This window comes from Podarcis cretensis (genome assembly GCF_951804945.1).
Source record: "Podarcis cretensis genome assembly, chromosome: 7".
In the NCBI taxonomy this organism is placed as follows: domain Eukaryota; kingdom Metazoa; phylum Chordata; class Lepidosauria; order Squamata; family Lacertidae; genus Podarcis; species Podarcis cretensis.
In genome coordinates this window covers 52,768,333-52,840,421 of record NC_137176.1, presented here as the reverse complement: position 1 = coordinate 52,840,421, position 72,089 = coordinate 52,768,333, and the positions used below count along the sequence as shown (strand labels likewise).

Here is a 72,089-nt window from a genome sequence, read left to right as displayed (position 1 = left end):
GGGCTCCGCCACTGCTGCTTCCCCTTTGGGCTTCATGCTCCCACAAAACTGGACAGTGTATATATACATCACACAGGGGCACCATGGCTCATGTAGGGTGTGCAGCAGAGAGCTATATCTTTCTGGCCTTGTGGCATGTAGACATAGCGCTCATAAGGGGAACTTTTCACACAGAAATGATTTGAATATAGAAAAGGAAAGTCTGCCTCTAGAGACTTCAGTAGCAGGGTTGTTGCTGGCTATGCTGTTGGGGGTACTGTGGCATTATGTGTGGCAATGCAGGGTGGACATGTCTCCATTGTTGTGAGCTCACAGGCTAACTCTGTGTCTTGGTGGCATGTGGGTGTTAGCACATGTGGTATGTCTGCTGTTTTAATGTTGTTGTGTTTGGTTTGGTTTTTCTAGTCTGAACCTGTATTGGATACAAGGGAAATTCCACCAGAGTATTGACAGCCTATTTTCCCCTTTCCACTGAATAATGTGAGTACAAAATTGCTCTGCCCTTGTGGTGTTCAGCCTCTTTTAGCCCTGATCAAGAAATGTCCAAGAGGCACAAGGAAAAAAGGAGTACTGTACTATTTTCTAGGGTTCCCCATATTGATAGAAATTTTAGCCTGAATCAAGGTGAGCTTCTAGATTTTCTGAGTGGGGCTTGCTTGTAATATATGTTGATATTTCACACTTGTGCAACATGACTACTAAAATGTTTTATGTTTATTTACTCCCATTATGATTTTTGTTTTTTTTTTTGTTTCTTAGTAGTAAGCATTTAAAAAACAAACAAAAAACAAAAACTGTAGCTGTGGAGAATCAAGCCCCAGTCAGTGAGCTAGTGGTTTGTTGGTTTGTTGGTTTGTTTGCTGTTCACAGTTGCACCTAATATCTATTGACACTTGTGCCAAAACACAGCTTCCTATTTTCACTGAGATTTCTTCTTTGTTTAATTTGGTGCCCTGCAGCTTGAGCTGTTACCAATTACAATGTGATAAATCAGAGCACTTGCCAACTGAGGGGGATGCACAGTTATACTAGTAATAAGGAACACCAACTCTCTGGAGGAATAGGGTTAGAGCTTTCCTCGTGTCTTCAGGCAGCTATATGCAGTTCTGATGGCATGGCCAAAATTTCTTGTATAATCCTAACCATTCATCTTAGAAAATTGGCTAACATTGTGGGATGACTTGGGGAGAGAGAGAGATGTAGAAGCTAAGAAAATTCTAACTTGTATTTGTGACAGCAAAAAGAAGGCGGGAGCCTGGAGGGTCCTCTTTGTTGAATGGTTACTTTAAATGTAAAGGTTCATCATTGTTCCACCTAATGTGTATGTCTTTAAGGGGCCAGAGCAAGGGCCAGAGCAAGATAACGAGACCCAGCTTTAATAATAATAATAATAATAATAATTTATTATTTATACCCCGCCCATCTGGCTGGGCCTCCCCAGCCACTCTGGGCGGCTTCCAAAAGAATATTAAAATACTATGATACATCAAACATTAAAAGCATCCCTGAACAGGGCTGCCTTCAGATGTCTTCTAAAAGTCTGGTAGTTGTTGTTCTCTTTGACATCTGGTGGGAGGGCATTCCACAAGGAGGGCGCCACTACCGAAAAGGCCCTCTGCCTGGTTCCCTGTAACTTGGCTTCTCGCAGTGAGGGAACCGCCAGAAGGCCCTTGGTGCTGGACCTCAGTGTCCGGGCAGAACGATGGGGGTGGAGACGCTCCTTCAGGTATACTGGACCGAGGCCGTTTAGGGCTTTAAAGGTCAGCACCAACACTTTGAATTGTGCTCGGAAACGTACTGGGAGCCAATGTAGGTCTTTCAAGACCGGTGTTATATGGTCTCGGTGGCCGCTCCCTGTCACCAGTCTGGCTGCTGCATTCTGGATTAGTTGTAGTTTCCGGGTCACCTTCAAAGGTAGCCCCACGTAGAGTGCATTGCAGTAATCCAAGCGGGAGATAACCAGAGCATGCACCACTCTGGCGAGGCAGTCCACAGGCAGATAGGGTCTCAGCCTGCGTACCAGATGGAGCTGGTACACAGCTGCCCTGGACACGGATTTAACCTGTGCCTCCATGGACAGCTGTGAGTCCAAAATGACTCCCAGGCTGCGCACCTGGTCCTTCAGGGGCACAGTTACCCCATTCAGGACCAGGGAGTCCTCCACACCTGCCCGCCTCCTGTCCCCCAGAAACAGTACTTCTGTCTTGTCAGGATTCAATCTCAATCTGTTAGCCGCCATCCATCCTCCAACCGCCTCCAGACACTCACACAGGACCTTCACCGCCTTCACTGGTTCTGATTTGAAAGAGAGGTAGAGCTGGGTATCATCAGCATACTGATGAACACCCAGCCCAAACCCCCTGATGATCTCTCCCAGCGGCTGCATGTAAATGTTGAAAAGCATGGGGGAGAGGACAGAACCCTGAGGCACCCCACAAGTGAGAGCCCAGGGGTCTGAACACTCATCCCCCACCACCACTTTCTGAACACGGCCCAGGAGGAAGGAGCGGAACCACTGTAGGACAGTGCCCCCAGCTCCCAGCCCCTCAAGACGGTCCAGAAGGATGTTATGGTCGATGGTATCAAACGCCACTGAGAGATCCAGCAGAACTAGGAAACAGCTCTCACCTTTGTCCCTAGCCCGCCGGAGATCATCAACCAGTGCGACCAAGGCAGTTTCAGTCCCATGATGAGGCCTGAATCCCGACTGGAAGGGATCCAAATGGTCCGCTTCTTCCAGGCGTGCCTGGAGTTGTTCAGCAACCACTCGCTCAATCACCTTGCCCAAGAATGGAAGATTTGAGACTGGGCGATAGCTGGCCATCGTGGCCGCATCTAAAGATGGTTTTTTAAGAAGTGGTTTGATAACCGCCTCTTTCAGCGGGTCTGGGAAGGCTCCCTCACGGAGGGAAGCATTCACCACCCCACGAAGCCCATCGCCCAGTCCTTCCCGGCTAGCTTTTATAAGCCAGGATGGGCAAGGATCAAGGAGACAGGTGGTTGGTTTCACTCGTCCAAGCAGCCTGTCCACATCCTCGGAGGTAACAGATTGGAATTGATCCCATGCAATTTGACTAGACAGGACTCTAGCACTCTCCCGCCCCGGCCCTGCTCCCACGGTGGCGTCTACCTCTTCCCGAATCTGAGCGACTTTATCTGCAAAAAACTTTGCAAAATCATTGCAGGAGATCATGTGGCCCGTACTGGGCCCTGATGTAGCAGGTGGTTCCGCTAAATTGCGGACCACCTGAAAAAGTCTCCTGCTGCTGTTTTCTGCAGATGCAATAGAGGCGGTGAAGAAAGTCTTCTTCGCCGTCGCTACCGCCACTTGGTAGGCTCGACATTGAGCTCTAACCTGTGTCCGGTCAGCTTCAGAATGAGTTATCCGCCACCGGCGCTCTAGCCGTCTCAACGATTGTTTCATTGCCCTCAGATCCGTGGAAAACCACGGGGCTCTCCGGGCTCCATGCAATCGGAGAGGGCGCTTCGGAGCCAAACAGTCAATAGCCCTGGTTAACTCCACATTCCAGCGGGCCACCAGGGAATCAGCTGAAAGGCCATCAACATGGGATAAAGCATCCCCTACCACTCTCTGGAAACCATTTGGATCCATTAAGTGGCGGGGGCGGACCATCCGAATCGGTCCCACCTCCCTGCAGAGGGGAAGGGTCGCGGAGAAGTCCAGTTACACCAGGAAGTGATCTGACCATGGCACTTCTTTTGTTTCACTTTTAGTTAGTGTCAGGTCACCAACATCCGTAGAGGTAAACACCAGGTCCAAGGCATGTCCGCGGCTATGGGTTGGGCCAAACTTATTCAGGGACAGCCCCATGGAGGCCATGCTTTCCATGAAGTCCCGAGCGGCCCCTTGTAAGGTCGTGTCGGCATGGATATTAAAATCCCCTAGGACAACCAAACTAGGTGTCTCCAGGAGAACATCCGCCACGACCTGAAGCAGCTCGGGCAGGGAATCCTTGGTGCAGCGGGGAGGTCGGTACACCAAAAGGAATCCTGTACTGCCCCTATTGCCCAACTTCCAGAACATGCACTCAGAGAACTGGGTCTTCCCAATAGGACGCCTGGTGCAAACTAATGACTTCCTAAAAATCACTGCAACCCCCCCTCCCCGCCCACAAGGCCTGGGTTGCTGTGCGTAAGAGAAACCTGGTGGACAAGCAGCAGCAAGAACAGGCCCGTCCGCTTCATTCAACCAAGTCTCTGTTACACATGCCAGGTCAAATCCCCCATCCATGATCAGGTCATGGATGGCAGTGGTCTTATGAATCATTGACCTGGCATTGCACAGCAGCACCTTCAGGTCATGTGGGTATCCCTTGCTGATTCTAGTATCCATCTGGTCAGGACCAGACCTGGAGGCAGGGATAGTCCTCAGACAGCGACTAAACCTGCCTCCTCTGTAATGACATGGTCTGGTCTTAGCGTAACTCCTCCTCCTACCCGAGATCACTGAGATCGGTTGTCCCAACGCATCCCCCCCTGTGGAACATGCCGCAGCCATTTTGTTGGCTGGGACCCACTCCCCGGCAGCCCTGACCCCTCCCCTTAAGAACAAAATAAGACCTTAAGACAATGAAAACAAAACAAAAAAGAAACAACAAAAAACAATACAAATAAAAAACTCCAAAAATTACAAATCCATCAAAATCAAAACAAATTCCCAACTAAACATCCATCCCACCCCCACCCCATCCCTGCATATACAGTAATAATAATGACAATAATAATAATAATAAAGAAATAAAAAGGAAAAGGAAAATTTTAAAACATTTTAAAAAGAACTCTGCACCCCTCCGGATCCCCCTGGGCCGCAGCAGCAGTGGCAGCAATCGTCCCTGTCAGGCCTGTCAGGCCCCGCCTAGGCCAGATGGTGAGTGGCAGGAAGGAGCAGGACCCTCAGACACCCACGCAGGAGAGTCCTCCTGGGCAGCAGAGCACAGCAGTCCTTATGGGGCTTCAGGCCCCGCCCCAGGCCAGATGGTGAGTGGCAGGAAGGAGCAGGGCCCTCAGACACCCACGCAGGAGAGTCCTCCTGGGCAGCAGAGCACAGCAGTCCCTGTGAGGCTTCAGGCCCCGCCCCGGGCCAGATGGTGAGTGGCAGGAAGGAGCAGGGCCCTCAGACACCCACGCAGGAGAGTCCTCCTGGGCAGCAGAGCACAGCAGTCCTTATGGGGCTTCAGGCCCCGCCCCAGGCCAGATGGTGAGTGGCAGGAAGGAGCAGGGCCCTCAGACACCCACGCAGGAGAGTCCTCCTGGGCAGCAGAGCACAGCAGTCCTTATGGGGCTTCAGGCCCCGCCCCGGGCCAGATGGTGAGTGGCAGGAAGGAGCAGGGCCCCCAGACACCCACACAGGAGAGTCCTCCTGGGCAGCAGAGTCCAGCAGTCCTTATGGGGCTTCAGGCCCCGCCCCGGGCCAGATGGTGAGTGGCAGGAAGGAGCAGGGCCCTCAGACACCCACGCAGGAGAGTCCTCCTGGGCAGCAGAGCACAGCAGTCCTTATGGGGCTTCAGGCCCCGCCCCAGGCCAGATGGTGAGTGGCAGGAAGGAGCAGGGCCCTCAGACACCCACGCAGGAGAGTCCTCCTGGGCAGCAGAGCACAGCAGTCCTTATGGGGCTTCAGGCCCCGCCCCAGGCCAGATGGTGAGTGGCAGGAAGGAGCAGGGCCCTCAGACACCCACGCAGGAGAGTCCTCCTGGGCAGCAGAGCACAGCAGTCCCTGTGAGGCTTCAGGCCCCGCCCCGGGCCAGATGGTGAGTGGCAGGAAGGAGCAGGGCCCTCAGACACTCACACACAGGCAAGTCCTCCTGGGCAGCAGAGCACAGCAGTCCTTATGGGGCTTCAGGCCCCGCCCCAGGCCAGATGGTGAGTGGCAGGAAGGAGCAGGGCCCTCAGACACCCACGCAGGAGAGTCCTCCTGGGCAGCAGAGCACAGCAGTCCTTATGGGGCTTCAGGCCCCGCCCCAGGCCAGATGGTGAGTGGCAGGAAGGAGCAGGGCCCTCAGACACCCACGCAGGAGAGTCCTCCTGGGCAGCAGAGCACAGCAGTCCTTATGGGGCTTCAGGCCCCGCCCCAGGCCAGATGGTGAGTGGCAGGAAGGAGCAGGGCCCTCAGACACCCACGCAGGAGAGTCCTCCTGGGCAGCAGAGCACAGCAGTCCCTGTGAGGCTTCAGGCCCCGCCCCGGGCCAGATGGTGAGTGGCAGGAAGGAGCAGGGCCCTCAGACACCCACGCAGGAGAGTCCTCCTGGGCAGCAGAGCACAGCAGTCCTTATGGGGCTTCAGGCCCCGCCCCAGGCCAGATGGTGAGTGGCAGGAAGGAGCAGGGCCCTCCTTTACAGCTGTGAAACACAGCAGGTGCTGCTGAGTTGCATTGATTAAGGTGTGTCAGCATTTGCATGTAGTATATAAGGAGCAGCACCTAGCTCTCCCATTACCCTGGGGGTTGGGTTGGTGGTTGGGTCTGGTTTGTTGTTAATGTATTTAGTGTATAAGGAGTTTTTGTTTTTTGTAATTAAAACCTTGCTTAAGTTATTTTTGAGTCCCTTTCTTTCTAATGCATGGTCACCCCAGCAAGCTCTCTGCAGCGCTACCATACTGCAAATAGCCAACACTCTTGATGTAAATATTGTTGTTGTTGTTTGACTTGCTAATTGATGATCTGATTGGGGATAGATTTTTTTGCCCCAGCTAGAGCAGGGAATACATACTGATGAGGTGATATATGATTAGCTCCTCCTCTCCCCCCCCCCTCTGGCATTTTGTTTTTATGGAGAACTTACACCTTTTTACATCTCATAAGGTTTGTATCAGATTTTACTTACAAATGGGTCTAATACTTCAGTACAGGTCCCCTTCAGTTTGTACCACTTCAGACCAGAATCATCTTGGTTCAGATTTGAAGTGATCATCCCTGAAGTGATAGTAGTCTTGTAATTCATGATTTGTCTAAAACATTTGCACATCCCTAATCCCCTACACAATAGCCGAGCCTTTTCTGAAAGGTTTGGCTGTCTAATGACTGTGAATGTTTTTTTTTATGACAATGTTTTTTTCCTTAAGTGATGCCTTCTGGGAGTCATGGTTTTCATAAAAAGAGCTTTAATGCTCTTCTAATGGCTGTGGCATCTTTTCTGAATTGGTAATTCATGTAAAGAAACAGAATCCTATCTAGAAAACTACAGGTTCATCACCCTCAGTCTAAAGGACTTTTGCAAATCATCACATCCCTATAGGTTTCCTGTTTTTGTGTAAGAGAAATGGACCTTGAGTGCATCTCTAGACACAGAGAGAAAACATGGACAAAGGTGGGAGAAAATGCCTGGAGTGAGCATTTAGAGGCGGTTCTGACAATATCCTGTTGACCAACTTGCATTTTTGAAAATCCTAAACACACTTACTAAAGAAGAACATAGGGGCTTTAACTTCCAAGTAAACACATAAGATTCTGCTGTAGTTTTATAATTTCCCTGGCAAGTGAGACCCAGATGCCGAGTAAGGAAAGTCTATAGTAAATTTAGAATGATTACATCTATTTTGCTTCTTTGATTTACTGGCATGTTAGTTTAATTGGGGTTAAGTGTCGTTGTGCCTCTGGGTAGTTTATTATTTCCTCTGTGGATTGTTTTTAATTAATTGTCAGGGTTCATAGCTTTGCTATAGATATTCAATTTGTGGGGTGCTTTATTTTACATTTAAGTAAACAAATGAGGAACTACTCTCCACATTCACAATATGAGCCTTTAATACACTTAGTTCTACCACTGTTTGTTTTAACAAGCCACTGGGTGTACATCTTTCCTTTTATTATTTTATTGGCATCAAAGACCACATGCTTGCATTCTATGAAAACTGATCATCCATCTTTCACTTCATGTAAGCTTTATATCCGTTTTAACTTCAAAGGCAAAACAGAAACATGTAGATACAGAAAGATGTGTGTGCCCTCACACATACTCTCACAAACATACATGCTTAATGGTTAGAAGTGAAGGTTAAATTCAAAATATGAACTCCTCCAGTTCATTATTTCTGGGATAAATATAAGATAAGCCCAAGCATCCCTGATGTTCAGACTGTCTCCACTGATTCTCACCTAGTGGCAATGGAAAGGGTTGTTGCTACATCCCTTACTAAGTCATGCAGGAACGTTATAGACAACACAATGTTTGGGTATTGTAATTTACAGAGCAGGTGCATCTTCAGCATCAAGCCAGAAGCCCAAGGAAACTATCATCCCGTAGATTCCAGAATCCACCAGCATAGTCAGGTGTGTCCCAGGTACCAGGATTTGGGAGAACTGTAGTTTATTGGAGCTCCTGACTCCTTACTATGAATCCAGAAGCCCTGGGAAACTGCAGCCTCTAGCAATTCTGCTGTCCAGAATGCTATTCTGGTAGTGTTCTAAGGCCTTATCAAGGGACCAGAATGTCATCTTATTTCTACCCCAAAACATGGTTTGGAAGAAAGTGGAAAAGGCAGTGGGGGGCTTCTGGGGAAATAGGGTTCCCAGTAAAGAGCAGTCAGTAGGAGTCTGGGGAAGGGAAAGCTTTCAGGCCTCATCATTGGTAACTAATGCAAACATTCCTGGAATTTGGAATGTTTCTGAGCTTACACACATTAATTTGGTCCTGATGAAATTCAAGTCTAAATCAGTTTGTTTTAGGTCAGCCCATTACAAAAAACAACAACCCCTGATGTACTTGATGGATTCAATTCTCAGCAAAAGTTATTTATTTTGTACCTTTAAACTTAGCTTCTCTCCAGATGTTTTGTTACTAAAAAATACACACCTTGACTTCTGATTATTCCACTGGCCCAAGTATTTGCAGATACCTCTGCAAAATATTTGTGTATTCCAAGCCAATATGCATTAAACTATTCTCTACTGACAGGCTTTCTCTTTACCATCAATTACTTTTATTTATTTTACCTGCTTTACCCTACTGAGCATTATTCTTGCCTCTTTGTTATTCAAGCCTAATTTTGATTTAATAGAAGAGTGGAGAGGAGTAATTCCTTTGAGAAGCCTAACACCTCATGGGTACAGAATGAAAGAGCAACCCAGAGCGGAACCAAATGTTACAGAAACCACAATGCTGATGATAAGTTTGGCAGTCCACTGTTGAGTTCCCCTGATGTATAAAATGTACTACAACTTACACTTTGTCCTGAGAGCTTCATTTTCAGTATTTTTTAGAGCTGAGCTGAAATACTTGGTTCTCCACGCCATTTGCAGACTGCAAAACTGTGGGCAGCATTTCAGCAATTTGAGAGGGGAATGTGAACAGGGAAAAGGTCTTGCCCACTTAGCTACCGATCACTGTTCCTCTGCTTAATGAGTACCATTTGTTTCAAAGTTTCTTCCATTCCTTTCTCTTTGAACAGGAAACATTGAGCAGTATCCAATGCACTCACTCCTTTAGCACAGTTATTTACATGTGCAGTGGAGCTCCCCACTCTCTTCCTCCTCCCCCTCCTCCCCCCGTGCCTTCCCCAAATCTGTTTCAGAGGTTTGGTGGAAAACCCAAACTAGATTTTGGGTCTTTGCAGGGGTGGAGCTGGGGGAAAGTTCCATTGCACAAGCTTAAATCCTTGTGGTGATGGAACAAGTTACATGGTGCTACATTGCATACAACCCATTGCTTCCTTTGTCCTTATTCTGAGGGCATTATTCTGCAGCCAAATCAGAGAGTAGGGGAAATGAGAGCCAGTTCTCCTTACTATCACTCTGGTGTGTTTTCTAAGGAGGAATGTTTCTTCCTAGAAGATACCAGAGGCAGATCAGGAAGAATTGCTTCCCAGCCTTGCTTTTGTACTGATTTGGCTTAAGGGCAGTGCAGTCCAAGAGAAGAAGGAAACAATGATGGAGATGGGATAGCATAGTGCTCATTAGTACCAGAGAGAAGAACTGAATAGGTGGCGGCAGCAGGGGAAAGGGTTTTGAGGAACATTGCACACAGAGAGAAGCACACCCACACCAGTGATCGCCAGTTATATAAAATGCAGTATGATAGAAAGATGCCTATTATAATGGCATCAGAGACGAGATGCCCTGCGTAACCTAGGGAGGGAGATTGAATGGGACTACTGCTGTCACCAACAGGGAGGGCCTTTTTGGCTAACTTTCATTCTGCTCCCATCGTCAAATCAGCAAAAGGAAAAGCTAAAAGCCTTAGTACAAGGATAAGGTGTTTTTAAAGCTGAATCATGGTTTGACTCATTGGCTGTTAGGGCTGCTATGGAGAAAACTGCAGAGAAAGCACTCTTACAAAAATATAAATATTGTTTGTTTGTTTTTTGGAATGCAGTCATAACCCAGAATCTGTGGGGGGGGGTTGGGGGGGGGCCTCCAGAAAATACATTAATGATTTAATAACACTTCAAATGGCCTTTCATGGTGATTTTTCAGATAAACGATGAATGTATAATAGCACTAAGAGTGGCAAATACATCCTTCTTTGAAACAAATGTGCAGCCATTTTATGAGCCAGCATACATTAAAGATGAATGAAAAACTAGATCCCAACTATAGGGCTAATTGATTGTTCCCGTAACTACATGCTTTGTGAAAACTGTCCTTTGGCCAATGGGCTTCCTAATGCTAGTTTGCCAAGTGACCAGCCATTGACTTCTAAGTGTTGCCAGAATGCTGATGCAAATCTGCTGTGGCAGCAGGCAGGCTGCTATACACTGCACTAACAGACTCTGCAAACAATCAAGTGCATTACTGCACTCTACAGAGGCATATGTTTAATTGTATTTTAATGTATATTTTCTCTCTTGCTTTTGCAACAATTGTTATCTGAAGAAACTTCTTTTGGAGTGAAGCCTTGACATACCAGTACTTTGTTCTCAGACTGTCAGAAATCATTTGATTATCTTATCCTATCTGGCCAATCATATCTATTTGGTATTTACTTATTGCATAGCTTGCATTTATTTTTGGACTATATTTTTTGCAGCAGTTACTCATCACCACATGCAAGTAAAAACCCATTTAGATGAGGGTCGTGAAAAGCACATTGCCATTCAGTTTTTCAATCTTTAGATAGTATGCATTGTGATGCTTCATTTCATCGGAGCTAAAGAATGCACAGTGTGTAAAATCCAGAAAAAAATGTAGTGTCCTCATCTTTGGTTTCGGTCAGTTTCAATAGCACTTTGTAGCGTAACTTGGCTTCAGTTCTTCTGATCTGAGGGAGACTTAAGCCCTTTGGGGGCATTTTGGCTCATGCAATGATCTCAGGGTTTCAGCTCACAAAGGAAGTTAATGTGCACTCAGAAGGCTGCTCAACTGCCAACATCTTCTCCCATGCATGAACAGCGTTAGGAAGGAGTTGATATGGGGCATGATATGAACATGTGTGACCCTGCTCTGCTGGCTCATGCAGTTAACATAATGTGAGCCTGAATGCCCATATGGGGCTATAGGCTGTAATCCTATCCCCAGTGAAATCATGCATAGGATTGCACTCTTAGACTGTTAATCCTGAACATACTGAAGAAGTATTATTATTATTATTGATTGATTGATTGATTGATTGATTGATTGATTGATTGATTTATATACCACCCTATACCCAGGGATCTCAGGGCAATTCACAGAATAAAATAAAGATATAAAACCACAAAATACATAATAAAATAAAAACATCAACCCAATAGCTTCCCCCCCCCCAAAAAAAAATTTTTTTAAGGGCATAGTATGTAAATAACAACCACCAAAGGCCTGGTTGAAAAGGAATATTTTTCCCTGCCACCTAAAGGTGTATAGTGAAGGCACCAGGCAAACTTCCCTGGGGAGAGCGTTCCACAGATGGGGAGCCACTGCAGAGAAGGCCCGTTCTCGTGTTGCCACCCTCTGGACCTCTCAAGGAGGAGGCACACAAAAGAGGGCCTCAGAAAATGATCTCAGGGTCCAGGTAGCTTCATATGGAAAGAGGCGGTCTTTGAGGTATTGCGGTCCTGAGCCGTAAGTAAGACCCACTGGGATTTGAGTAAAGATGCAGAAGATTAACCCTCAGGCATTCTTAGTATGACTGAAATCAACAAGTGAGGGAAGGCAGTGAAGAGAAGTGCACCAAATCCACCTCACCTTGCTGTTCTCATTGCTCTACATGCATTGGAAGGTGAGCATGTGATGCAGAGATAGTCCTGTCCCCACGGAGGTTCCCTGCACCTGTTAGACAGAGCTATGTGAGAAATACAAGTGACTTCACATACCTAATTCACACTTTATGAAACAGCATTAAAGGGGCACAGAATTGCCCTTTAGTTAAGGTAGGTAATGGATAATGAGGGAGACCCCTCCTTATAAGCATCAAAATTCTGCAGGATATAACCAGAACAGCTGTTGACTTGAAATTTGGCATATACAATCTCCCTGGTGAAGTCTAGAAATGTGTCAAAATTTAAACTGTGCAAATAAAAATGTCTATAGGTAGAGCAAGTTTTTAGAAATGTTAAAAACTGCCTCATTTTCCCTTCTAGTTTTGAACATGCATCTCAAAGTTTGAAGTGAGAATTCTGCCAACACTACAGTACAATGTTTACAGAGGGAGCCACCTAGTGGATGTAATGTACAGTGCCCGTGCCTTCAGTTATGGCACATGACAGTGCTGTGCAGTGGTTATTCCAGGGAATGCCAATGTTTGTGGGCCTATGGACACATTTAGAAACCTGAGAAAATAATCTCCTGGCCTAACACCAGAGTTAATGCTATCTTGTGTTAGTGAGGCATCTGATCATAGCCTGCATTTTTAATCAAGGCTTATATTTTGATCAAGGTTGTATCTTAAAAATTAGCTTAAATCCACAAATGTTTCGAGGCAGGAAACCAGCAGGCAGCTGGCAAGCGCTTGGGTAGAAAGGGGCCCTCTGGTTTATTGCGGTCATAAAAAGGCTGGAAGCAAAAGGTCAAACTGACCATACAAATTACAAAATACTGCAAAAGCACTCAAGTCTCTAAATAGAAACAGCATCTCGCTGGCAAGAGGGAGAGTGAAGAGCCGTTCTTTAAGCTGTTCCTTGTTCTTTTTAAACTTGAGATTCTTTTACTCTGCAAAGATTTCTTTTCCTTTTAAAAGGTTATTTATGTTATGTATTAAATATATTGGCTTAAATGTAATTATGCAAAGGATTTAGAAAGTAAGAAATGTTGGATTCTTATTTCATATAGTTGTAAGAGACCACAGGGGCCATCAGCCCAGCCCCCTGTCAGGCAGGAAAACACCATCAGGGCACTCCAGACATATGGTTGTCAGGCCTTTGTTTAAAGGAACCTCCAAAGAAGGAGATCTTTCATTGATGATGCATGAGAATGTGAACACAAAGATCTCTGACATCTGTTTAAAATAAAATTAGCCACCATCTGTTTTAGCCATCTGCTCTATTTTAGAATTAAGGGGGCAAAGGTGATCTGGTAATTAAGGTGCCTTGTAGAGGTTAATGGCTACTTGTTTGCCAATTATAAATATTGGTTCTAGCAAACAGCCAATAGGAATTTCAACCAGGCTTATTGGACAGAGGCAGCCAAAGGAGGAGCAAGGGGGCTGGGTTAAGGAAATATAAGTGCTGGCCATAATGGCAGGAGACCAGGCCAGAGCTTGGTAACCATATACCACTGTGCCTCTCATTTATTTGTCTGACAAATAAATTATTATTTTAATTTCTCTATTGCTGCGTTGAATATTTCATTCCAGCTAAGCGTTGACCACAAGCAGGGTGCTACATTAGCTCAAGCACCACAGATCCAGGAAAGTGGAAGCTAAGGTTGATGCCTTAACAGACATGCCCTGTGTTTAGTAATGACATTAAAACAAAACAAAACAAACATTACTGGCACCACTAGAAAACATAACCACATACATCACGCCCCAACTGCAGGGGTCCTACGCTTGCCCAAACTGCATCAGAGGGGACCCATATCTCTAAATAGAAATTAAAGGAGCAAAATAGAGGTTGGCATTCAGTGTACTTTAATGGAACTTGTCATGAATGGGCAACCTGATGTCTCAGTCTCATTTCATAAAGGTAAAGGTAAAGGTACCCCTGCCCGTACGGGCCAGTCTTGACAGACTCTGGGGTTGTGCGCCCATCTCACTTAAGAGGCCAGGGGCCAGCGCTGTCCAGAGACACTTCCGGGTCACGTGGCCAGCGTGACATCGCTGCTCTGGCGAGCCAGAGCCGCACACGGAAACGCCGTTTACCTTCCCGCTGGTAAGCGGTCCCTATTTATCTACTTGCACCCGGAGGTGCTTTCGAACTGCTAGGTTTCGAACTGCTAGGTTGGCAGGCGCTGGGACCGAGCAGCGGGAGCGCACCCCGCCGCAGGGATTCGAACCGCCGACCTTTCGATCGGCAAGTCCTAGGCGCTGAGGCTTTAACCCACAGTGCCACCTGCGTCCCTCATTTCATAGCTGGATGTAAAAATAGGCTGCAATAGAAAGTTGAGTTGCATTATAAAGTGCAGCTTTTGTTTCCAGCATTATATGTGTCTGGAGAATGTAATTACCTTCCAGAGGTAATGGTTTCTTTTTTTGATGGGAGCAAACAGCAGGAACCAAGCTCTCTTCATGAGCAGCTTGATTGACTAATGGCAGCCATTGTAAACAAAAAACCTGTGCTTTGTGGCCTCACACTTCTTCTTCAGGGGAAAACAGAAGACAAAAGAAGAGAGGATATAGAGCCCAGCTTGAAATCACAGTATGCTATACTCAAACATTTAAGGTTTTAAAAGCTTATGTTACAAGGGATGAATTGAAAGGAGGGAGGCCTTCAGAAAGGTAGGTGGAGAAACAGGCCCTCTATTCATCAGTGTTAGGCTACTATTTACACAACAGATTGTGTGCCTATTGTGAATGTGAATTGACAAACCCATCAATTTCTGGGAGATTTTTTATTTTAGCATTCCTTTATGTTTTTATGGTGTTGGAGCATGCATTCTTCAAACTTTCATTGCATCCTCTCTCTTTTGTTGTTGTTGTGGACTCTAAAGAGCAGAATGGATTTTGAGCCAAATTAAAACTTAAAACAAATCCATTAATATTGACGGAGATTGTGCCAGGATTCCGTGGGCTCAAAAAGATTAAAATGGAAGCACAGTTTTAGTGTCTCAAATTCCGTAGGCACTTCTGACCATCCATCATGGAATTATGCTTTGCTTGCATCTTCAAATAGCCATCATAGCATATTTCAAATGCTGATGAATTACTTAGAATTGTTGAAGATGTAGCCACATTAATTTATCATGCTAAGGCTAACTGAGCTTCAGGAATACGTGAGAGGGAAGCCATTCTGTTCAACAGTGCAATTTATATTAGGGGAACATCTGAGAACTTTGTTGTCGATCCCACCCACCTCAATTTCTGCTGGTGAAATTTCAATCTGGATATACTGTACAGTGGTACCTTGGGTTAAGTACTTAATTCGTTCTGGAGGTCCGTTCTCGACCTGAAACTGTTCTTAACCTGAAGCACCACTTTAGCTAATGGGGCCTCCTGCTGCTGCTGCGCCGCCGGAGCACGATTTCTGTTCTCATCCTGAAGCAAAGTTCTTGACCTGAAGCACTATTTCTGGGTTAGCAGAGTCTGTAACCTGAAGCGTATGTAACCTGAGGTACCACTGTACTGTAGGTGCAGCCAACATTGTGCCATGAGATGCATTGGACTACAACTCCCATCAAGCCTGACCATTGGCCAGGCTCCCTGGAGCTGATGGGAGTTAGACTTCAGCAACATCTGGAAGGTATACCATTGGCTGTACTACCTCAAGCAGGCAAGAGTTTTTAAACCAGCAAAGTACTAAAGAAATGTGTGGTTTTGCAGCATCAGTGTCAATTTGGCTTATATTGGTAGTGATTACAGCCTTTCTTGAATGATTGAGGGAGCTGTTTGAAGGGATAAAGGCAAACCAGATCAGAGACTGTAGGTAAGAACCTGTAGCCATGCCAAAGATAGCATGGGAAGGTGGAACAGACTGCTTCACCATCTTATTATACACGGCATGTGAGCACTTTCCTTAGGTTTTGAGGACACTCCTGGTAGCAGAGAACATCATCCAAGCATTATGTCACCATAATAGTTTTAAAATGTCTGCGCAAGGAGCAGGGGATGGCTTTCTCTGGTTATAAAGAACATAAAAAGCTGGCAGCTTCCAGCCCAGTCCTTCTCACCTGAACCAAAACATCCAAATAAGCCATCAGTGCTGATGTCTCAGGCTGGGTGGGAGACAGATTGTGGCAACCCCTGTTAGGTCTGCCTTTAAGCTGGCTCTATTCAGAAAGCTCCCACAGGTCCCCATCACTACAACCAGCTGATTTGCCTGGAAAGATACTTGTCAATTTTGTATTTGCAGCAACGACAGAACACTTTTTACATACACATGGCTTCTTCAGCGAGCAGCACTCCATCAAGTGTTCCAGGTGGTTCCCCCAGACATTACAGAAAATTCTGTAAATTTTTGATTGGTATACAGACCGGCCATGCCAGAAGGCATGCAAGAAGCCATGTCTCCAGGTTGTTTGTCGTGTCAGAAGCATCTTTAATTGTGCCACTCCAGGGAACTGCCTAGCCTGTCTTCATGGTTCAGACAGCCTGCTAGGGTTTTTGGTACTCTCAGAAAGCTTAATGTCAAAAACAACCAGTAGCCGATGATCTTTTAGTAGGTGGGGTAGACCTCCCCCAATTTCCCTTATGTGAGTGCATGAAGCTCCTGCCTGAGCGTGATTGTAAGGATGTGATGGTGTACGATCCAGAAAAACACAGGCATACAATGGCACTGCTGCAATTTTGACAATAACAGCCTATGTGGGCTTACTGTGATTATAGAATGCCAAGGCTTTTCAAACAATCGTACATAGAATCCACAGGTCCCCACTTGTGAATGCAGAGCCTAGGTGTGTATAATTTGTACATTCATGTGCTTTATTCTGACCTTAAGATCAATGCATAAAGATGAGGAGCAAGGTCAGGAGGCATAATTTACCCACTCCCTGATGTGTTGATTCTATATACATGATTGTTGTGTGAATATCTTGATGTGATTGTATGCCTACCAGCTTGAGAACCTCATAGTACTGTACAAAGGACATTTGTCATCATAGAAGCACTTGTGGATCAGTCCTACAAAATGCGCAACTTGTTAAGAATTGTAAGCAAAAGAATTGGGATGAGTAGTCATAAAACCTGCATAGATATTAAAGGTCACATGCAAGTTGATCTATGTCCCGTGGCTCTAAGCAAGCGCTAGAAATGAAGGCAAAAACTAACTAAAAGAAAGGCAGGGCTGAGTAAAATTAAAATTCTGTGCTACGGTACCAAAAGTTTGCTGCCAAGAAGAGCTGAACATCCAAATCATTTAGCACATTCAGAACTTCTCCAATCTGTCCTCTCTCCTGTAGCCCCCTCTGTACCCCAAAAAACCTCTCTGAAGGGTTGATGGAGCCTCCAGAGCAGATTTGGGGAGCATGGGGGACCTTGAGGAGAAGAAGTCCTGTTGCGCAAGTGGAGTTCCATTGCACAAACAGATGGACATCATTAAATGTTGCCCATAAGGATTAGAAATGGAGAGGACTTTTTTGGAGTACTGAAGTGTATAAAGGACTATACACACAGCTCTGAAGGAAGATTGATATGAAATGAAAACATGACTCTATAATATTCAGAATGTCTATCCTTGTCAATAAGCTGAAAGAGAACATGATAATCACCTCAGCCTGTACTGTTTCTCGTGACTCCCTGTCTTTCCAACAAAATCATTTTCCTTCTTTAGAACCGCTTAAGCTTTTGAAACCTGGTATATTATTAAATGTACTTTAGGGGAATATTGTTATAATTGCCAGTGTGCACTATAATTCTAATGATTATCATTCACAAAGGCTGGAAATAGTTTGTGTTCAGAAATGAAGAACAGCACAACTCATTTGAATGAATGAAACTGGGTAATGCTCACTTCAGTGTTTTTATGTTCTTCCGTCAGCGATGCTTTATTGGTGCATAAAAGGTACAAAGTCTTTGAGGCTTCTAAAAATGTTGCTGATGCTCTTTTTCTTAAGGGCCTAAGCATTCCAAGATGGATGAGTCAGTCATTTCAAGTGGACTGTTACAGCCATAGAGAAGAGAATTAGAAGAGCAGGACAGATTATTTACAGAGAGTGGCCAAATGCCCCTTCAAAGAATGCTCCAAGAAGCAAAAGATGTTAAAAACAGGGCAAAACAAAAAAATTCCTTCCAGTAGCACCTTAAAGACCAACTAAGTCAGTTCTTGGTATGAGCTTTCGTGTGCATGCACACTTCTTCAGATACACTGAAACAGAAGTTTCCAGACCCTTCTATATAGTGAGAAGGTGGGGAGGGGTATTACTCAGAAGGGTGGTGGGAATGGGTGATTGGCAGATAGCTGTGATGAGCCTGTGATGAGAAGTGTGCATGCACACGAAAGCTCATACCAAGAACTGACTTAGTTGGTCTTTAAGGTGCTACTGGAAGGAATTTTTTTGTTTTGACTATGGCAGACCAACACGGCTACCTATCTGTAACAAAAACAGGGCAGACACAGTAGAGAAAAACATGAAGACACAGCCATAGAAAAGTGGGTGGAAGAAGCTAGAATGAGACCTACTGTTAGACAGGGGTAGATAAATCTGTCAGTTTTGGGTTCTTTCTGCTTGCCCTATTTCTGCGTACAATTGTGATTTTTTTAAAAACACATCTGTGTGAAATTTTGCATGTGAATTTATCCTAAGAGAATGCATTTCATCACATTATTTTTATTAATATATGCATTTTCGCATGAACATTTCCTCAATATACATGTTTTTGTACGCATTGGTTGAGGGACTTCAGTGTGGGGTGTGTGCTTTGGTTCAGGAAATGCCATTTTGGTAATCTAGTACTAAAATGCAAACTGATTTAACCTTTGCCACATCTCTTCTGGGAGATCACTGGGTGATCTGAAGGAAATAAAAAGGGATTTGACCCCCAATCATTTACCAATGGCAAGAACAACACAATTCTTCATTCTAGCACAAACTATACTGCAGAAATTAAGACAGCTGAGTGAGGGACAACAAGGAGTAGATTTTTGTGTGGAAGAAAGAGTGTGGGTTCCGTGCAGTTTGGGTACTCAAAAACATTTACAGGGCTTAATTCTAAGGCCATGTCTCTTGCACTTGTTCCCAGTTGATGGATCTCAGGTTTCTTATAAAAACCAAGAATATCTCACAAGCCTGAAGTCTGCCCAGCTCTGCCTTTGGGCAGTGGAGGACAAATCACCGCTTTCTTTCAGGATACCAAAGATAGCCAAGCAAGCATAAAACTTACCAGTTTTCATAAAGAATCAACATTTTATAAGAGTTTGTGTGTGTTTTTTAGCTTGTTGTCAAGGAGGAATTTCAAAGCTGCACATATTTTAATGGTAACATATGTTGATATTTGAATTTTATTTTTCTTTAGGTTTTTATTATATTTATTTAGGGGGGTAAGACAGGGCTGTTTGCTTGCCCCTGCTCTGTTTAATTTCTATATTAATTCGCTAGTGGTGCATATGGCAAATACTGATTTCCATCCACCAAAACTGGCAGGACGAGCCTTGAATGTCCTGCTGTATGCGGACGATGCCGCCCTATTAGCTACCTCCCCCATCGGATTAAGGAGGATGCTTCGAGCTCTTCATGAATATGAGACCCAACATGAGCTCCAACTAAATTATGCCAAGACCAAAATAATGGTCTTTGCCGCTCGACCGAAACCTAATTTATGGTCAATTAATGGTATTCCTTTAGAGCAGGTCAGTTGCTTCAAATACCTGGGTCAGGTTGTTAGATCAAATAGGTCCTTCTTGGCGCACAGAGAATACATAGCCTCGAACACATCGAAAGCAGCCTTGGTGATTAGAACCCTGTACTCTAAGAAACAGGCACAAACTGTCAAAGTTGCCTTGCGACTCTTTAAAATGAAAGTCCTCCCTCTCCTGCTGGTGGGCATTGCCTTGGGCTCACGTAGCGACTTTGAAAAATTGGAATCTATCCAAACCCAATTCCTCAGGGCCATACTCAGGATCCCCCCCTCCGTGGCAGGTGCGATCATGAGATTGGAAACCGGTTGCCAAGCCTTTAGGTATGTGGCCCTGAAAGCGAAGTTATGGCTTTGGCTTAAGCTTTGTTTCAGACCGGTGGGTTTGGCCCCCTTGATTCTGAGGGATAACTTTAAATCTCCATGGGAAGGGGAGATAGTGGAGGAAGTGCAGAAGTGCGGGTTGTCCTCCCTTTATATAGAGTCCATGACGTATAGCCACGCAAAGGCGGTGATCGCCCAAAGATTAAGGGATATTGCGAGACAGGAGGACATAGCCCGTGTGAAGCCTGGGCTGTTTCTGGGGGAGCAGATGTACCGAGCTGCTCCAGCTCGCTACCTGGCGGATATCCACTACGTGGAATACCGCAGACTAGTTACCGCGGCTAGGCTGAATGTTCTTGACTCGGCGGTTCTGAAGGGAAGATATGGAGGAGTCCCATATGACCAGAGATTATGCCATTGTGCGTTGGGTGAGGTAGAATCCACAGAGCACATTTTACTGAGCTGTCCCTTCTACAACGATTTAAGACAGTATCTTATAACCCCATACTTACCCCAGCTTAGTCCCCGACAAAGAGGAAAGCAGACAGCATATCTGCTAAATAAGTCTTCTAGGAAAACAACTTTGTCAGTGGCTAAATTCCTTTTCCTGGCACTCAAGCGTCGGAAACATACAATTGAATGCCTTGATGTGGGTTATCTGTGAGAGGTTTAGTACTGTGGCCCTACCTTATTCATGTACCCCTATGATGTTTTAGTTTATAATTCTGTATTGTGTTTTATTTCTGTGTTTTATTTCTGACTATCGGTCGAATAAAGGAAATTGAATTGAATTGAAATTAGATTTATTTACTACTTCTCAATTTGTAATTTGCTGTCAGTACTTCAGAGGTAATGCAAGAGTGTAAGCCCTCCAGGCTTGCAATTTCTTGTCTGTGTACCTCTTCATATTTATAGTCTGTTAGTTCAGAATGCTGGAGTTCAAATCCAACATGTCAGTCATGTGCCTCCTCGGTTCATTTCTCTTCACAGGTCCCTGTCAGAATTTGCACAGAAACCAGAGCTGTTGGAAATCACAAGAGTAAAAGTAAAGAGGGAATGAGTATCTGGAAGTAGTCTTCCCCACCGGTAAGGGATCAGTACTGTCAGAGCTATCCTTCTGTTTAGCAATGCAGGATTAATGTGCATTCAAAGCTAGATGGAGACTGTGTGGTTGCCCCTTAAGAAATCCTCAAAAATGGTCTCCCCTCTTCTTCTGTTAGCAGAGCCACCTGCTGGATGGAAAGCCATTTCATGAGCACAGGGACACCAATTGGATTCCACTCAGTACCTACCTACCAAAACTAGCAGTGGAAAACTCCAGATGTTCCTGGACTGAAACTCCCATCAGCTCCAACCAGCACATACAATAATCAGGAATGAAGGGAGTTGCAATTAACAACGTCTCGAGGGCCACAGGTTCCCATCCGTCATCTAAACACACATATCTTGCAGTAAAATTAATGAAATGAAGCCTACCATCTTTTTTTAAAAAAAACCTGTGCTTAAGACAGGGGGGGGGGCCATCAACACACACACAGATAGGAATTGAAAAGAAACTAGTAAAGGCAAATCTCCAAGTTCATGATTCATTCTCTCCCTTTATTTCCAAAATAGTTCACACTTTAATTTTCTTGGGGCTTTTTAATTCAATATTTAATTTGCATGCAAATTAAAATGTTTCACAACTCGATACGTTTAGATTGGCATCTCCCATTCTATAATTTCCCCTTCTCTTCTTGCCTTCCATTTCTACAAAGATATTCTACCTAATGAGATTATTTTAATAACTTTTATGAAGCAGCTTGTTTTAATTTGCATCCTTTGTAAATAATTCTATAGATCTTTTCAAGTAGGTATATGTCTATGTGTCACAGAGAATCCAAGTCCGAAAGCTGCTCAGCAGACGTTAAAATTGCACTGTTCTATTAATTGTTAAGAAATGTGCCAGGAACTGGAAATAAAAATAAAACTAAAAGGATGTTCAATGCCTATGAAACACAAGCAGCCCCCATTCTGAACACTGTGTTGTACACAATGATATTATGAGCACACGGCTGATCCTGCCTCTTCTGTCTACTACTGAAGTGGCCTTTAATATAACCATTGTCTACCCACTGCAAAGCATAAGCTGTTCTTCAAATGACAAATACATATTTCTTAGATACTGTGGGATGGATGGGAGAGGGCTCTGTTGGGTGATTGCTCTCTGATGTGCCACAAAATTCAATCAATACCGAAATCTAAGCCAAAACTACAATGTCTGGTGGAGTGGGCCCATTTCCAAGGCCCACAGCTTTCCACCAGGTTCTGGGTCCAGCCCACAAAGACAGGAATGGCAATCAAAGTTCTGGGCTTTGAATGTCAAATAAGAATGCACCACCATTCCTGTGTAATCAGCAACAAAATATGGTAGTACAGACTGCTCCTGTTAAGGGTTTGAGTCACCCAGCTGTGCACTCTTCCAATGGCTACAATTCCATGACCACTGGACATACTCAGCCTTCATTTGGCTGTTTCTGGTTTCCACCATCTTTTATAGGATTTTTCCCAAAGTACTTTTTGTTTTTCTGCAAACCTGTTGGTTTTCCCTAACCCTGCTAAAATGGTAATTTTCACTTATGGGTAGTGCTTTTTTGGCTACATAAGAAACAGCGTGAGCACACATTTGAAAAGGTGCATGTAAGTTGAATCGTTAATGTGCATGATGAGAGGCCAATGTGAATATTCACCAGGCCTCATGGTGAATGTACATATAATCCTTCTCTGAAGAGTACAACATTCAGCTGAGATATGCACATTCCCCAAGGCCTGTGGGGATTATGTATATATTGACTGGATAATATCTTCCATTCCCTCTGCATGGAAGGATTGTGTACTTATTCTCCATGAGGCCTGGTGAATGTGCACAATGACCAGTTATTATGAACATTAAGCACTCAACTTTCACCTCTACCATATATAAATAAATATAGGCATATATGCTTACTCTTAGTATATATGATTAGGCTGCAGTCCTATGCATACTTACTTGATAGTAGGTCCATTAAACTGACTAATTTATTTCTGAGTAAACATAGTTAATGATGAAACAGAGGAATGCAATGGGCACACAGTGGCTGTGTACACCCTGCACCCACCTTTAAAGCATTGCTTATTGCTAATGGTTGCTGGGAATAGCAACTCTGTGAGGGGTAAACCACAGTGCCCAGAATCCTATGAGAGAATGAATGTGCTTTGAATGGCTGCAAAGGTACAGTGTGCATGTAGCCACTACCAACTAAAAGTACTTGTGATGAAAAATAACAATAGCAGCAGGTTCTTATGAAGCCCTGTGATTGGCATGAGTACACTTTAAATCTTAATGGGAGGAGAGAGCAAGGGGTTTATTATGGAGAGGGAATCTCCAGAATGGGGGGGGGGGTATCTTCTCAGATAAAACACTACTGAAGTATCTCTTGTGCTAAGAATTTCATGAAGCTGACCGTTGATAATCTAGTAAGCAGAACAAGGCAAAGTATTTCTACTTGAATGTGAGAAATGGCTCGTTTCAAACGTAACAGGTTTTGCTGTGAGATATCAATAATCACAGAGAAAGAGGGGCAAAGCAGCAACAAGCAAGAACAAGCGGTCAGTCATAAAGAGGGTTTGTGGAAATTCTGCAGTGAGAACGTAGGCTTCAGTGAGAATAATACTTGGCAAGAGAAAAGCAGAAGGAAAGATTTCTTTTCTAAATAAAGAAAACAACCAGTGAGGCAGCAAATAATGGTAGCTATGAGGACAAAAAGGAGGTGGGAGGCAAAGACTGTATTAGAAGGGGTATAGAGAAGGGACTGTTTTTGTCCAAAGAAAAGAGGAATTGAAAATGCAGTTCAAAAGCAAGAACTCCCACAGAGGGACGTGCAGAGGAGACAGCTTGACAAACTACACAAATAAAGGTCAACTTAAACATTGCATTCCTGTTGCATGTAAGCAAATCCTGATGGGTTTTTCTCTAGTGCAGTGCATCCTCCAATGGGGGCAGTGACGGGTAATCCATCAAGATGAATGGGGCATTGCCACACCAACCTCATTCTTGTTGGGTATAAGCAACCTTTCATGCCTCCGATCAGTAGAAGGCAGGGTGTATATGTCACAGAAGTTCAGTCACGCAGTTAAGCTCACTACAGAAAACAGTCACTTGGCAGAGTTGTCTTTACAAGGCCAACACCAACATACACCACTATACATACTAACACTATTTACAGATGTTATAAGTAGTCTTCTCTCTCTGAGCCCAGAGAGGGTTATTTGCTTCCAAGTCCTCGCTGTGTTATAGTTCACAGCCAAGACCTAAGTTCAGTTGCTTTCAGAGTCCTGCAACTGATAGTCTCTGATTTCTGGCAATTTTCCAACTTCTTCCTCAAATGATCTCTTCACTCGAATCCATAGTTCCAACAGAAAACCTTCAACAAACCTGCAATCTCCTACAGGACCCACATAGTATGCTGTAATCCGAGCCATTTTAGACAGAAAGTTACGTGCCAAATCTGCCCAGTAACACAGATAAGAGAGTCACAAGATGCCTGCAGGTGCATTGTGGGGAATGAGTCATCTCTGCTGATTCATGGAGAAAGAAACCTTTAACTGGGGACTCCTTTATAATTGATTATACCGTACCATTTTTAGCAATGCTAGTGATGTGTGAATGAGATACATGATAGGTGGTGGGTTAGCTCCAGCTTACAAGCTATTTTTACTCTGCTAAATACATATAAACCAATTTTATTTTAAAAATCTATCAATTATGCCCTCTACTAGCTCCCACCAACTTACTGGCTTACTTACAGCCAGTTAGGAGTGACTCAATGTCAGGGACTGGCTGAATGATAAGGAGTGGTGAGAGGCTCCTGCAGGAGAACGCCCTAGAAAAACCTCAGATGAGAAAGGGAAAACCTACTGTTGGTTTCCCTGCCTTGTATCCTACCAGTTCTATTGGGCATCAGCTTGCTCCTGAAGCTGGCCACCCCTATCCTCAGCTGGGCAGTGCACCCGGCCAGGCTGGGCACAGCGGGCTCCCTCGGGGCCACACTCAGTGGGAATATATGCTACACCGCTGGGTGTGCTGATGTTGGGAACACATGCCCCCCGCAGCCTGCACAGCCCCGGCGCAAAAAAATGTGGGTGCCCCACCCCTTCATGGGGAATGTTGTGGGAACTGGAGCACCCACAGCCCCCCACACTCGGCACCTATGATGGGGTGTGTAGGAAAAGGGTGTTCAGCTTGTCTCCTGTCAGTAGCTCTTCTTTTGAACTCATTAATTCCAACTACTTTTACCCCTTCTAGTGTCCCAGAGCTGTGTTTTCATCACAAACCTGAATCTGAAGCCCCGTTGGAGTAAACACACACGTAACACTTGGTGTCAGGAACTTTCAGGGGGAAAGCCTTCAGATCTGGCAATGAAAGAATTCTTGTCTCATTGCCCCTGCAAAGCACTCCCTTTTGTGGGCACATAACAACAGAGAAAGAGCCCCATAGGCTTTATTACACATGTGGGCAGAATGAGAGGAAAATGAAACAAAAGGTAGGCAAGCTTCTGTGCTTCTAGTAATCAACTCTTCATTAAGTTCAAAGTGTTTTGGAGAAGTCTTCTTGAATGTTATAAACCACTCAGTTTCATGACTCCAACAAAATCTGGATCTGAAAGGCCCAAATATTAGCATTCTTGAAGTGTCCTCACAGTTAATTCCATTCTCAGGGTGATCCTCTGAGAATACTCACCTTATGTTCAAAGCCAAGAAAAATGACACTATTGTCTTCTCAAAGATGTCACCGTCCTGATGTAACAGAATTAAAGATATTCTTTCAATCAGGTGCTGATGGACCCAGGATTGCAAGGCTACATGATACTGAGATGGTTTTCAATAGTTTTTGAAAATTAAAATTGAGAATTAGTGATTTAAACAGCTTCCATCTCATATACCTTTTAAGCAAAGGACAAAAATAATAACAATTTAAAAATCAGTTTACTTAAGTGTTGGATGTTTACTACAGCATCAGGTAACTACTCTCACTATTATTAATACACTTATTAGCTATTCCTTTTTTCCTTCAAAAGTGATGTCTGTTGTATGCAAGTTTTCAATGGAACACATAGAGCTGCTAATCCACATCTTGAAAAGGAAGTGTCAGAGTTTTGTGGGCCTGCAGCGATCTTGCATTGTTACTTCACTCATTAGTTACACTGCAGGATTGACTTCAAACAGACTCCTGTTACTGCACTAAAGGAAGGAGAAGAAATAGTGAATATTGAAAGTGACTTTTTGATGTCATAGTAACCCCCAACAATATCATATCAAATTATGAAGAATAAGGAATTTGAAAATGCATTCCTTGTGGAAATGGATACTGCATCACCTTACATCTAGTTTGCGGAACTTTTGCTACTTTCCCATCTTTGGTTCATTCTGCTGCATTCGTGTGTGTGTGTGTGTGTGTGTGTGTGTGTGTGTGTGTTTAAGACATCTGAAGGAAATTATTGTTATTTATTTATCTCATTTATGAACCACTTCCTATGAAGCTTCTCAAAGCAATGTCAGTCACAATACAATAAAAACATATGCAAACAATTGCATATATAAAATGGTTAAAAACAACTGCATATATAAAAACAATTCTAATTCCAATACAGATATCAACTGTATTCAGACACATGCACACACACACACACACACACACACACACACACATCCAAAGCAAATTACTCACCATTTTGTGGTCGTACCTTGGTTCTCAATGCCTTGTGACTCATATGTTTTGACTCCCAAACGCAGCAAACCTGGAAATGAGTGTTCCGGTTTGCAAACAATATTTGGAAGTCGAACGTCCGACAGGGCTTCCGCAGCTTCCGATTGAGTGCAGGAAGCTCCTGCAGCCAATCAGAAGCTGCGCCTTGGTTTTCGAATATTTTCAAAAGTCAAACAGACTTACGGAACGGATTCCATTTGAGAACCAAGGTACGACTGTACTTTACAGGTAAAACCACTTGGAGCATGGGGCTTCTAGTGTGGAGGGTGAAACTGGGGCCAAACCTACCCCTGGGAGAAAATTCGTGCCACTTTCAGCATTCAGCCTCTGCGGCAGTCCCCGGATGCTGTGAAAAAATAATTTTGTAACCGTGTCCTCACCTGCTTCAATGCATTTTTCTCCCCTTGAAAAGAGCAGAAAACAAAGTTTGTAGCTGAGTACTCCCCCAAGATCATCCTCAGTAAAGTGACTTAATGGATTTTTTTCAGTATATATAGAAGCAATACTGTTAAACCCAAGTTCTTCCTTTCTGCACTAAGTGCCTCAAATGATGTTGCAAGTGGATTTAAAACATTTCTACCATGCTGTCTTGCAAGGGTTTTCATTCAGTCTTTACGTTTCCCTGCTAACCAGAGGTTTCTGACAATGGCAGCATTCAGTGTTCCCCAATAAGACATGGAAATTGGATACTCATAGGGCTGTATTTTTTATCCAGTCACTGTGGTTACAGAATTTCCTGCTAATTTATGTGATTTACTAAAATATACACAGATAAGCAAATGTGAGTCTAAGCAGGAACAAATATATAGTGAGAAAACCGATCCAAGACAGAGGTTAACCTTGGAGTTTCATGAGGGAACTGTTAACCACGCTTATTGTTTAAAACACAGAAGTAAAAATCATATCAATTCAGAATTAATTCATTTTTAAAGCCAATATGTGTGAAGGCTAAAAGAAGTGATGTATCTCTGAAGAGCTTTTCCTTTCATTAACAGAAGTTGATAGGATGGACAAGCATCATCATATTTTTTCTGAATGTACTCAGGTAAATATAAAAACATTCTAAGACACTTTTCTTAGAATATGTCTGATCTAACTACAACTACAATGCACTTGTTATGTCTTAATAACTGTCCAAACTTAACTATGAAACTGACCAATTTGTATGAGATAAAATAAAACATGCTGGGGAAATGTCTCCCAGAAAATAAAATATTGCAGCAAAAAGTAACAAAAGAGAAGTTTTAGAGTGTATCAGAAGGCTTTACTAAGGGAGAGCTCTTTTATATTACAGTTTAAGATATCTGATATGGTGGCACAATATGTCAGTAAACACAACATGTTCTGCACTCATGAGAGCTGATTCTGCAGGTGAAAAACAAAACTAGATCCAGGCTTTTGTTTTTCATGCACAAAAACCCATTGTGGTCATTATTAACACATAAAAAGATCTTTTGTTATTGCAGTGCAATGTGAATCTGAAAACCCAGACTAGCTATCTGCATTTTAATGCCAGTGTAAAGGTAAATTCACAAAGTACCATGTGTGGTGCCAGTTCCATTCAGCAACATTTTGCACATGAGTAAATCTGGGCTCAGAGACGGGAACTAGAGACCCACATTGGAGCATCCTCTTGCCTTTGCCACATTAGTTGAAAACAATTTCCACTGATTTAAATAGAACTTCCTTCCCAGTAATGTTAGGACCGGAGTACCGGGGTGTAATTCATACAGCAATCAGAGTCCCTGGATTTAAGTCACTTTGGTCCCAATGATCACACTGTGACTAGCTCCCTTTAACTGCAAGGATGAGGCATAATTGGATTGTAGTTGCTGTCACTGAGTTGTCAGACAACTTGTCAAGTACAAGCCAAAAATCTGACAGACAGCGAGATCCCACTGGCCATCTAAGCGCAGCGATCCTGCTACCCAGGCCAATTTAAAATGACAGTCATACAGTGTCACAGGTATGGCAAAATACTTCTACATTATTTGTGGCTCTGCTTTACCCACAAGAGTTTGATTCAGATACATTGAATTATACATAACTCAAGTTGATGGAAAAGGCCAAATATTTAGTTTACCTTTCTCTTAGGGCATCGGTTGGCAGATTTGTGGTAGTCCTGTGTTCCACAGATTTTAAAGCTAGCCAGAATCATTAGCGATAGAATTGGATGTAGATATAAAAAATTAAGATAAACATTTCAGGATTTCTAAACACAGACATACACACACATATAGGAGGGCATGACACACTTCCAGCATACATGAATGTGTACACATTGGGCTGTATCAAACATTGCTGCTATATGAGTGGAATAGGCTTCTTCTCATGCAACAGGCCTTTCCCTTATTTTGGGGGCACATGTAGGAGCATGATTTCAGATGCAAAGTGGAAGGGCAGCAGGACTGGAGCCCAAATCTCCCGCTTGACAATGCAACTACCCAATGACAGAACCACAGATGCACACAGAACTCAGACTCATAATCATAGCCCTTGACATGCCCCTGTATAGAGTGCAGCCATATACACCAGAACCAAAGCATACCAATTCATGGAACCCCATAGCTCTGGTATACAAAAAGGTCAAGGTTCAATGTCTGTGGCCAAGGTCCCACAGAGAAAAGGAATGCTAAGGGTCACAGCTGCGCCCACATCTGAGGCAGGACTGTAATATAGGCAATCTGCAGAAATGGAGCAAAGAACAGCAGTCTCAGGTAACTGCTGGCTTCGGGATGCTTTTCATTCCATCCAGCCACCCTTATCCTAACAAGTCTTTTGATCATTTGGCTGATTGCTGATAGTGTGTTGTTGTCATTGCAAAAAGGAGGAATTAGTTAAGGATGTAATTCCTAAGATTCAGTTCTCTGCTCTCCCTTTCTCCCACTCACACACACACACACTGCAACACACACACATTTTGCCCCATGTGCAAATATCATTGTGTGGCACATATTTTCCTGTCTTCTGTGGTCTTCTGAAACAGGGGGCTTAGCAGTGATTCTATGCTGCCCAACAGGCATAACTTATGGATGGGATCAGTCTCATTCATTTTTATTCAAAGCCGGAAAAGCAATAGGAGAAGGAAGAGAAAAGAGGATGGGAGGGCAGGGGAAACCATCATTGTAGCAGAAGACGAACTAATGATTTCAGATCCCCGTGTGCAAGAAATAGGATAAAGACTCCTCTTCACAACACTACTGCAAACCTTAAATAATGGAGAAATTATCTAATCAAAGTGGATAAAGAGCTTTTTTTAAAGGCAATGAACAGACTGCATATAATGAAAGAAATAACAAGGAGGGTTGTATGAATGCAATAATAGTAGTATTTTAAAAAATTAAAAAAAGATCACCACTCGCTAGAGAAGATTTCCTAATGGATCTATTTGAGAGAATAATAGATAGAAACTGAGTTTTCCACAGCTCCTTCCTGTGTCTCCTGAGAGCCTAGAATATAAACTCAAAGAAAAAGTTTTTGCAAGCCACACACGTTAGGCCCATAATTGCAGACTCCTTGCTCTTGGGTACTCATGAGAAAGAGCTTCAACTGTGTATGGGGAGGGGGAGGTTACCTCTGTTTCCATTTGCTCAATCACCAGCATTTAATTTGCAGAAAGTTAAAAAGGTTATTCTTGCTCAACAAATTCTGTTGATCATATAACAATATCTCAGGTGACTGAAAATGCTTTTGAATGCAATTACCTAAAGTTTTCATTTGTTTTAGTCACTTGAACAGGAAAAGTTTGATTTTCATAGAACCTAGTTCAGGCAGCAGATGCTGAGAGGAGGGAATGGCAGTGAGATACTGGAGGACAGAGCTGTGTGTGCCTACTCTGTCCTCCCTAAGCAGAAAATGCTGACCCAATGCCAATGTCAAAGTAAGATTCAGCTGTCTGATGGATTTTGCATGTGAAATGAGAAGGGGGAGAAACATATTGCCCTTGCCTCAGGATGCAGAATGTCCTGGGCTGGAACTACCAGGCCGCATAATCTCTAGCAAGAACAGAGCCTGTGTGAATCATTTGCCATCAAGAAACAGCCCTGATAATCCTTTTCTCCCACTGTGCTGGGAACAGTAGCAGACAGCATGGTCTGACCTCCAGTCAGTCATATCACTGCTTCTTAGCGGAAAGCAGATAGGGAGAGGTGAAAAGGTGGCAAGGTTGGCATGGTGCAAATGCACTCACAGTGCCAATCTGATGCTCCCACTGATACGTTTGCACCATGCTGACCTTGCTCCTCCCTATCTAACTTCCAGTAACCAACCAGAGATCAGGTGAATGGTGATGTCACACCACAACCTCAGCTACTAGTTGGGAATTATCTGCTACTTTATAACCCTCCTGTCTTCCTAAAGATAAAATGTCTCACTTGAGAAATTCATAGGTGGGCTGTGGGAATTGTGGCTCCTGTGTTTGAGCAGGGGGGCTCCTATTTAATTGCTTCCCTTTGGAATAGTCATCTCATCCTTATTTTCAACCCGCAAAAAATAAACATTACATTTTAAACTTGTGACAAAGGTCATATCAAATAACCTTTCAATTGGAGAAATAGAATGCAGATACTAACCTAACCCACATATTTCCCCACACTGCCACCTGCACAATCTAGTATCAGAGAATCTAGTATCACGTTTTACAATTCCCATATTTTTCAGTGACCTGATTTACAATGACAATGCAATGACATTGTTAGAGCAAATTAACCAGGCTGATCAAGAAAACCATCTGATTTGACTGGGTCTGCATGGCATTTTTGGTGAGGGGAAATGGAGAAAAGAAGAAGGAAAAGTTCAGTACTATTTGATATTGAGCATTATCAGCACATTACTGTATTGTAGGCCTTTTATGCTATATAATAAACGGAGCTGTCGATAAGTTAGCAAACCTCATTATCATAATGCTAAGCAATTACACTGCACTGTTCATTTTCAAAGCACTCTACAAAATTAATTTGTTTAATCAAACACATTTTAAAATTGTGAGGCACCAATTTTCCTCATCTTTATGATGCTTCTGGTCCCATGGCCATATTAACTGAACACTTAATATTCATTTTCTAGCTAACATTTAGGTTCAAGCTAATCTTAATGATTGACTAGAAACATTTAGTATGCAATAATGTTGCTCCAACTTACAGGCAGGCTGGAATCATTTCACTTTGATAAAGTACCGGCCAATGTGCAAGCAGAGGCTCCAGGGCACATACAGAGTTCTTGAAGCAGCAGTGAAATGGCTTGTTCATAGCATGTTTACTATATCTGTGGGTGAACAGCTTTTCCTTTTCATTTCATTACAGTGATTTCTGATAGTTTTATTAGGTTGTGTCTGAAACATTGCTTGTAATTCACTAGGGATCCTTTTTTTTAATGAAGCAGAAAGGTAGGATTCAAATCTTTGATTATGAATATATTCTTCTCAGTGTTAAGGAATTTATTGCATGCACAATCCCGTGGGATGGTGCATAAGAAGCTGCCTTATACTGAGTCAGGCCCTTGCTCTATCTAACTTAGTACTGTCCGCACTGACTGGCAGCATCTCTCCAGGGTTTCAGACAGGAAGTCTCTCCCTGCCCTGGGACCCTTGGCATGCAAGGCAGATGCTCTACCACTGAGCTGTGATCCTTTGACCAAAATGGTCATAGAGATGTCTGGTGCTGAAGAGAATGCTGTAATCGTTGCTCAAAAAGGGACACCATTAAGCAGTGTTAGGGAGCAGGCAGCTCTATCATATCTTTGGATATATTCATGTTTATTTAGTTGAATGAGTAAAGGTAAAGGTAAAGGGACCCCTGACCATTAGGTCCAGTCACAGACGACTCTGGGGTTGTGGCGCTCATCTCGCTTTATTGGCCGAGGGAGCTGGTGTACAGCTTCTGGGTCATGTGGCCAGCATGACTAAGCTGTTTCTGACGAACCAGAGCAGCGCACGGAAACACCGTTTGCCTTCCCGCCAGAGCAGTACCTATTTATCTACTTGCACTTTGACGTGCTTTTGAACTGCTATGTTGGCAGGAGCAGGGACCAAACAACGGGAGTTCACCCCGTCGCAGGGATTCGAACCACCGACCTTCTGATCGGCAAGCCCTAGGCTCTGTGGTTTAACCCACAGCACCACCCGCGTCCCTTTAGTTGAATGAATAGCGGTCCCCAAAGGGCTGTCCACAGACCACAAATTTTCCACTGGGACCAAGGGACACATTATCGTACAGGACTCTAAATTAGATGGTACTAGGGGGTTGGATTGACTCTACATGGTGGCTACCTCAAATGAATTCATTATGTAAGTTGACACCTGCCTCTTTGTTCGTCAGCTGCAGAATAGATATTTAACAGTGCAAACTTTTGGTTGGTTGGTTGGTTGGTTGAGAGAGAGAGAGAGAGAGAGAGAGAGACCAAGTGATTTCTAGGCCTCATTTAATGTAGACAGGGATGTTTTTAATCATTACGTGTACATCTGAGTCTAGCTACCTTTCACTGCGACATAAAATGTTGTCCACAACAAAAACTATTCAGTCAGAATTCCCGAAGTGTGACAGTTCATTATTTTAAGCAGCAATAAGAAATGCATTCTTCTCCTGTCAATCCAGCAGGCACAGTTGGATGCATCTTATGCCAACTTAACTCAGGTTCCTCAGGTAACTGTTGACTGTGGCCACCTGGAATTAGATTACAGTGAATTTCTCTTTACATCTGAATTCCTGTTTAGAGTTTGATAGCTCGACCTTCCTGGTCAAAAACTAATTTTGAAGCAGATCCACTTTGAGAATCAAGTGAGGGGCAGAACCTCATTCTGTATCAGTTGCACAATGGTCAGCTGCAATTGTCATATATACTGCTCGTCCATGCATCTTTTGTCTCTAGGATTGGCAACTAAGGAAGGGTGAGTGGGATGACTGCACCCATCAGGATTTGGCTCAAGCAACATCAGCTCTCAAAGCTTGTTTTATTTACACAGACCATATTATTCATAGTGTTTCAATGCTTCTGTTTTGAGTGTACATTTGCACCATGTTAGGATGGCACAATTCCAGTCACAATTCAATTTACCAGTTTACGGCAGAAGTGTATTTGATTTCCCACCACCTTTGCTATTCCCACTATTTCTTCTTAGCAGCATACAATTTTATTAACTGCTTGATTTTCAGAAGCAAGATCTCGTGGATTTAAAATGAGAATTGCCCCCTCTAAATCAACTTGCTATCTCGCTTACATTTTCTCCTATAGATTATTTATTCTTGTTGGTTGTTCATTCATCTCTCGTTTCATGGAACATGGATTGTCCTATCTTGCCAGCAATTGTTCATTTGTGTCTGACAGCTTTGCTTTGACTTTGGTTCTTCTTAAGATCCCTGGGGCAGCTTGACCTAGAAATAGCCAAACGGCAGCTGAAATGAAAAGAGGTCAAGATTAGTAGTTTCCAGAGCGGTTGCAGAATAACATTAAGCATAATGGGTTTTAATTTATAGAGATCTGACTAATAAGTGACATGCAAATGTTCCCTTGAAGCTACTAGGCCTTTTATTAGTCCATTTCGATGCAGCCTACAAATATTACTTTATCGAGTTCAATGCCATGATTTCATCATCCACTGATGCCAGCGGTGGGAAACCTGTTGCCCTCTTGTCACTGCTGCACTGCAGTGCCCATTATCCCCATTAACTCCCATTAACTATCCATTATCACTTGTGTTGCATAAGAACTAGAGATGACTGCGTCTTCCAAAGATTGGCTTAAGATTTTTCCATCACCATCCAATCCCTCCTGGGTAGAAATCATGGAAACATGCCTGGAACCAACCTGACAAATCTTGGAAGGCTTGTGCACTGCTCTATCTCTGTTGCCTTCACACACACACCCAACCTCTTAACCCTAACCATCTCTTCCCTTCTCTTGGTGTGGTTGCAGCAGCAGCAGGAGCAACAGAGGCTGTGTACACACCATGCCTTTAAAACATATTCAAAGCATATCCCTTTCCCCTCAAAAGAGTCCTGGGAACTCTAGTTTACCCTTCACAAAGCTACAGTTCTGATCATTCTTAACAAACTGCAGTTCCCTGGATTACTTGAGGAGAGGGAATGTGCTCTGAACATGTTTTACAGGTGTGACACTTACACAACCAAAAAGGGCAGAGGGGGAGGGGGTTCTCCAACCTCTTCCCTCCCATCACACAACCCAAGTGACAGAATAGGAAGAGCCCCTGCAAGGATTTCACCTTCCATAGTGCTCTGGGCCATGTCCTGCTATTAGTGTGGGAAAACGGTGTAACAGAGTGGTGGGATGTGGAGTGGATTCTTATGAACTCCAACTCCAAAGCAGACTCACCTGATCTGCACCAGCCAGATCAGAACAAGAGTCCACTTTGGAAACTGCAGTCCATCAGATTCCATTATACATTATAACTACACCTCCGGTAGTACACATACTGACTTTTAAAAAAGGAGGAAATGTAAAGAAAAATGGCATGTGTTGACTTAAAACCACTTTTACCAATTATTTCCAGTACCAAACAAGAAGTTAAATTTGTTTGTATGTTGTAGAGGCAGTAAGCGAGGAAGGATTGCAGCTGAATAAAGCATTTGTTTGGAAGGCAGGGTTCAGCTTTTGTTCATCAGAAATTCAAATAGAAGAGTAAATTATTCATATTATGACTAGAATACATATCTGCTCACACAGAGAACAACAATGTCAATAATTATTTTTTATTACTCCATCTGTCTTATAGCTATACAGTTCCCCTCCATACTTTCTTCTACCTCTCAGAGGGAGGGGGGAAACACAGAATGAAAAATCTGATATATGCAGGACAGTTTGCACACCTATATATTTGCATGTAAGTGTGCAGTGGTGAGCAAATCTGTCAACTTTGCTTTCTCTAACTTTTTCATTTTTCTGCCCTTAAGTTCAGTTATCCAGATTTCCTATCAGTTTGCATTATTATTTTTTATGTCCTCATCATCAGCATTTTAGGCAAACTTCACATGTACACAGTGCAGTTTTGCCTAATATACATATTTTTGCAAAGCCACTTCCTCTAATACAATTTTTAGTAATGTTCTCACTTTTATGCACACTTTACCTTATTATTTGCATTTTTGTACACATTACTTGGTTGGAGAATTGTGTTGCAAAATTCAAAGAAATGCAAATTTCAAAATGTGGCTGTGTTCAGAAATGGCAAATTAGGTATGTGCCCTTAGATGTGCATACAAATTTAATTTCTACGTCATCCATGTGTAGGAGTGAGCATTTCTCAGTCAGAAGACTCTTTTGTTTGTATAACCTGCATGTGCAAGACAGAGGAATGAGCCCTGGGATAGCTCCTGCAGCAGTTTGTACTCTACATTATTCAGACCCCTTTCTCACTGACCTCACACAGAGCTCATAAAACTTCCAGGCTGCTACCACAGATGCAGTAATCTGAATTGTTTCTCTTTAATATACATGTGTTTAAATTTCTAGAGTTAAAAGTATGCTTCACTCCTTTCAGCTAATTAGACCCTATATTAGGCCTGGCACTCAAACTTTGAGATGCAAAGTACCCTTTTAAGCATTGCATCCCATCAAATAGCTGTAATATATTGGAAATGGACTAGTAAGTAATATGTTAACGCCAACATTTAATAAAAAAAAAGTTTAGGCAATATATTGTAATGATTTTTTTTCTTTTTTAAAGAATACATTTTAAAGCATCCCTGTTCTTTTGATTTAGTACCAGTTTGAGGATTCCATTGCTTTTTCTTCAGCCAAAGTATAATCACATTTGAATTATAGCCTTCTAGGGGACCAATGGTTGTGGAAATGTGAAGGTATTGCTTTACTGTGTTTCCACTAATGGTGGCCTTGTGTGGTGATTTAACACAGTCTAATAAATCTTTCTCAGACTACAATGACCCAAGGCTAATTTTGACAGCAACATTAAGTCAGATAATTTTATCAGAGCCTTGAGCAGTTCTGTTAGTTTACTTTTTCTAATGTCTTGTATTATGTTAGTTCCTCGTGTGTGGGAGCTGTGGCCCACTAGAGATGTTGTTGGACAACTCCTCCCATCATCCTTGACATCCCCTCATCTCTAACCATGCTGGGTGTAGCTGATGAGTCCAACAATTTTTGGAGGGTCACAAGGACCTGGTCTCTGTTTAGCATGTCTGGAACAAAAGGAGAAAATTTATGAATTGTGGAACTCTCTCCCCAGGGAGTTGCATCCATCTCCCACATGGATGATTTAGACGGAAACTGAAGACAAATCTGTTCATCCAGGCTTTTGAGGCATGAATGTCAACAGAAATTTCAGTATATAATATTGTTTTTGTGTATATATGTGTGTGTGTGTATTTATAAATGTATTTTTAGATACTTTTATTGTATGGATTGTTTTTCCTGTGTTGTTCATCATCCTAGACTCCCATGGGAAAGGCAGTATGGAAACTAATAATAATAATAATATAATGGTCATGATACTGATGATGTTGGTGGTGGTGGTGATGACAGGGGCCAATAAGTAGGCATTCCTACCAATAGTGCAGAGTAAAATGGAAAATAAAACAAATAAACCCCAGAATTTTAGCTGTAAAAATATTTTTTTTTTTTTATAAATATTTATTAAGATTTTTTAGATACAAAATGCAAAAATAATAAACAATATAGCATGGATCATAACACATTTTTCAGAACTTCTTTGGACTCCCTCACGTCTCCCACTCCCACTTACATCATTATAAATTTTTTCCAGCAATTTATCATCTTATTTATATTCTTAAATCTTGTTCAGTTAATTTAATCTAATCTCCAAAAATTTTATGTTTCCCTCAATCTCACTTATCGTCAAGTTCAAATCTAATTCGATGGTAGGCAGTCATTTATGATCTAGCATCCTTCTTAGCATTCAACCAAATTACAATACTTTTGTAAATAAATCTTGAATTTCTTCCAGTCTTCTTCAACCCTCTCTTCTCCCAGGTCTCGAATTCTGCCAGTCATCTCGGCCAGTTGCATATAGTCCATCAGCTGCATCTGCCACTCTTCCAGTGTGGGTAGATCTTGAGTTTTCCAGCTCTTAGCGATGAGTATCCTTGCTGCCGTTGTTGCATACATAAAAAATGTTCGGTCCTTCTTTAACACCTTCTGGCCGACAATGCCCAGAAGGAAGGCCTCTGGTTTCTTAGTAAAGGTATACTTAAATACCTTTTTCAACTCATTATATATCATTTCCCAGAAGGCCTTCACTCTAGGGCAGGTCCACCAGAGGTGAAAGAGTGTTCCTTCGTGTTCTTTACATTTCCAACATTTATTATCAGACAAATGGTATATTTTGGCAAGTTTAACTGGGGTCATGTACCATCTATATATCATTTTCATTACATTTTCCTTCAAAGCATTACATGCAGTGAAGTTCAGCCCAGTGGTCCACAACCTTTCCCAGTCCTCAAACATAATATTATGCCCAATATCTTGAGCCCACTTTATCATAACCGATTTAACCATTTCGTCTTGTGTATTCCATTTCAGCAGCAAGTTATACATTCTTGATAATACCTTAGTTTTTGGTTCTAACAATTCTGTTTCCAACTTCGATTTCTCCACCTGGAACCCTACCTTTTTGTCATTTTTAAAAACTTCTTTAATCTGAGCGTAATGTAACCAGTCTCGCACTTTGTCCTTCATTTTCTCCAAACTCTGCAATTTCCAATTGTCTCCGTCTTTTTCTAATATTTCCCAATATTTTGGCCATTTGGCCTCCATATTGGGTCTCTTTCGGGCCTTAGCTTCCAGAGGTGAAAGCCACCTCGGAGTTTTGTTTTCCAGTAAGTCTTTGTATTTTGTCCAGACATTAAAAACTGCTTTCCTGACAATATGGTTCTTAAAGACCTTATTGATCTTAACCTTATCGTACCATAGATATGCATGCCAACCAAAAGCATTGTTAAACCCTTCCAAATCCAATACGTCAGTGTCTTCGAGAAGTAGCCAGTCTTTTAGCCAGCAGAAGGCTGCGGCTTCATAGTACAACTTTAGGTCCGGCAGGGCAAAGCCCCCTCTTTCTTTCGCATCAGTTAGTATCTTAAACTTAATTCTGGGCTTTTTGCCCTGCCAGACAAATTTAGATATATCTCTCTGCCACTTCCGGAAGCACTCTGTTTTGTCCACAATCTGCAATGTTTGAAACAAAAACAACATTCTTGGCAATACATTCATCTTAACAGCAGCAATTCGGCCTAACAAAGAAAGCTTCAATTTTGTCCAACTATCCAGATCTCTCTTAATTTCAAACCAACATTTTTCATAGTTATCCTTAAATAGACTCAGATTTTTTGCTGTTATGTTTACCCCTAGGTACTTTACTTTTTTGACCACAGTTAGTTCTGTTTCTCTCTGAAACTGTTCCGACTCTACATCTGTCAGATTTTTCCCCAACACCTTAGTTTTCTGTTTATTTAGTTTAAATCCCGCCACCCGACCAAAATCTTGAATCAGTTGTAATACTCTTTTTGTACTAGATTCTGGCTCCTGCAGGGTCAGAACTAGGTCATCTGCAAAAGCTTTAAGTTTATATTGTTTCACTCCGACCTGAATCCCTTCCACCAACCGGTCCCCTCTAATCATATTCAAGAGCACCTCCAGAACTGATATAAATAACAAAGGGGAAATCGGGCAGCCTTGTCGTGTTCCTTTTTCAATTTTAAACTCTTCCGTGACCACATTGTTTACTATCAATTTAGCCTTTTGTTCTGAATATATTGCATCAATCCCATTCTCAAAACCCCGACCCACTCCCATTTCTTTTAAATTTCCCTTCATAAATTTCCAAGAGATATTATCAAAGGCCTTCTCCGCATCTATAAAGATTAGCACTGCTTTTGTATTTATATCAGTTTGCAAAAGTTCCAAAATGTCAATAATGTTCCTTGTATTAGCAAACATGTGTCTACCTGGGAGAAAGCCTGCCTGGTCCTTATGAATTACTTCGTTTAAAACTTTTTTAAGTCTACTTGCCAAAACGTCTGCAAATATTTTGTAATCCACATTTAAAAGGGAGATGGGACGGTAGTTCTTAAGTTGTGTCTTTTCAGCTTCCGATTTTGGTATCAATGTGATGAAAGCTTCCTTCCACGACTCCGGCGCCCTCCTCCCCTCCATAATTTCATTGCTAACCTCCATCAATGGTTGTATCAAATGGTCTTTTAGTATCTTATAGTACTTGGAGGTTAGCCCATCTGGTCCTGGAGATTTGCCCAGTTTCATGTTTTGAATGGCTTGTTCAATTTCTTGGCATGTTATTTTACTATTCAGGAGAGATCTATTTTCTTGTGACAACTTTTTAAGTCCATTTTTCTCTAAAAATTGTTTGATCTCGACCTCATTCTGCGGCCCTTGGGTGTATAATTTTTTGAAGTATTTCCAAAAACACTTTCTAATCTCCATGGGGTTCTGAATATTTCTTCCTTCAATTTCCAAATTTGTAACTGTATTCAATTTTTGTCTCTTCTTCAACTGCCAAGCTAGCAGTTTCCCACATTTGTTTGCCGATTCAAAGGTTTTTTGTTTCATTAATTTAATCTTCCACTCTATTTCCTGATTTATCAGTTTAGAATACTGTGCTTGATAGAGTTTGATTTCTCTCAAGATCGGCAGGGACTTCGGGTTTGATCTTAGCTTCTTCTCTAATTCTTTTATTTTCTCCAAAATCTTATCTTTTCTGTCATTTTGTGTCCTCTTCCTTGCAGCATTCTGTTGTATCAAGAACCCCCTCATCACAGCTTTACTTGCATCCCAAATAATTCTTTTTTCCACCGTAGTGTTCATATTTATCTCAAAGTAGTCCTTCAATGCTTTCTGGGCCTTCTTAATAATCTCCTGATCTCTGAACAAATTGTCATTCATCTTCCATCTAAAGGAGCCAGTTGGTAATAGTGTCATATCCATTTTCATTGCATTATGGTCGGAGCAGGTTTTTGGGCAGATTTCCACCTTTCTGACCTTCGGTGCCAGACCTCTAGTTATCCATATTTGGTCGATTCTTGTCCAAGTCAGCTGAGCTTCAGAGAAGAATGTTCCTTCTTTTCCCAAGGGGTTCTTCGTTCTCCAAATATCAATCCAATCCATATTGTCAGCAAGTTCAAAAAAGGTCTTTGGTAGTCTGCCATCTTTTGTAACATTCTGGCTTTGTGACTTATCCATGTTAGTTGATACGACCCCGTTCATGTCTCCCATCATGATGATGTTGTCATAATCCAGATATTCCAGCATAGTCTCATGCAACTTCTTGAAAAATTCCGACTTCCCTTCATTTGGTGCATAAATTCCTAATATCAAAATCTTTTCTCCTTGATGTTGTATTTCGATTGCCAAAATTCTTCCATGTTCATCTTTAAATAAGAATTTAGGTGACAGGCTCTCTTTTGCATATATCACCACGCCTCTCTTCTTTACTTTGTCTGAAGATATAAATTCCTGACCAAGTCTTTTGTTTATTAGTACTTTCCTGTGGAGCCTAGTCACATGTGTTTCTTGTAAGCAAATAATGTCCAAGTGCTCCTTTTTCAATATATGAAAAATTTTCCTTCTTTTTTCCGGAATGTTACAGCCATTTATATTCCAACTCAAAAGTTGCAGAGACATCCTGGATAAGTCTGGTTATTTTTCTAGGGGTAGTACCTTGTTCGCTGGGTCTTCAGAATCCGAGGGTGCAGGCACCTCTGGTACTACAGGCCCCGAGGGTAGTTCCAGTCCTTTTTGGAGGTCCTCTCCGTGCGCAGTCAGAAATTTGTCTCTATCTTCCGGTGATCTAATTTTAATCTTCTTCCCTCTAAAAGTAAAAGATAATCCTTGAGGAAAATCCCACCTGAAGATAATTGTATTACTCCTTAACAATCTTGTTAGTTCCAAATAGTCAGATCTAAGGTCCAACAGTTGTTTAGGAATATCCTTGTAAATTTCGATTCTTTTGTCCAAAATATCCAGTGACTTTCCGTAATGTAAACCCAAAATCTTGTCCCTTTCCTCCTTTGATCTCAGTATTATTAAACAATCTCTGGGCTTCTCTCTCTTTATAAGTCTTCCAAGTCTAAAGGCTGATATGATTTTAAAGTCTTTTTCCTCTAAGTTCCAAAACTTGGAAAATTCTTTAGTCAAGAACTCAGCTAAGTTGCCTTCTTCCACCTCTGGTACCGACCTTATCCTTAAATTGGTCTGTCTATTCTGTAGTTCTATCATAGAAAGATAAGTCTGATGTTCACCTACTTGTTTACTGAGTGGTCTTACCTCTTTCTCTAAATTTCCCAATCTTTGGCTGGTATCTTCAGCCAATTTCCGATTTTCACCTGCAGTCTCCTTCAGTTCTCCAATTGCTTGCACATTCTGTGCAACTTGTCCAGTTAGTCTATTTAAACATTCAGTATTTTGATCAATTTTAGCTGTTTGCTGATCAGCTTTTTTATCCAAAGATTCCACTTTTTTATTCAAAGATTCCAATTTTTCAAGAATTTTCTCTAAAGTAGAACTAATTTCTCCTGAGGCCATCTCTTCCGATTGAAATTCCTCAGTTTCTGCCCGTGGCAGAAAAGCAGCTTCTTTCTCAGAAGTCTGAGTAGGCAGAGTAAGCACAGTAGGCACGGATGATCTGCGTGCCTGGGAGACTGCGGTTAGAGTTGTTTGTCTGGTTCTCGGTCCCTTTTTTCTTGCGCCACTCATTCCAGAGTTATCTAAAATTCAAGCTGAGTTGTTCCCATGAGAAAGCAGCGGCCCAGATGGTAGTAGTCGAACAGGAGGTCGGGAAAAGGAAAGTAAAACAATGTCACTGCTATTAATCCCAAATCCTCTAGGGGGAGCTTAAAATGTCTTTAGGAAAGAAGACAATTCCAATAAAAATAATATAGTCCCATTTAATATCCGGGAACCTTCTATAAGGTAACTTTTAGCAGAGTTAGCATTTAAAAAGTCACAGTATTTCAGACAGTGCTTGCTGGTATTCCAAAAGATGCTTCAAAGTAGCCAGTTCAGACTCCCTCAGATTGTTTCAAAGTTTAAGTTCAAAAGTATCCAGCCCTGCAAGCTGGCTGCTCAATTACTCAGGCAGTTCCAGCACCTGGGTTTCTTGTTTAAATTGTAATCCAAATAGAAGAAAGGTATCACAGTCCACATAAGAGTCATGTAATCAATTACTTAAAGTCCTTATTCTGCTTAAAAATAATTTCCACGGGTGTCCAGATCAGTTAGATTAAAAGTTCACTCTTTGCCTCCACTCCTCCGGCTCTTTGCTTAGTGATTCAATGACAGCGGAAGACGGACTTCCTATTTTTCGTCACTCCGCTTTCAGCCAAATTAAGTACTTTAAGTACTTTAAGTCCCGAAACTTTTAAAGTCCATTTACTCACGGGTTGTTGTTTTCCGAATCTGTAGTTTAGGAAGAAAGGACAGCGCTCACCGGCAGCAGCAACGCGGCTTCACTCCGCCGATTGCGGAACGATCCACAGCGCCGCAACCCCCTCCGCGATCCGGAGCCCCTTACGGGGCTCCTTCAACGTTTTGGGGGCTGCTCCTGGCGCCCGCCGGACCCCAAGACCACAGGCTTCTGCTGCCTGTGGTTTTCCTGAATGGGTCCCCGCTTCGCCGCAGCGGGAGACCCTTTTTCGGCGGAGCTTCCCTTCCCCAGCTAGGAAAGGGCAGCCATTGCCGTTCGCGCCGCCTCCGGAATTTTAGCTGTAAAAATAAAAAGGGAGTCAAATAATCAGCTCTGAATGAAATTTCACTTTGTCACTCATGTGTTTAATCCATAACTCATTTGTTTGAACAAGGTACCTGGAAGAACATGTACAGGTCATTAAAAGGTTACAGGAAAGATGGAAGGAAGAGAGCAGTCAAACTGACAGATTGAAAATATACTGGTTGTCCAAACTGTATTAAAAGACACATTTTTTAGCAGTGTTTCCATGAAATCCTCCAGCAGTCTTAGTCTACATCATCACACACAGAAGCCTTCAATCACAGTGATAATGGCAAGCAAAGGCAATGAGTCTGTAAAAGCAAGTGAACATACATATTGCCTGGACTCTGGTAGTTTTTTTCGTCTGTGAGTTTCCTTTGCTGTTTCTTGTGTGCAAAAGCAAATCAGTTTCTTTCCTCCTGCTTACAATAACTAGTACCAAAGTCTCATCAGCTGCTCAGTTTCTTATGACACCATACTGATGTTTAAGACTGACAGCCATCTGCTCACCTGGTCACGCCTGCTGTGCCATTTTGTAGTTCTGTTTAGTTTTAAATAGCAATGAGGCTGCGGCAGAGCAGCTTTGAAACTTACCCTTGGGGAAAAGTTGGCAGGAGCTGAACAGCTTCTGGTTCACAATGAATCACCCCAAAGAGTCAAGGGCAAGGAAGAATGAGTCAATGAAAATGCAGGGAGACCTGACAGAAACATAGAACCATAGAATTGTAGAAGCTGGAAGGGATCATGAACACCATCTATTCCAATCCCCCACAATGCAGGAATCTTTTGCGCAGTGTGGAACTTGAACCCATGGCCCTGAGATTAAGAGTCTTATGGATTAAAGTGCGAGACTGGTTACATTACGCTCAGATTAAAGAAGTTTTTAAAAATGACAAAAAGGTAGGGTTCCAGGTGGAGAAATCGAAGTTGGAAACAGAATTGTTAGAACCAAAAAATAAGGTACTATCAAGAATGTATAACTTGCTGTTGAAATGGAATACACAAGACGAAATGGTTAAATCGGTTATGATAAAGTGGGCTCAGGATATTGGGCATAATATCTTGTTTGAGGATTGGGAAAGGTTGTGGACCACAGGGCTGAACTTCACTGCATGCAATGCTTTGAAGGAAAATGTAATGAAAATGATATATAGATGGTACATGACCCCAGTTAAACTTGCCAAAATATACCATTTGTCTGATAATAAATGTTGGAAATGTAAAGAACATGAAGGAACATTCTTTCACCTCTGGTGGACTTGCCCTAGAGTGAAGGCCTTCTGGGAAATGATATATAATGAGTTGAAAAAGGTATTTAAGTATACCTTCACTAAGAAACCAGAGGCCTTCCTTCTGGGCATTGTCGGCCAGAAGGTGTTAAAGAAGGACCGAACATTTTTTATGTATGCAACAACGGCAGCAAGGATACTCATCGCTAAGAGCTGGAAAACTCAAGATCTACCCACACTGGAAGAGTGGCAGATGCAGCTGATGGACTATATATTTTTTTTCCTTTTTTTTCTCTTTTTTCTTTTTTTTTTTTAAATTAATTTTTATTCGTTTTTCAGACAAATAATAAAAACACAACAAAACAAACAAAAGAAAAACAAAAAACAAACAAGGCACACAAAACAATTAAACCCATGTAGCTTCAAATTCATCATTTCATATTTTTTTTAAATTAATTTTTATTCGTTTTTCAGACAAATAATAAAAACGCAACAAAACGAACAAAAGAAAAACAAAAAACAGACAAGGCACACAAAACAATTAAACCCATGTAACTTCAAATTCATCATTTCATACCCTTCTTTCTTTTGACTTCCCCATACCTCCCCATCCCTGCATCCTTGTTTAATGATTCTTTAGCAACCCTTAAGTCCATTGTCTTAATTCCCTTTCATAAAGTTTCCTTTAGTTTTTTAGTTACTGCTGCAATTCTTTACCTCTTACCCCCTGACATCTTAACATTCCTCAATTTTACAATTGTTTTTAAGATATATTTTAAATTTCTTCCAGTCCTCTTCCACTGTCTCTTTCCCCTGGTCACGGATTCTGCCCGTCATCTCGGCCAGTCCCATAAAGTCCATCACCTTTGTTTGCCATTCTTCCAGAGTAGGTAGTTCTTGCATCTTCCAATACTTTGCCAGTAGAATTCTTGCTGCTGTAGTGGCATACATAAAGAAAATCCTATCCTTCTTTAACACCAATTGGCCAACCATGCCCAAGAGAAAAGCCTCTGGTTTCTTGGGAAAAGTCCACTTAAGGACCTTCTTAATTTCATTATAGATCATTTCCCAGAAAGCTTTAACCTTTGGGCAGGTCCACCAAAGGTGGTAAAAAGTGCCTTCAGTCTCATTACATTTCCAACACTTATTGTTAGGCAAGTGGTAAATTTTTGCAAGCTTGACTGGGGTCATGTACCACCGATAGATCATTTTCATAATATTTTCTTTTAAAGCATTACATGCAGTAAATTTAATACCGGTGGTCCATAACTGTTCCCAGTCAGCAAACATAATATCATGACCAATATCTTGTGCCCATTTAATCATTGCTGATTTCACCGTTTCATCCTGTGTATTCCATTTCAACAGCAAGTTATACATTTTTGATAAATTCTTAGTATTGGATTCCAACAATTCTGTTTCTAATTTTGACCTCTCTTTCTGGAATCCTATTTTCCTGTCCTGTTTGAATGTCTCATTTATCTGATGATAGTGCAACCAATCTCGAACCTTGGGCTTTAGTTTCTCATAACTCTGAAGTTTAACCCTTTCACCATCATATTCTAGAATTTCATAATATTTTGGCCATTTAGAGTCCATATTGAGCTTTTTTACTTCCCTAGCTTCCATTGGTGACACCCACCTAGGGGTTTTATTTTCCAACAAATCTTTGTATCTAATCCAAACATTATACAATGCTTTCCTTACAATATGGTTTTTAAAGCCTTTATACACCTTTGCCTTGTCGTACCATAAATATGCATGCCAACCAAAGCTATTGTCATACCCTTCCAGATCCAAAATGTCTGTGTTCTCAAGAAGTAGCCAGTGTTTCAACCAGCAAAAAGCTGCCGATTCATAATAGAGTCTTAAGTCTGGCAGGGCAAACCCCCCTCTATACTTTGCATCAGTTAAAATCTTAAATTTAATTCTGGGCTTTTTGCCCTGCCAGACAAATTTTGATATGTCTTTCTGCCACTTCTTGAAACAGTCCATCTTGTCCAAAATCTGCAACGTCTGGAATAAAAACAGCATTCTAGGCAATACATTCATCTTAATAGTAGCAATTCGGCCTAACAAGGAAAGTTTCAACCTTGACCATATTTCCAGATCCTTCTTTACTTCTGACCAACTTTTTTCATAATTATCCTTAAATAAGTTCACATTCTTGGACGTTAAATTTATCCCCAGGTATTTTACCCTTTTTGTTATTTCCAAGCCTGTTTCATTCTGAAAACTCTCTCTTTCTTCCATTGTTAAATTTTTCTCCAACACTTTCGTTTTTTGTTTGTTCAATTTAAAACCTGCTACTCGACCAAATATTTCAATTAATTCTAATACTCTTTTAGTGCTAGTGTCTGGCTGTTGCAAGGTCAATACTAGGTCATCTGCAAATGCTCTTAGTTTGTAATGTCTAACTCCGACCTGAACTCCTTTAACCAACTGGTCCTTTCTAATCATATTTAACAAAACCTCCAGGACTGATATAAAAAGCAGAGGGGATATTGGGCATCCCTGCCGTGTACCTTTTTCTATGGATATTTCTTCTGTTACCACATTGTTTACAATTAACTTAGCTTTTTGTTTGGAATATATTGCACCTATACCGTTTTCAAAACCTTGGCCTACCCCCATCCCTTGGAGATTCTTTTTCATAAAAGTCCAACAGATATTGTCAAAGGCTTTCTCCGCGTCCACAAAAATCAAAACTGCCTTCCTGTTAATGTCAACGTCTAACAACTCCAAAATGTCTATAATGTTCCTCACATTGTCTGACATATGTCTCCCTGGGAGAAAGCCTGTTTGGTCCTTATGAATCTCCTCTATCAGCACTCTTTTCAATCTTTTTGCCAAAATGTCTGCAAAAATTTTGTAATCCACATTAAGTAAAGATATAGGGCTGTAGTTTCTGACCTGGTTCTTCTCAGTCTCTGTTTTCGGTATAAGTGAGATGAAAGCCTCTTTCCACGATTCAGGTGCCTTTTTCCCCATCAGAATTTCATTGCAAACTTCCTTCAGTGGTTGTATCAACCATTCTTTCAGCATTTTGTAATATTTAGCCGTCAGGCCATCTGGTCCTGGTGATTTTCCCAATTTCATATTTTGAATGGCACCCTCTATTTCTTGTTCTGTTATTTCCTCATTTAAGATCCTTTTACTTTGTTCTGGAATTTTTGGTAAACCGTATTTTCTGATGAATATTTCTATTTCTTGTTCGTTAATTGGCCCTTGTGCATACAATTTCTTGAAAAAACTTTGAAAACAATTATTTATCTCATTAGGTTTGCAACTGGCCGAGATGACTGGTAGAATTCGAGACCTGGGAGAAGAGAGGGTTGAAGAAGACTGGAAGAAATTCAAGATTTATTTACAAAAGTATTGTAATTTGGCAGAAGGCTAAGAAGGATGCTAGATCATAAATAACTGCCTACCAATGAATTAGATTTGAATTTGACGATAAGTGAGATTGAGGAAAATATAAAATTTTTTGGAGAATTATTAGATTAAATTAATTGAACGAGATTTAAGAATGTAAACAAGATGATAAATTGCTGGAAAAATGTCATAATGATGTAAATGGGAGTGGGAGACGTGAGGGAGTCCAAAGAAGTTTTGAAAAATGTGTCATGATTCATGTTATATTGTTTATCATTTTTGCATTTTCTATTTAAAAAATTTCAATAAATATTTATATAAAAAAAATAAGAGTCTTATGGACTTCCGGGTTAGCGCGAAAGGCTAATGGCGGATTCCCTCCGAGCTCCGGAAGGAATCGGCTCCATGGATGACGGGTCCTGCCGCGCCGGCGACGCGAGGACCCTCAAAAACCACAGGCGCGGAAGCCTGTGGACTTGGTGCCTTGGTGGGCACCATTTGCGCCCCCCAACTCGCGAAGAAGCCTTTTTAAAGGCTTTGGAGCGGGGGACGGAGAGCGGCGTGGTGCTGAGAGTAGATCGCTACTTCCACGGAGCGAAGCCGCATGCCATGGCCAAAGAGCGCTGACTTTCTTCCTGAAATTTGGACTGTAAAGAAGTAACCCGTGAGTAAAACGGAAATTAGAACGAAAAATTCTCTCTTTCTTTTAAAATTTGGAACGACCGGGGGAGGTGTCAAAAGGAAGTCCGCCCCCCCAGCATTGTAGTTAATTTAAAGCAAGAACTGTATAATTAAGGTCGAGAGACTATTTCTTCTATCTTCGTGATTGAAAGTTATTAATTTCACAATTTGGACATATAAGTATTGTACCAGAAGAATTGCAACCCCCCGGGACCCGGGAGTGAACCGTGAGGGAATTGGCTGGAGACATAAGGAATTTGACAGCTGTCAAACGAGCTGTCAAAGTCAGAAATATCTGTTTTTTCCTATCTTTGCTGAGGTTTTTTTTTTTTTTTTTTGCTACATTTGACTTTAAATTGTTGTAAACAAGAAGAAAGAACAAAGTAACTTGATTGTTGGAGAAAGAATACTAAGTAACCAGAATCCCTCTAGAGGGGTTCGGTGACATTACAATGGCTGCAGATGGAAAAGTACTGGCTGAGCTAGAGAGAATATTTCTTTCCGTGGGAAAGTTACAGGAACAGAGCAAAGCTTTGGCTTCAGAAGTAAAGACCTTGAGTTTCAATGTAAACAAACTTGTTGACTGTACCACGGATCTAACTAAAGAAAATCTTGCAGCTGAACAAGAAGAGAAAGATGTTGTTCCAGAGGGGCGAGAAGGAGGAGCTGAAATTTTTTTGGAGAAAAAGAACAACCAGAAACCTCTAAAAATGGATTACAAGGAAAATAAGATTTGGATGGTTAAAATTCGGTTTGAAGTGGAGAAGGAAGATGCTAGAGATCTCCCTACTTGGAGATTGGAAGATTTATGGGTTACAAACTTGCACAAGGTGAAAGATGGAGTCATTAGTCCATTTGGGACATTTGGATTTAAAAGAAATGTGGAATATGATTTGGGTTTCATCTTTGAATATGGAGGCCTGGTTGGAAGAAATATTGATCCTTTTGGGAATGAGCTTCTTTGTGACATGGTGTTCAACATAAAAGACTATCAACAAAACCGGCAGAGAGGGCCTGAGAGAGACTTAAGAGCCTCCGATGTGAGGGATCCAGGATGAGATTGGATTGATGGGCAGTTTGTGGGATCAAACCCGGGAGGGGGGGGATTTTGGAATTTAAAGAGTGTAAAATTATAAATTGTTTTTTCTTTTTCTTTTTTATTGCTATTTGGTTTGTAAATAACATAAAAACAATATAAAAATTGGGAATCTTGTGGAAAGGAACTGGGGTCGACCTTAGAAAAGGGGGTAAGAAGGTGTAAGTATGTAAGCCAAATTTATGAATTTATAAGTTAAGTATATATAAGTTAAGTATATAAGTCAATTTAGTAAGAACTTGCTAAACTAACTATGGAAATAGGGATACAAGAAGGGGTGGGATGGGGAAGTCAGGAAAAGAGGTTAAGAAATAAGGGCTTGGAAATTATATATGTTTTGTTTTTATATGTGTATTTTATGTTTTGTTGATGTGTATTGTGAGTGTTTATAAAAACTGTGTAAAACCCAATAAAAATTTATTAAAAAAAAAAGAGATTAAGAGTCTTATGTTCTCCCAACTGAGGTATCTAACTCTTGACAGAAGAAAATACATGGATCAGATACCTCTCAAGAGAGATGTTGTGTATAGGTGTTTATCTTCTAATGACAGAAGTATCTGAGACAAGATAGGTGAGATTCAGTGCCTGGTTTTGAAGGAAAGCATGGAAAGAACCAGTGGGTCAGTGGCTTCCTTGTCCTGTTCAGTGCTGCTTCTCTTGGGTGCTGCTTGAGGCAGCTGCCTTACCCCGTGTGACTGGTTATCTCTAGATACAAACTATAGAAAAGGTAGGGAAGGGCATGTTGGCAATGATAGCACTCTCAAAATCCCAAAAGGGGCAGGCCCTCCACAGAATTGTGGTAGGTGGTGATGCCAGAACCTCGAAATAATTTAGTATTGAGGACACGCTATCAGTGAACAACTCATAAACAGTGGGGGTGAGTAAATGGGTATTTATTATCAGATTTGATCTTAAGCGGGGATGCAGGATATAAGAAGAGGCATAACTTGGCTATTAGAGTTAATCAAACTTAGCTGCAGCAAAGAGGGATTTGGCAAAATGCTGGAAGAACAAAGAAGTTAAAGCTCAATGCACTGATGATGCTTTGATAAAAATCGCTGACAAAGTATTATCTATACCAGGCTAAACACAAATTACTTTGGGGACCCGATTTCAAAATGGCTATTTGAATATAAAGCAGAACAAAAATGATCAGACTTCAAAGGAAGCTGAGAAAACAGAGCTAATCCATTTGACCAGCAGAAGAAGGAAAATGTAATGAAAATGCTTTGAAGGAAAATGTAATGAAAATGATATATAGATGGTACATGACCCCAGTTAAACTTGCCAAAATATACCATTTGTCTGATAATAAATGTTGGAAATGTAAAGAACATGAAGGAACATTCTTTCACCTCTGGTGGACTTGCCCTAGAGTGAAGGCCTTCTGGGAAATGATATATAATGAGTTGAAAAAGGTATTTAAGTATACCTTCACTAAGAAACCAGAGGCCTTCCTTCTGGGCATTGTCGGCCAGAAGGTGTTAAAGAAGGACCGAACATTTTTTATGTATGCAACAACGGCAGCAAGGATACTCATCGCTAAGAGCTGGAAAACTCAAGATCTACCCACACTGGAAGAGTGGCAGATGCAGCTGATGGACTATATATTTTTTTTCCTTTTTTTTCTCTTTTTTCTTTTTTTTTTTTAAATTAATTTTTATTCGTTTTTCAGACAAATAATAAAAACACAACAAAACAAACAAAAGAAAAACAAAAAACAAACAAGGCACACAAAACAATTAAACCCATGTAGCTTCAAATTCATCATTTCATATTTTTTTTAAATTAATTTTTATTCGTTTTTCAGACAAATAATAAAAACGCAACAAAACGAACAAAAGAAAAACAAAAAACAGACAAGGCACACAAAACAATTAAACCCATGTAACTTCAAATTCATCATTTCATACCCTTCTTTCTTTTGACTTCCCCATACCTCCCCATCCCTGCATCCTTGTTTAATGATTCTTTAGCAACCCTTAAGTCCATTGTCTTAATTCCCTTTCATAAAGTTTCCTTTAGTTTTTTAGTTACTGCTGCAATTCTTTACCTCTTACCCCCTGACATCTTAACATTCCTCAATTTTACAATTGTTTTTAAGATATATTTTAAATTTCTTCCAGTCCTCTTCCACTGTCTCTTTCCCCTGGTCACGGATTCTGCCCGTCATCTCGGCCAGTCCCATAAAGTCCATCACCTTTGTTTGCCATTCTTCCAGAGTAGGTAGTTCTTGCATCTTCCAATACTTTGCCAGTAGAATTCTTGCTGCTGTAGTGGCATACATAAAGAAAATCCTATCCTTCTTTAACACCAATTGGCCAACCATGCCCAAGAGAAAAGCCTCTGGTTTCTTGGGAAAAGTCCACTTAAGGACCTTCTTAATTTCATTATAGATCATTTCCCAGAAAGCTTTAACCTTTGGGCAGGTCCACCAAAGGTGGTAAAAAGTGCCTTCAGTCTCATTACATTTCCAACACTTATTGTTAGGCAAGTGGTAAATTTTTGCAAGCTTGACTGGGGTCATGTACCACCGATAGATCATTTTCATAATATTTTCTTTTAAAGCATTACATGCAGTAAATTTAATACCGGTGGTCCATAACTGTTCCCAGTCAGCAAACATAATATCATGACCAATATCTTGTGCCCATTTAATCATTGCTGATTTCACCGTTTCATCCTGTGTATTCCATTTCAACAGCAAGTTATACATTTTTGATAAATTCTTAGTATTGGATTCCAACAATTCTGTTTCTAATTTTGACCTCTCTTTCTGGAATCCTATTTTCCTGTCCTGTTTGAATGTCTCATTTATCTGATGATAGTGCAACCAATCTCGAACCTTGGGCTTTAGTTTCTCATAACTCTGAAGTTTAACCCTTTCACCATCATATTCTAGAATTTCATAATATTTTGGCCATTTAGAGTCCATATTGAGCTTTTTTACTTCCCTAGCTTCCATTGGTGACACCCACCTAGGGGTTTTATTTTCCAACAAATCTTTGTATCTAATCCAAACATTATACAATGCTTTCCTTACAATATGGTTTTTAAAGCCTTTATACACCTTTGCCTTGTCGTACCATAAATATGCATGCCAACCAAAGCTATTGTCATACCCTTCCAGATCCAAAATGTCTGTGTTCTCAAGAAGTAGCCAGTGTTTCAACCAGCAAAAAGCTGCCGATTCATAATAGAGTCTTAAGTCTGGCAGGGCAAACCCCCCTCTATACTTTGCATCAGTTAAAATCTTAAATTTAATTCTGGGCTTTTTGCCCTGCCAGACAAATTTTGATATGTCTTTCTGCCACTTCTTGAAACAGTCCATCTTGTCCAAAATCTGCAACGTCTGGAATAAAAACAGCATTCTAGGCAATACATTCATCTTAATAGTAGCAATTCGGCCTAACAAGGAAAGTTTCAACCTTGACCATATTTCCAGATCCTTCTTTACTTCTGACCAACTTTTTTCATAATTATCCTTAAATAAGTTCACATTCTTGGACGTTAAATTTATCCCCAGGTATTTTACCCTTTTTGTTATTTCCAAGCCTGTTTCATTCTGAAAACTCTCTCTTTCTTCCATTGTTAAATTTTTCTCCAACACTTTCGTTTTTTGTTTGTTCAATTTAAAACCTGCTACTCGACCAAATATTTCAATTAATTCTAATACTCTTTTAGTGCTAGTGTCTGGCTGTTGCAAGGTCAATACTAGGTCATCTGCAAATGCTCTTAGTTTGTAATGTCTAACTCCGACCTGAACTCCTTTAACCAACTGGTCCTTTCTAATCATATTTAACAAAACCTCCAGGACTGATATAAAAAGCAGAGGGGATATTGGGCATCCCTGCCGTGTACCTTTTTCTATGGATATTTCTTCTGTTACCACATTGTTTACAATTAACTTAGCTTTTTGTTTGGAATATATTGCACCTATACCGTTTTCAAAACCTTGGCCTACCCCCATCCCTTGGAGATTCTTTTTCATAAAAGTCCAACAGATATTGTCAAAGGCTTTCTCCGCGTCCACAAAAATCAAAACTGCCTTCCTGTTAATGTCAACGTCTAACAACTCCAAAATGTCTATAATGTTCCTCACATTGTCTGACATATGTCTCCCTGGGAGAAAGCCTGTTTGGTCCTTATGAATCTCCTCTATCAGCACTCTTTTCAATCTTTTTGCCAAAATGTCTGCAAAAATTTTGTAATCCACATTAAGTAAAGATATAGGGCTGTAGTTTCTGACCTGGTTCTTCTCAGTCTCTGTTTTCGGTATAAGTGAGATGAAAGCCTCTTTCCACGATTCAGGTGCCTTTTTCCCCATCAGAATTTCATTGCAAACTTCCTTCAGTGGTTGTATCAACCATTCTTTCAGCATTTTGTAATATTTAGCCGTCAGGCCATCTGGTCCTGGTGATTTTCCCAATTTCATATTTTGAATGGCACCCTCTATTTCTTGTTCTGTTATTTCCTCATTTAAGATCCTTTTACTTTGTTCTGGAATTTTTGGTAAACCGTATTTTCTGATGAATATTTCTATTTCTTGTTCGTTAATTGGCCCTTGTGCATACAATTTCTTGAAAAAACTTTGAAAACAATTATTTATCTCATTAGGTTTGCAACTGGCCGAGATGACTGGTAGAATTCGAGACCTGGGAGAAGAGAGGGTTGAAGAAGACTGGAAGAAATTCAAGATTTATTTACAAAAGTATTGTAATTTGGCAGAAGGCTAAGAAGGATGCTAGATCATAAATAACTGCCTACCAATGAATTAGATTTGAATTTGACGATAAGTGAGATTGAGGAAAATATAAAATTTTTTGGAGAATTATTAGATTAAATTAATTGAACGAGATTTAAGAATGTAAACAAGATGATAAATTGCTGGAAAAATGTCATAATGATGTAAATGGGAGTGGGAGACGTGAGGGAGTCCAAAGAAGTTTTGAAAAATGTGTCATGATTCATGTTATATTGTTTATCATTTTTGCATTTTCTATTTAAAAAATTTCAATAAATATTTATATAAAAAAAATAAGAGTCTTATGGACTTCCGGGTTAGCGCGAAAGGCTAATGGCGGATTCCCTCCGAGCTCCGGAAGGAATCGGCTCCATGGATGACGGGTCCTGCCGCGCCGGCGACGCGAGGACCCTCAAAAACCACAGGCGCGGAAGCCTGTGGACTTGGTGCCTTGGTGGGCACCATTTGCGCCCCCCAACTCGCGAAGAAGCCTTTTTAAAGGCTTTGGAGCGGGGGACGGAGAGCGGCGTGGTGCTGAGAGTAGATCGCTACTTCCACGGAGCGAAGCCGCATGCCATGGCCAAAGAGCGCTGACTTTCTTCCTGAAATTTGGACTGTAAAGAAGTAACCCGTGAGTAAAACGGAAATTAGAACGAAAAATTCTCTCTTTCTTTTAAAATTTGGAACGACCGGGGGAGGTGTCAAAAGGAAGTCCGCCCCCCCAGCATTGTAGTTAATTTAAAGCAAGAACTGTATAATTAAGGTCGAGAGACTATTTCTTCTATCTTCGTGATTGAAAGTTATTAATTTCACAATTTGGACATATAAGTATTGTACCAGAAGAATTGCAACCCCCCGGGACCCGGGAGTGAACCGTGAGGGAATTGGCTGGAGACATAAGGAATTTGACAGCTGTCAAACGAGCTGTCAAAGTCGGAAATATCTGTTTTTTCCTATCTTTGCTGAGGTTTTTTTTTTTTTTTGCTACATTTGACTTTAAATTGTTGTAAACAAGAAGAAAGAACAAAGTAACTTGATTGTTGGAGAAAGAATACTAAGTAACCAGAATCCCTCTAGAGGGGTTCGGTGACATTACAATGGCTGCAGATGGAAAAGTACTGGCTGAGCTAGAGAGAATATTTCTTTCCGTGGGAAAGTTACAGGAACAGAGCAAAGCTTTGGCTTCAGAAGTAAAGACCTTGAGTTTCAATGTAAACAAACTTGTTGACTGTACCACGGATCTAACTAAAGAAAATCTTGCAGCTGAACAAGAAGAGAAAGATGTTGTTCCAGAGGGGCGAGAAGGAGGAGCTGAAATTTTTTTGGAGAAAAAGAACAACCAGAAACCTCTAAAAATGGATTACAAGGAAAATAAGATTTGGATGGTTAAAATTCGGTTTGAAGTGGAGAAGGAAGATGCTAGAGATCTCCCTACTTGGAGATTGGAAGATTTATGGGTTACAAACTTGCACAAGGTGAAAGATGGAGTCATTAGTCCATTTGGGACATTTGGATTTAAAAGAAATGTGGAATATGATTTGGGTTTCATCTTTGAATATGGAGGCCTGGTTGGAAGAAATATTGATCCTTTTGGGAATGAGCTTCTTTGTGACATGGTGTTCAACATAAAAGACTATCAACAAAACCGGCAGAGAGGGCCTGAGAGAGACTTAAGAGCCTCCGATGTGAGGGATCCAGGATGAGATTGGATTGATGGGCAGTTTGTGGGATCAAACCCGGGAGGGGGGGGATTTTGGAATTTAAAGAGTGTAAAATTATAAATTGTTTTTTCTTTTTCTTTTTTATTGCTATTTGGTTTGTAAATAACATAAAAACAATATAAAAATTGGGAATCTTGTGGAAAGGAACTGGGGTCGACCTTAGAAAAGGGGGTAAGAAGGTGTAAGTATGTAAGCCAAATTTATGAATTTATAAGTTAAGTATATATAAGTTAAGTATATAAGTCAATTTAGTAAGAACTTGCTAAACTAACTATGGAAATAGGGATACAAGAAGGGGTGGGATGGGGAAGTCAGGAAAAGAGGTTAAGAAATAAGGGCTTGGAAATTATATATGTTTTGTTTTTATATGTGTATTTTATGTTTTGTTGATGTGTATTGTGAGTGTTTATAAAAACTGTGTAAAACCCAATAAAAATTTATTAAAAAAAAAAGAGATTAAGAGTCTTATGTTCTCCCAACTGAGGTATCTAACTCTTGACAGAAGAAAATACATGGATCAGATACCTCTCAAGAGAGATGTTGTGTATAGGTGTTTATCTTCTAATGACAGAAGTATCTGAGACAAGATAGGTGAGATTCAGTGCCTGGTTTTGAAGGAAAGCATGGAAAGAACCAGTGGGTCAGTGGCTTCCTTGTCCTGTTCAGTGCTGCTTCTCTTGGGTGCTGCTTGAGGCAGCTGCCTTACCCCGTGTGACTGGTTATCTCTAGATACAAACTATAGAAAAGGTAGGGAAGGGCATGTTGGCAATGATAGCACTCTCAAAATCCCAAAAGGGGCAGGCCCTCCACAGAATTGTGGTAGGTGGTGATGCCAGAACCTCGAAATAATTTAGTATTGAGGACACGCTATCAGTGAACAACTCATAAACAGTGGGGGTGAGTAAATGGGTATTTATTATCAGATTTGATCTTAAGCGGGGATGCAGGATATAAGAAGAGGCATAACTTGGCTATTAGAGTTAATCAAACTTAGCTGCAGCAAAGAGGGATTTGGCAAAATGCTGGAAGAACAAAGAAGTTAAAGCTCAATGCACTGATGATGCTTTGATAAAAATCGCTGACAAAGTATTATCTATACCAGGCTAAACACAAATTACTTTGGGGACCCGATTTCAAAATGGCTATTTGAATATAAAGCAGAACAAAAATGATCAGACTTCAAAGGAAGCTGAGAAAACAGAGCTAATCCATTTGACCAGCAGAAGAGGCTTTTAATTCAATTTGCACCCTTTAGCTTCAGCTAGTCTCCAGTCACTCACTTCCACCCCTCTCCTGGTTCTCCCGAAGTGACTGTGCCACTAAAAATGGATGACGAGCCTACTTCCACCACTGGCTCAGTACAGTGACATAAACGTATAGTGAAAACGCTTCATCTTGCAATAGTACTGCTGACTTGAAGCCGTATGAACTGTGATATTTCATCTATCAAACTCTTTATCTTCTCCTGATTTTGAGGTTCACCAACATGGTATGGAAGCATGCAATCATAGGAATATGGGAGCCTGCCTTATACTGAGTCAGACCATCTAGATCAGTAGCACTGTTCGAAACTGGGAAAGAAAAGCAATGAGCTACATAGCGCCTGGAACCTGGGTCGTGGGGTGCTGAAACACAATTTCTAGTTGCATTTGTGCCACGGTGCCTGGCAGATCCCCCAGCTCATGCAGCACCAAAATAGGCACGTCTAAGGATGCTCCTGGCAGCTGCGGGGGACAGAGGGATGCTTGAGGCTGCAAATGCAGAGCTGCTCATTCTACTGCTCCAACTTCTTAAACAGCTTCCCCACCCAGCCATGTAGAAGGAGGGGAGGAGGAGGAGGAAGTGGAGGCAGGAACACTCCTGCTGCTGCCTCGTGGAGTGAGAGTATTGTTTGGGTTCACAGGGTTGTTTGGAGCTACAAGCAGCTCCGCATTTGCAGCGCCAATGGGGCTCTGGGAGTCTGAGCAACAGCTCCAAACGGCACCTTGGCAGCATCCACAGTGGCTTGGGGTCTGGTGGGGGGGGGGTTGCAGCCTCACAGCTCATCCAGCCCCCACCCCACCCTCTCCTTACAGACCAGGCAGGCAGGAAGCAGCCCGATCTGCAAAGCCAGCTGAGACGCGGCTGTCTATGAGGTCCTGCTTCAGCAATTGCCTTCACGTTGGCGGGGAGGAATTTCTCCTGCTATGCCCCCAGTGCCAACCGTGGCAATTTGAATGGAAATCTTCAGTGCAGGGTGCTGCGACAAGAGTTCAGAAAAATCCTCGCAATAATAACATTCTCTATCTCAGAATGCACCCATTACTATTGGAGTTCCGAACACTGCTCAGTAGTAACTTTAGCAACTGTCAGAAGTGTCTCTCCAGGATTCTCAGGCAAGGTTCTTTCCCATTCTGAATTACCACACTTTCTGACCTCCTGAACTTCATGTACAGACCAATCATAGAGGTGCCAACCTCCTGCTGGAGGTTACATGCAAATCAGGCCACAGAGGCCGTTCCAAACACAAATCCTGGTCCTCAGATAGACTGGAATGTCTCCTTACGATGTTGTCAGGTGAGAAGCTTAGCTCTTACCCTAGGTGGAACCAGCATGCAACTTCATTGTGAGTTTGGAAGGTGGGATAGCAGGACAGTCACATCAACCACTACTACTGTACAACTTCTGAAGCAGTGATGGGGCTGCCAAAGGAGTTCAGCATCTTCAACACCTTTATTCTGTATTCCAAAACAGTTACACATTTAGAAAATTGGAGCTATGCTGAAAAGCCAATCAGAGATAACATTCAAAACATCCACACTGGTCAATATGTTTATTTGGGCAACCAAAACATCACAAAATCAAGGCTGAGTAAAGAAGCAGGCAGGACAAATAATGCAAGCTGCTTTCCATGTCTGGCACTAGGAGGCAATGTCCAAAAGGAATGTCTGGGCAGTGATTCTTAGAGCCATTACTAAGTAGAACATTGTGCCTATCAAAGTTCATGTTGCTGTCTTGTCTTCATAGTGTAAGGTTTCCTATTTGACTAAAATAAGAGCTCAGTGAATTATGCTTTTATCTCCTATTCTTAGGAGACATTAAAATCTTGGAATACTTCCCTCTCTTCACTTAGACTCCATCCTACACTTCCCAGGAGATGGAAACTTCTGTCTACAATATATTATCACAGAGAAGTATAAAGGATTGTCATACATTGATATGTGCTTGAACTTATAATGGATTGTGGGTTTTAGCCCATTACTATAACATGGTTATATTGATTTAAGCCACTGTGGTATGACTGGAATTAATGCAATTAGCAGGCAAAATTCCCCCTACTTCTCATCCGTGGGTTTGTGGATCAACTGCTTGTATTCTACCTGGACTTGACTAAGGGCAGTGACTTAACTGTCAATCTAGCCAATTCATCTTCCCAGGGAATTCTGGGAACTGTAACTCTGGGAGTGAATAGGGGGAAGGTGTCTCCTAACAACTCTCAGCACCCTGAACAAAAAACAGGTCACAGCAGGTGCCCTGAAAGTTCTTAAGGTGGGTGCTAGGTCACCTCAGTATTGAGCGATATCAGTGTGTGCACCACATCAGCACACCATACGATGTAGCACATGATGTCAGCACTACATGTGATGTTGGCCCCCTCAATAGTGGGGGCAAACAGGAACCTTTAAATGTATGATGTGGATGTGGCCTCATCTCCTACTTCATCACAGTTAATAAGGGCCTTGTAGAGAAATGGTACTCAGTTAATGAGATAGCTGAGCGTTGCAAGTTAGACAAAAAAATTATTGTGTGACAGACAATTACAAAGCTTGGCACCATCTCTACATTTGATCCAGTGCTCACAACTACCCAGAAGAACAAGGGATGAGATCAAGCACATGACAACTGCTTCTCCTTTCCTTCTGCTTGTCATTGCTTGTTCACTCTCACCCTCTCAGCTAGAAGTACAAGGCAGATTAGTTGGCGCTAACAGGGGAAAGATCAGAAGGGCCAGGGGGTCTTTTGTTACACACATTTATATGTAATGTATAGTCAGGCTTTGAGTAGCTTTATTATAACCACAAGAGTACTTACTGGCACCAGCAGTAACTAGAGGCTAAGCTTTCCATGACCATATCTGTATGCCATTCTGTTTTTCCATTAGGAGAAGAACTATAAGTGGTTCTAGGAAAAGTATGGGAGGAAATTGCAATCAGGTTGGTCTGAAAGTAGAAAGCAAGAATTTGTAGTCTTGTCACATAGGATAATTGCAAGCTAATGCCGCTGATATCCAGCAAGTTGAAAGCTTCAAGGAAGTAGCTGGAGTTTTGCCACAGTGCTTTGGATTTTTCTCTTAGAACAGGGTGAAGAGGGATATATTAATTGTCTCTGAATTTCATGCTAGAAAACTTGAGTGAGGGGAATTCAGCAGCTAATTCTAAAGCAGTCATAGTAGTACCAAAAGGAGTATACATTCACCACTGTCTTAAATGAGTTTTGAACAAGAATTGTTACCTCCCATGGAGTTTATTATAGGCTGAGATGTATTATTGAATACAACTCTTCCCCAGCGTTTTATAATTACATTGGAATTGGCCTATATTTATAGGCTCAAATCTCAGGGTGCTGTGGGTGGTACATTTGAAAAGGCTTACAATCATACCTTCCTAAAATCCCTCTGTACCCCCTAAACATCTACATCCTTGAGAACAAAATGCCTGATCAATGGGGATACATGACAGATAGCTACACTTGCCCTTTTTATTCTACTCCTCAGAATCCTGGATGAGCAAATGCTTCAAAATCCAGCCTCCAATAGTATGCTTCAAGGGAGGGATTTTGTTCTAGAGATAGATAGCAGGGCTGTGTGTGGTCTCATTGCTCCAATTTAGGGCCTGATCAATAACTTCAAAGCAGTTCCAGTCTGACCTGGGATGATCCACGGATGGTCCAGCCTGGATCAGAGGCCTTGCACAATGTTTAGTTAGGATTTAAATTCTAATTACCGCTAGTTACTGAGGGTGTGCATTTCTGGGTGCAGGGTGTATAGCTATTTGCAGCTGACAATATAGCAACAAACAAACCCATCCCCTAATTTACAATGGATTTTTTTCAGTGTCTGAATACGGCTATTAAGATTGAGCTGTGTGCTGCTGAGCAATATTTCCTAAATATACAACTAATGTTTGTTCTCTTTCTAAACAATGACTGAAAATCTGCTGTGCAATGAGTGCATTCAGATCAGGGGTCAGCAAACTTTTTCAGTTGTGGGCCAGTCCACCATCCCTCAGACCATGTGGGGGGCTGGACTATATTTTGAAATAAAAATATGAACCAATTTCTATGCCCCACAAATAACCCAAAGATGCATTTGAAATAAAAGGACACATTCCACTCATGTAAAAACACCAGCCAGGCCACACAAATAACCCAGAGATGCATTTTAAATAAAGGACACATTCTACTCATGTAAAAACACACTGATTCCCGGACTGTCCACAGGCTGGATTGAGAAGGTGTTTGGACCACATCTGGCCCCCGGGCCTTAAGTTTCCTATCCCTGATTTAGATGTTGCTCAAAACCTTTGCATACAAAAAAAGCCCCCAACTCCCCCTCCCCCTCCTTAGGCTCAGCCCTATAATGCTTAGTGTTTATGGTACATAAAATATCATGTATTTATCCTAAGTTAGCAAGGCATTTTTCTTTTAGAAATCTAGAATCTCGGGCCTTCCAAAAAAAGAGAAAACCCCCTTCTTTGGATTTTCAGCTTCATACATCAAAACTTTATAGTTGTATAGGAGGATGATTTATTATTGGCAGAAGGCACATGAGGGAGTTGGGGGAAATGTACAACTGAAAAATCATAGTTGGGTAATATTTAAAATGTTAATTAATGGTGGTGTCAAAACAAATTTTTAAATGCATACATCTGAAGCTGACTGGCCCATTGAATCCATCAGCACTGGAAATGAAAAAGGAATATTTCTCACTTCAGAAGAAGGTCACAAAGACTATTTGGGAATGCACATACAACAGTCTCAGGACAATAAAAAATGGCTGGATATGAGAAGATCTTCCCACTGAATTCTAACCAAGGAATTGTTATATCTCTTGATAGAAAAAAGCAGGCAATACAAGCAAACCCCAGAAAATCAGAAATGGTTGTGGCACAGGGTGGAAATAAAAGTGTATGAGAAAAGATCCTATCAATAGTAACTGCAGTTAAAAAAGACATGATGAGTAAGCTTTCATGCCATTTCAGGGTCCCCAGTTTAAATAAGAGTCCTACTGTCAGCAAGCAAGTACAGTAGCTCATTCTCTGCAGAGTTATAAATAACCGAGGAAGCCAAGTGAATAGATGATATCTAATCTCACTTGTGGCCTGTTCCCAGTTTAATAGAATTTGTGATTTCCATGGACAGCAGAGTGCAGACTCAATGCCAAGCATCTGTCCTGGACTGGCTTTATTTCAAGTGAAAATAATGAGTAGCAATGTGTTGCTAGCCAAGGTGAGAAAGATAAACTGGGTTAGAGTTTAGAATCAATATTAAACACTGAGAAAGCCTAGCTCTGTATGACAGAAAATTCTTGAGTTTTTAGATGAGATTTTCCTCCCTGAAAAAATGCCTCATAAAATGCTGGGAACATTCTGTGAAGGTATTGTGGCAGAGCCCCCAATCCCTAAGGGGATCACTGCAATTATGGCCAACAAATTGATTCGTTCCAGCAGGAGTTAAGCAACATGGTGCATTTTGGATGCTGCTGGACTCGAACTCCCATCAGCCCCAGCCAGCATGGCCAATGACCAGGGATGATAGAAGTTGTAGTCCAGCAACATCTAGAAGGCCCCACATTGGCTGTCCTTGTGCTAGGAAGAACTGGTGCTGCTTTCTGAAGAGTTATCAAGGAGTTGGGACATTCCTGTCCTTATCAAAAAAACAATGGAAACAGATGTGGATCCTGCTTTGTGGAGCCCAAGTACTGAGAGGCATAATTCTAGGGCTATGGGTGTCAAGCATTCCAATGGGCTATCATCCGATATCCATTTCCAGTTTGTTGAGCTCAGTTACTAATGTGAGTTGTACACAAAGTTCTCCCAGAAATGTTGCATGGGAGAATCTCTCTCATATTAGAATTTGGAGTCACCCACTGTAAGTAACTGACACTATAATTAATTTGTAATTGACAATGCATAATTAATTTCTCATTTGAAATCCGCTCTTTCCTGAATTTTTATATGCAGTTCTCCAACCGAAGAATGCATCTAGAAATGTGCATACTGGTGAAAATAATGTACACAAATTACTTCTGTTAAGGGGAACTGCTTGCAAAAAAATGCTTATTCCAGACAAAATGTGTACTTACGTTGTACAAAAATACATATATTATAGGAAAATGCATCCAACTTTTCATGTGGAGTTGTTGTTTTGCAAAATATATATTTCATAGCACCATAGAATTGCAGAGCTGGAAGGGACCCTAAGGGTAATATATACATTGCGTTGAGAGCAAACCAAACTTAATAATGGGGAAATGAGAAGTGTAGAGAAAGCAAAATTTACAAATGTATAAATCTCTGCTCTTCCAAGCTCTGCAAAAATGTAAATAGTGGCTGCCACACCCAGCTGCCTACTGCTCACTCAACTGGGTCATGAGTTAAAGGGAGACCCAGCCAGGCATCAGTGGTGTGCTCTGGCTGGAGGGCTTAGGCCCCAGCAGTTGCCCAAGAATCCTGTACGATGCTAATGTGGTGCCCTGCTCTCACTTACAGTGAATTTCTCCAGTGAGAAGGGGGGGGGGGGGGATCTGGAAGATCAACTGTCCTAACACAAAGAAGCAAGAAGGCATTGCACTAAAAAAATAATAATCAGGAAAGTGTTCCATGCAGGAACTCCCTTTTCCCACCACCGCTTTACAGTGGTACCTCGGGTTACATACGCTTCAGGTTACAGACTCCGCTAACCCAGAAATAGTACCTTGGGTTAAGAACTTTGCTTCAAGATGAGAACAGAAATTGTGCTCCGGCGGCGTGGCGGCAGCGGGAGGCCCCATTAGCTAAAATGATACCTCAGGTTAAGAACAGTTTCAGGTTAAGAATGGACCTCCAGAATGAATTAAATTCTTAACCCGAGGTACTACTATATTTCTAGTTTTATAATTGGAAAATAGCTTTTTGTTACTCTATGGACATTTTTGTGCACATTTTTTGTTGGCACCTGTCTGTTTCAGCAGACAATGTTAGAGTGCTCTTTGGGGGGTGAAGTCAAACTGTTGGAGAGTTGCAGCACCTGCTGTGGCTGTAGAGACCAATATGGGAGAGACATGCTTTACTGAAGGTGGGGCAGAGGAAGGTGGCTGGTTGTGCTGCCTCAGCTGCAACATGGTGTGTTTCTCTCTCTGCACTTCTCCCAGTGGTCATTCCTCCTCTGGTCACTGCTGTGGATACCCAATCTGACTGTTTGTCTCCAGTCATTGTGATCGTCTGCAAGGGATTTCCATACAGTCTTCTTACATCTTCCAAATTCTGCAAAGTATTGTAGTATAGTGCAAAATACATGCATGCTAAATGAGGCAATTAATGATGTTTTCATTTTTTTAAAAATCCCACTAAAGTGCCCCCCCCCAAAAAAAATGTTCATCTGCTGTGAATCATCTTAGCTGTTTCTCCGGCCTGTTCCATTTACTGTTACCCCTCTATCTGAAAATAAATGTTTCTTGGTGTTCTATTTTTAACACGTTTGTTTCATCTTTACTATACTCACAAGAGTCTTTTGGGAAGATGTATCTAAGCAACAAACTTGACTTGAGACACATAGCTTGTTCTGAAAAGTGGGGCTGACTTTCCTAGAAATTTATTTTTTTCACTTTTCTGGGACAGGATAATTCATTTGGGAATTATATTATCTTCCCAGTTTCTCGACCCCCAGCATCTATCATCCTCTCCTTTTCCCCTCCTAGTTCCAAGGCTGCAGCCCTTCATCTTGAAATAAGTGAGGATCAATCAACATGTGTGCAGTGTATTTTGTAGGCAGTCGAGCTGTTAATAGAGAAACGCAATAGGTTATCCTCAGAATGAAATATCCCCAGGTATTGAAGCCCATGGGAGTTCTCTAGTGCTGCTCTGGACAAAGTAGTTTGCAGCTTTTCAGTGCAACCCAGCCAAACATATGCCATTTTTGCCTTTGCATGTTCACTCTGCCCAGCATGGTCTGGTGAACTGACTCGTACCTAGATCATGAAGGCAATAGAGAATGTTGGGGGTATCTTAAATGGTCTGCCTTGCCAGACCTGACACCCTCAAAGCTCCTTGCTTGTCAGTGGCAAGGTCTCCCAGCTTCCAGAAATAAAAGCCAGATTACTGAGTAAACTTCTGAGTCGTCATCCACCTAATGGGTAAGAGTGTGTGTACAAAGATTAGTGCTAGACTACTATATTGTCGGCGGGACGTGAGTGGTGCTGTGGGTTAAACCACAGAGCCTAGGGCTTGCTGATCAGAAGGTCGGTGGTTTGAATCCCATTGCTCGGTCCCTGCTCCTGCCAACCTAGCAGTTCGAAAGCACGTCAAAGTGCAAGTAGATAAATAGGTACCGCTCCGGTGGGAAGGTAAACGGCGTTTCCGTGCACTGCTCTGGTTTGCCAGAAGCGGCTTAGTCATGCTGGCCACATGACCCAGAAGCTGTACGCCGGCTCCCTCGGCCAATAAAGCGAGATGAGCGCCACAACCCCAGAGTCTGTCATGACTGGACCTACTGGTCAGGGGTCCCTTTACCTTTACCTTTTTACTATATTGTCGCTTCACTTAAGGAGAAAACACCTTGCCATAGTCTGATGGGACATTGATCTGGGACATGTTGCCTCCTAGGTATGCCATTGACTATTGCAATATGAAATATGAACAGAATTTCTGCTGCTAACTAACAGCCAATATAATGAGCTTATTCAATTAGTCTCTTGCGATTGTGCCGCTGTGCACAGAGGGAGAAAAAAAACCCCATAACATGGTCTTTCTGCTGCTTCTTCTTCTCCACAACTTATTACCATGCAAATTAGGAGCTTTAAAGGGTGTAGCTTTAGGGACGCTAAATGAAAGCGTCTTGAGAAAACAATTTTACTGAGAAAACCTTCCATGGTAGCTAATCAATCTGGTAGAGGAATGGGCCATCATGAATGTTAGACTTGGGCCATTAAAATTTGCATTTTTCTCAAAATAAAACAGACATATGAAAACTATACCAGAATGTTTGAGGCAAAACAAATATTGTAAAACATTCTCCCTTCGAGTTAACTGCCTCAATGCCTTCTGTGCTTTAGGCTTGCTATGCAAAATAGTAACTTGCTTATTAAAGTTTTAAAAGTGAACAAAGCCTATTGTAAACGTGCATTGCTTCAGAAAGTATAGATTAGATAGCTTTGCCTTTAAATGTGAACTGAATCAAATTTCCCCCTACAATTCTACCCTTAGATGATCTCATATGAAATTATGTAAGAGAATGGAAAATCTGGGAATGCACAGATTCTGGAGCAAACCCTGCATTGGTTCAGAAAGAGCAGATCAGGTGTATCTGCTTCCAAGTTGAGGCACACTGGATTCCTCCCCATCCCTACTCTGCTTTAGGGGTAAGAAATTATAGAAGGTGTGTTTGTGCCACATTTATGGCTAGCCAGAAATCCTGATGATTCTGTACCAGGAACTCAACCTACCACTTCCATCCAGGCATAGCAAATATGATAGCTGACTTGGGAGGTGAGGGTACTCTTCTCAGAACCTACTACCATCTCCCTCTTCACTTCTGAAATAGTCAAAGTAGATCACTTTGATACAATTTGGTTTCAATCTGGATGCATAGACAGCTTGTCCAGCAGCATCTCAAACAAATATGTGGAGAGGCTATGCAACTAGTTGATGAAATTGCATGGAGTACTTTCTGTCCCTACTTACTGTGCTACCCTAAACAACACAAGTGGTGTTGTAACTATGTATTTAATTCTTAGGGCTACTCATGAAAGTCAGTTCCTTTTTTTTTTAAAAAAAAAAAAAACAACTTCTGAAATAGCAAAAGGGATATGTTGAGCTCAGTCGGTAGAGCACGAGACTCTTAATCTCAAGGTTGTGGGTTCAAGCCTCATGCTGGGTAAAACGATTCATGCCTTGCAGAGGTTGGACTAGATGAGCCTCATGTTCCCTTCCAGCTCCAAAATGCTATGATTCTATGGGTGCTTGGACCAGTGGAGGGGAAAGTCTGGAGTATTTCATACAACCATATGTCAGGAGTGCTCTGATGGTGTTTCCTGCTTGGCAGGGGGTTGGACTCGATGGCCCTTGTGGTCTCTTCCAATTCTATGATTCTATCATTCTATCATTCTATCATTCTATGATTCTATCATTCTATGATTCTATGATTCAAGCAGCTTGCACTTGAAGTATAATGACCCTATCCAGCTCTTGAAACAAGTGCTGGTGAATTTGGTACTTATTCTCTGAAAACAAGTTGCAAGTATATCTAAGGTTTATTGTTAAAACACTTAGAATCTTGGTTGTCAATTTGGAAAAGTGTATAAAAGGCATCAGTTGAAGTTACCACCCAATTCTTAAATATTTCTTTCAACTCCTTTCAAAAGGAAGCATTTAAAAACATATTGGGCAGTTCTTTTATAATCAGTTTCATTCTATCTGTCCCCTGTGGCCAATCCACCAACAAAAAGTAATTAAAAACTTATCTTCTTTTTTAATGCAGGAGAGCCTACACAGTGTAATTCTTGATTAAACAATTAGTATGACCAGATGAATGAAAAGAAAGAAAATGTTCACACAGATTCATAGCTGGGCTACCTAAAGAGATTACTATATACCATATTCTTGATTAATTTCAGAAAATGGATGAGGAATGCTTGAATCACCAGGTTTGAGCTGGGCATCCATGCTATAGTATAGTCTATAGGAAAACCTTAGGGTCCATCTAGTCAAGTTAATAGGGCGTGGAGGTTTTGTGGGGAAAGAACTAACAAGTATAATGTTGACTATGCTGATCCACAAAAACTGGCAAAAAGTCAAGAAGAGGAAGTTACAGGAGGTAACTATGGGGGTGGCCTGCATGTAAGGAAGTGCAGAAAAAGAGGGGTATGAATAGCAGACATGACATGGAGTGAAGGTGACAATGGGTGCAAGGCAGGGCTACAGAAGAGAGAAGTGGCTTCAGTGATGGGGTTGGGAAGATGAAAGGTAGCTTAGCAGCTGCATGGGGTATAAGCGGAAACTCTAGGGAATCAGCATGGTGGGAGTGGGGAGGTTGGTAAGTAGAGTGACATAACCACTTCCAAACTTCACCCAGGTAGGGCCATTCTCCATACTGTCTCAGTTGTTCACACTGAATCATATCAAGCAACTTTGAGACATAACCCCACTCCAGGAAGCAATAATAGAACTCAGGAAAGTCAGTTAGCCACAGCTGTTACCAGTCTCCTCCTCTGGAACAGCATTCAGGCTGGCAGAGCACCTAAGAACAGGGTGGGCAAGCAGATGGAATTGCCTCTTTCCTGCCCTAGGACTGCTCACCAGCAGTAATGGGGGATGACAGAGCAGGCCAATGTCTATTTATGCATTTAGATTTTTCTGGGAACTGGAGTTCCTAACAGCTCTTTCAAGCGGGAGACCTGTAGTGGTAGCCTGCTAATTGCCAGCTTTGGGGAAATTGGTAGGGATTCAGAGAGTCCCATCTACACACAGGTTCTGTTTATTTGGGGTTTTACCTCAAACCACATTGATAGCTTCTTTCCCAATATAAAGGGTAGTTGTGTGCTTCAGAAATGTTTCTATCCATTCCAACACCATTTCTTGAAACTGTGCATAAAACTTTGGCTAGGGAGGGTAAATTCATGTCTAAACAATTTTGTCTGAAGAAAAAAAACCCTAGTTCAATTTTAAAGCCAGAGGAGGAGGGTGCTAACTCCACACAGAGCCGCTAAATCAAATCATACAAGCTCTGAGCTACTGTATATAATAATGTAATTACTGTAGTGACATGATGAATTGTGACATTACTGCTACAACGGTTAAGGCAGGCATAATGTAGCATGACTGACCTAGCTGGACATGTGCAATATTTCTTACTCTTCCATACCTAAATGGGAGTAATATATTTATGCCCCCTAAACAAACAGGAGCTTGATCCAATTCATAAATTTATTTTCAGAAAGAGATTAGAGAATCTTCAGCCACCCCACAGTAGCAACTGAATTATAACTCACAGAAGATTCTGAAACATGTTACTGTGAAAACAGCTGGTATCCAAAATAGATAGCCTGGATACTAGAAGGAAGGGAAAGCAGAAATTAACTCTTGATGTGCAAGATGGCTGTAAACTGGTGTCTGGATAGAGGATCACCATTTTTGTATAACAGAAGGGAACCATTCATATCAGGTCTTACTTCCATTAATTTTCTTATATCAACCACTGGGCAGGAGCAAGGGGCAGCTTTTAAGTCAGGAGTGGATCCTTCCCCCAACTGATCAGTTTTTGAGAAAAGTACTCTCACCTTAACATCAGATTGTTAAAGATGTATGGTCGTACCTTGGATCTCGAATGCCTTGCGACTCAAACATTTTGGCTCTCAAACACCACAAACCCGGAAGTGAGTGATCCGGTTTGCAAATGTTTTTTGGAAGCTGAACATCCAAGACAGCTTATACAGCTTCCAATTGAGTGCAGGAAGCTCCTGCAGCCAATCAGAAGCTGCACCTTGGTTTTCAAACGTTTTCAGAAGTCGAACGAACTTCTGGAATGGATTCTGTAACCAAGGTACAACTGTATTTCACTGTGCAGGAGCCCTTTTGCTTTAGTTGTGGAAGGCTCGACCATGTGTTCTCCAATACCCCATGGTAGACTGTATCAGTCAGCTCTACCAACAGGGCACAGCTCAGTCATCCGGGCCTGTCATTGGCCCATATAAATTTCAAATTCAGGTGGGCAATCCCACCAGCCCCCGTGGTTGGCCAAGGACAAAAGTGACATCAACTGACCATGCAGGGTTGAAGGCTTCCTTCCCATGAACATTTTTTAAATTTACTTTGGGACTTAGGATGCAATCATATACTCACTTTACTGGAGTAAGTTCCATTGAACTCAGTGGAGCTTACATCTAAGTAGATGAACTGTGACTCTAATTTCTGAATTTAGGACTAATTTATGATTAATTATACAGTTAAAAACTAGTGCAACAACAAATCCAGCAGATGCTAGTATGAATAAAACAATGTAAAATTAAATGGTGAGTAAGCAAAATTAAAGACTTAGATGTTTTTAATATTCTGTTGGAAGCCACCCAGAGTGACTGGGGAGGCCTGGCCAGATCGGCGGGGTATAAGTAATAAATTAATAGTAGTAGTAGTATATGTGGACCAAGTAGAAAAGTTGATAGTAGTAAGTTGAAGGAACCTAGAGAAGCCTGAGTTAATCTTGGTAACTGTCAGAGCTGCCCAAGGTCCCAGCTCACAGAGGACCAACGCCAGGTCGTCGTTATATACAAAAGTCTTTATTGAAGTTCAGTTTCCATTCCAAAGCCGTAGCGCGCAGCTCTACGTCTTAAACCCTAGACCGCCGAAGTTCCGTCTAAATCTCCTCCCCCCTGACACCAGTTTAAGATTCTAGCCCTGCTCCTCCTCTTCCTCTGCTCTCTTCTCCTCTGGGTCCTCCTGTCCGCTGGGGCATTCCCCTTTCTGGACTCTTCTGACGCTGAGTCCCCTGACTCCTCCCCCTGCCTCCGGCGGGCTTTAGGACCCGGTTCCCAATCCTCATTCTCTGCTGCCCTGCGCGCCTGTACTTTTGAACTTGGCTCTCGCGCCAACCCAGTGACCTTCCTCCTGACTGTTACACTGCTTCTGTCACTGCTTCCCTCTTCCGGGATGCTAGCTGGACCTGACCTCCCCTCCGTTGCCTGACTCTCCGATGGAGGCGTGGTCAGCCCTGACTCCTCTTCTCTCCCTGCTGGGGGAGACGCTACCCCCGATACCTGGGACTCTTCCCCCCCACTATGCTCAGGTGGGGAAGCTGGTCCTGATTTCCAACTGCTGCTCTGGGAGTCCCCGCTGGCCCCTTGCTTCTGGAGTGTCCCCCTTGGGACCCCCCTTGCCCTGGCCACCGGCGCCCCCTTCTGTGAATCTTCCGATTCGCTGGAGAGGCTCATGGAATCTCTCGGGCCACTGTCATCTTCTCCTACGCTGCCCTCAGATTCTTCCCCTTCGCTCTCCATCTCCCCTCTTCCCTGTGCTTCTGCTCCTGAGCCCCTGACAGTAACAATTAGGACTGCATTTTTCCATTAAAAATTGTTACCAAAAAAAAGTTGTGTCAAAATAAAGTCGTATACACATTTCACAGGTGAGAATTTGCACACACAAGTATATTGAATCTACTACTACTGGGAGTTTTATTTTTAATATAGAACTGCCTTATTATTATAAATGCTGCCTGAGTTCCAAAGAGCTGTTGGGGTCAGAGAAGGGGCTGCATTAGTAAAAGTTGTGACTTTTTTTTAACAGCTGTTGTATCAAAACTTGTTTGTCATGGGACATGGTTGGGAGGGTGCTGTTGGAGAAAAAGGAGTCTAAAGGTCCCTTTGGCTCACACAGCTAGTTTCACAGTTCTTTGGAGCTTG

General features: G+C 41.8%; 1 long non-coding RNA gene across 1 annotated transcript; it reads right to left on the bottom strand.

The window, feature by feature from the left end:
* Positions 1-33,316: 33,316 nt before the first annotated feature.
* Positions 33,317-58,808, bottom strand: LOC307220284. Its single transcript, XR_013840816.1, has 2 exons — positions 58,527-58,808; positions 33,317-34,304 (listed from the first exon to the last, which is right to left on the bottom strand). It is a non-coding gene; the product is annotated as an uncharacterized lncRNA (long non-coding RNA).
* Between the last annotated feature and the right edge of the window lie 13,281 nt (positions 58,809-72,089).